This window comes from Akebia trifoliata, chromosome 7 (assembly GCF_017979445.1).
Source record: "Akebia trifoliata isolate Shusen 1 chromosome 7, ASM1797944v1, whole genome shotgun sequence".
NCBI classification, from domain to species: Eukaryota; Viridiplantae; Streptophyta; class Magnoliopsida; order Ranunculales; family Lardizabalaceae; genus Akebia; species Akebia trifoliata.
The window spans coordinates 27,986,676-28,047,623 of NC_141381.1; the positions used below are offsets into that span (position 1 = coordinate 27,986,676).

Sequence of the window (60,948 nt, forward strand, 5' to 3'; positions counted from 1 at the left end):
AGGCAACAGGCTGTATTTCTTCAAGTTTGGAGATGAAGAAGATAGAAAAAGAGCCTTGCAAGAAGGGCCATGGTATATTGCTGGTAAGCTGATGGTGCTCAAGGAATGGAGAGCCAAAATCAAACTAGAAAAACTCGAATCAACTGTTATTCCAATTTGGATAAAGCTACATGACCTCCCTAACCAGTTCTAGAACCCAGACGCTTTAAGCTACATTACTAGCTCTATTGGGAAACCTCTTTTCATGGACAGCGCCACCGAGGGTCTCCTCCGTATGTCTTACGTGAGAGTCTATGTTGAGATAGAAGCCTTTAGAGATCTCCTAGATAGGATCTTGGTTGAGGTTGAGGATGAAGCTCTGGCAGAGGTGTCTATCGAGTATGATTGGATGCCTCCAAAATGCTCCAAATGTGGCACCTTCGAACACCTAGAGGGCAATTGCCTCCTAGCAAGCAACAAGACAACAACAAAGGACAGTAACCCAAATCACAATAAGGACAATAACATAGGAGGAGAAGGAAATCAGAGAAAAGAAGTAGAATGGGCTATAATTAGCCACAAAAATGATAGTAGAAGCATGCAGCAAGAGAAAACCCACATAAGAAACTATCAACAAGGGAAAAATGCCAATGAGAAAACGAAGCAACACCGAGAGAAGCACAAGACAACTACAAATGGAATGAGTTATAACCAAAAAGGCATGGAATGGAAAAATCCAAATAATGAAGGAAAAGTTGGCTATGAGAAAGGTGAAACCAGCACTAGGCAACCTAAGCATAAAGAGAAGATAAATGACAGCCAAGCGGAAAAAACAAACACAGAAGACAGAGGCCATAACCCCCTTAAGCACAAGTCCCCAGCAAGGAACCACACCCCACCTAACAACAAATTCCAAATCTTACAAGAAGAGGAAGACAATAGAAGTGTGGAGATTCAGAAATTGGGGAACAAAGATTTTAACAATCTCAGGATTGATGAGTTTGCAATGAAACCCAGAAATAGACTTCCCACCCTTCAGAATATCAAGGAAGCTATGAGACATATGCAAGAACAAAATAGGGAAGATAATGACCATGAGAGGGAGAAAGAAGAGGGGGAAAGGGACCCAACAGTTGATCAATGAACTATGCAGCATGGAACATCAAAGGGTTGAATGAACCCCTCAAGCAACAGGAGATTGAAAGATTTATTAGGAAGAATAACATAAACATAATGGGGATTATGGAAACTTGAGTAAGAGAAATCAACAAGAGCTGCATTGCTAAAGCAGTCTGGCCTGAATGGAAGATGGAGAAGAATTATAGTTGTACTCTTAAGGGCAGAATTTGGGTAGGGTGGGACAACAACAAAGTAAACCTTAGCTTGGTCTTCAAATCAGATCAGATGATTTCTTTTTAGGGGAAAGTGGAAAAAGAAGCCCCTTTTATGTTGAGTGTTATCTATGGCTCAAATGACAGGCAAGAAAGGAAGAGGCTATGGAAAAAGTTGGAGTGTATGACTACCTACATTGACATCCCATGGCTAGTGATGGGTGATTTCAACACAATAACATCTGGTGGGGAGAAAATGGAGGCAAAAGAGTTTCAAATGCTGATGTTAAGGATTTTGTGGAATGCCTTCAAAACACCAGCTTAATGGACCTAAAAGCCAAAGGATGCCATTTAACTTGGAGTAACAAACAGGATGACAAAAGAATCCTATCGAAACTTGACAGGGTATTAACTAACATAAATTGGATCGAATCCTTAACAACTCTGAAGCTGAATTTCACCCTTCAGGAATATATGATCACAGCCCAATGTCTGTTAAACTGAGCAATGACAACAATAATAAACTAAATCCATTCAAATTCTTTAACTTTTGGACTTAAGATGAGAAGTTCCAAGAAGTTGTCAAGGCCAGTTGGGAAGAGCCCGTGAAAAGCAACTCGATGTATAAAGTTGTGCTGAAACTCAAGAGGTTGAAGGCAGTCTTCAAATCCTAGAGTTCCCAATACTTTAACGATGATAAAAAGATCTTAGAGATCACCTATAAGCAACTAGAAAGAATCCAGCTAGCCATCCAAGAACAACCCCTAAACAAAGAGCTTGCAGATGAGGAGAGGAACATTGCCTTTCGATATCAAGAGGTAGCTAAGAAAGAGGAAGCATGCATCCGACAGAAATCCAAGATTAATTGGCTTAAACTTAGATATTCAAACACCCCATTCTTCCACAAATCCCTATTAGCTAGAAGAGCTTGAAACAGGATATCCTTAATACAGGACAGCAATGGTGCTTGGCTCAACAAGAAAGAAGAGTTGGAACAAGAATTCCTTAGATACTACAACAAACTCTTTGGAACCTACTATCCCACCGAGATTCAAGACCAAAATATCCAACTTAAGGAGTTAAATGCCTCCTCAACTAACAGGCTTACACATCCGGTTGAGGAGAATGAAATTAAGGCAGCCATCTTCTCTGTGGATGGAAATAAGGCCCCTGGCCCGGATGGGTTTACAACACACTTCTACTAAAAGGCTTGGAACATAATCAGCAAAGACATAATCAATGCACTTCAATTCTATTTCCAAAGGGGGAAGTTGGTCAAAGAAGTTAATGCCACAACTATTACCCTTGTGCCCAAAACAAACAAGCCTATTTCTATAGAGGAGTTCAGACCAATAGCTTGCTACAATGTTCTCTATAAATGCATATCTAAGATCCTTGCAAATAGAATCAAAGACACCATCGACGTCCTGATTAGCCCCTATAAATCAGCCTTCATCAAAGGAAGATCGATTATAGATACTATCATGATCTCCCACGAGCTTGTCAGGAACTTCCATAGAGATAGAGGAGCCCCCAAGTGTGTTGCTAAAATTGATCTGAGGAAAGCATATGACTCAATTTCTTGGGAGGTAATCATTTATTGCTTGGAGAAAAGGAAATTTCCTAAAAACTTCATTACATGGATTTGGGGCTGCCTGTCCTCACCCATGTACTCTATCTCGATCAATGGCAACCTCAAAGGTTATTTCCCTAGAAGAAGAAGGATCCGCTAAGGAGACCCACTATCCCCTTACGTATTTGTTATTGTGATAGAACTTCTCTCCGTCAGACTGATGGACCTTACTAACAAGGGGAAGCTCGAGTTAATGGCAAGGTGCGAAGAACCCAAGATCAATCACCTTATATTTGTAGATGACCTAATGATTTTCTTCAAAGGTAACATTTCCTCGGCTAAAGCTGTGAATGAGGTTTTGACTTGGTTCGGCAGAACCTCTGGACTCAAGATGAATGTGAACAAAAATAATGTGTACTGCTCCGGTATTAAGAACAGAGAAAAAAGAAAGATAACCATGGAACTCCAGATAATTGAAAGACACATCCCCGTAAGATACCTTGGAATTCCTCTTACTTCAACAAAGTTAAAGTTATCTGACTGCCAACCTTTAATTACCAAACACTCCAATAAAATCAATACTTGGAAGGCAAGATTCCTATCAATGGCTGGCCGAATTGAACTAATTAAATATGTCATTAGCAGCATGCAGGTATTCTGGATTAGTGTGCTCATGTTGCCGAAGAAAGTCTTAAAAGAGCTAGAAAGACTATGTTCCAGATTCCAATGGGCAGGGCTTAACATGGGAAACAAAATGCATTGCATCAACTGGAAAATGGTAGTAAGGGACAAGAGGGAAAGAGGTCTAAGCATCCATGACCTAACTCTTCAAAACAAAGCTGTTATAGCTAAGCAGATCTGGGACATTGCATCAAACAAGGAAAGGTTATGGGGTAGTTGGATTCAAATAAACATGATCAAAACAAGGCATTTCTGGACCATTCCCCTTCCTACTGAAGCTTCGTGGATGTGGAGGAAAGTGCTTCAAAATAGGGAAGTTGTTCAAAATCTAATCTGGCACAGATAGGGGATGGCAACAAAACCTACATATGGCATGATCCTTGGAGTACTGTAAGGATCTTGATGCACAATAGGCAACAAGAGACCAACATAGAGTTAAGGCTTCACGGGGAAGCAAAAGTGAGTTCTTTGATTCGCCAAGCCTCATGGATTCTCCCTATACATCTGACTGCCACCTTGGGGCTCATATGGGACAACATTCGAACCTTGGAACTGGATGGCACTGAAGAAGAAACCAGATCCGAAAGGTGTATTCACGGTGAAATCTGCTTACAAAGCCTTGCAACAACCCAACCCACAAGTCACTTGGCACAAGTTAATTTGGTTCCTGACAACATCAAGAGACATAGTGCTACCTCATGGCTTGGATTGAGCAAGGGTCTTAAAACCCAGGACAAACTAATGGCCATGGGAATTACCCAACACTCGAAATGTTGTTTTTGCAGGAATGCCCCTAAAAATGAAAGCCACTTATTCCTTCGGTGTGACTATGCCTTCGGGTTGTGGCAGAGATTGTTAAATAAAAGCAACATCAACCATTCAAACAGAGACTGGGATTCTGAGGTAGAATGGCTGAGTAACCACATCAAGGGGAACTCCCTATGCTCACTTGTTAAAAATCTTGTTTTTAATGCATTCATACACCACATATGACTAAAAAGATGCAGAAGAATCTTCAAGAATAGCTTCCTTCCTTCCAATCTGTTGGAAAACTTCATTGTTATATATGTCATCCTTAGAACTAAAAGCATGGACACAATCACCGAGGACAATACTGCAAACAGAGAGTTTATGAACTCATGGAACATCAACTCCAACTTCAAAGTAAATAACACCGCAAGATGCAAATGGATCAAGCCTATTCAGGGTGAATGTGCGTTCAACACTAATGACTCCCTCAGAGGCAATGTGGGGAGAAAAGGAGCTATAATCAGAGATGACCAAGGAAGAACAATAAGAGCAATGGCGAAAACCACCCATGGAGAATCAGTTTTGTACCATGAGCTTCAAGGTTTGGACATGGCAAATACCTTTCACATTAGAACCCTGAATGTTTGAGCAGACTCAAAAATAGCTATCGACTACATAAATGGCCTAAACAAGACCCCTTAGAAAGAAAAGAAGCTGGTCAAAGCTATCAAAGCTAAAGCCTTATTGTTCCACAAGATTGACTTCTCCTTCTACTTTAGAGAGACAAATCAAACTGCGGATTTCTTAGCTAGTTACCTTACTGCCCCTGGTAGCATTAGGTTGAATCCTCTAAGCCTCTCTACTAATCTCAAGACCATTATATGTAAAGATGCCTGTGGGCATGTCTATGAAAGATTATAAGGGCCTTCTATTTTCTGGTTGGGGGTCTGCCTAACCCTCCCTTAATTTTCAAAAAAAAATAATAATTTTTCATTAAAAAAATAAAATGAATTAGAGTATTATTGGAAAAAAAAATTAGACAATGCTAACGTCCCCCAAAAGGTCTTGGACATTAGCATTCCCCATATATATATATGACTTTAGGGGTAAAATTTACAAAGACCTCTAATAGAAAACTATCCATACGCTCGACCCTCGTGTTTGTCTACAACATAATCTAAAATCACCAATCAGGAATAAAAGACATAACTCTATAGATACCCCAATCTAAATGGGTCCCCACTCGAAAGGATCCAAAATTTTAACTTTTTTATCAAAACAAAAGGCCACTAAATCCCCTAAGTGTCTCATGGACTCACAATCCCCTCACCTCCTCGCTCTCTTACCACTCCAATTCCAAATCTGAAAATGTCATAAGCCTACCGCCCATTGATCTTCAAACAATCATTTTAGCTTCACCATTAACTAATGTCTTAACCTAACCTAACCCTCCCATGCAACCCAACCCCAATCCAAATCTTAGACTCAAGCCGGTCATAAGACTCAAATACTCATCAAAACACAAGCCCAACCCAATCAATCTTAAATCCCATACTCTTACCCATATACATACCTATGATCAACACCAATCAAGATCCATGCAACCCTTTATCATCAAGAGGGATACTTGTCATCACCTCACAAATTCTTCTAACCACCCTATCATCACCCTCAAAAAATAAATTAACCCACACCCATGTCATAACCTACTCCCATCATTTCATAAAAAAATAACCAACCCACATCCCTTCTCCCTAATCATATCACCTAGCAAACACAACCACACCTTTGGGACACTTGTCACTACTTCCTCCATTCTTCCAAAATCTAACCACCTAATCCTTTACACAACCTATTCTCTTAGCCAAACACCACACCCCTTAATCCTACCTAACACTCAACCCATTTGGGTCAAGAGTGACATATTCCCATCACCTTAAACAAATACCCCTTTCCAACCTCTAAATAACACATCTTTCATGCATGCACCACATGTCATTACCTTTTAACTTTTTCCCTTTGACATTCCTAACCTTAAAAACAACCCAAAAATCCTATAAATACTCCCATCAACTCTCTCAAAGACTCATACTATTAAGTACTAAAAAAATCAAAATTTGCAATTCCTCTCTATTCAACTCTCTTCTTCTCTCACTACCTTATCTCTTCTAAAAAATATTCACAAAATTCTACTAAGGACTTAAGAATAAAAAAGAAGAAGAATGAGGAAAATAAGAAGTGGAAGGAAGGCTCAAGTCTCAAGGTGGGTTAGTCATAGTGTTGCAACCCCCCCCCCCCTTTCCTCTCCTCTCATCTCCTCTCTCTACCTCCTTCTTCTACCTCTCCTATTCACCCCTTTTATTTTGATTTTTAGAAAATCCCCAAGGTGTAGTGCTCCCCCTCCTCTACCTATGGTAAGTCGGACTTTGGTTCACTCGAAAGTGTAGGAGTTGTAACCGTTTTAAAAAAGAAATCATTTTAAACCCCTAAACATAATATGTTTCAAAGCAATTAATAAATGGATCCTTCTCAACCCAAGAGAATATGCTATAACCATTAGCCAACACTTTCCCAAAATTAAGTTCTTAAGGCATGATATTGATGAGGATCATCTTTATCAATGAGATGATCCTTATGATCCGAGCCAATAGCAAATCATTTACGAGAAAGGGAACAAGTCGTTGATCATTCAACGCTCTTTATTCTCATTTTATTTCGAAAATAACTAAGTCTTTTGAGATTATCATCATTTGATGGAAAGAAATGGGTGCCTAACACCTTCTCTTCTCTAATTGAATCGCTTACCTAGATCTTGGGTAGACTAACACGTCTAATTCGTATGAGAGTCACTACGATGTCAAAATGATATTTTTTCTAAAAATACTTTCCGGGTGATCGTTTACACCCTTTTACAAAAAGAAATGGTGGTAACTTTAAATCCTTATAGAGGTGATCTTCGGATTCTAAATCATGCATCTACAAACTCTACAATTAGTTTGACATGGATTCACTCTAATTTTTTTGTGGGACGAGTTGCATCAAAATCATTTAACTATGGGAATGGAATCTCTCCATATATGGACCAGAAATCAATAATTAGATTGATCATGATCAAAGTGTAAGCCACTTGACATTTTGGCACTAGGGAAGAGGACATTTTTATGAACTATTTCTTAGTTCATACACTTTCAAAGATGAGAAAAGTCCCCAATTCATTCTTGGGGAGATAATACTTGCTTAGATGGAAGGTGTGTTATATTAATTTGCAATGGAGCAATAATATCCACGATCATTATGTTGATACTTATAAGGACAATAATGTAAGTTATAATTCCTAAACCTATTATCTCAAACCCACTTCTTGTTCCCAAATAGCACTATTAATGAATTACTATTCATAATGTGAACAATTTATTGCTTAAGTTATTAAACTATAAAATTATTTATTCAAATAAAATGTTCTCAATCAACATAAATGAATTTTACATATAATGAAATATCCGGTTTAAGATATAATAGGAATCTTGTTATAGTTGTTTTTAATGTGTTTCGTCGAGATCAATAAATGTGATTATCATGCATCATGTTGGCATCACCAACTTACCTCGTACATTTGGTATGTATATTATCATGTAGCGATTTCTTGTCTATCCCTCCCATCAGCACTTAAAAAGTCCATGTTGGATGTAATCCTAGGTTGAATTTTCCAAGCATATATTTGAATACAGTGAATTGTCATATTCATGAACCTGTTTGAAACACTGACTTCTTGAAAGATTTATTTTCAAGAGTGGTGATAATATGACTCCCCAGTTGGCATACTCAAATGACTCCATGATTTGGGTCATTTTCATGATTACACTTCCCCATTATAATTATAATATAAAAAAATGTATCCCTAGGGAATCATGTATCCCAAGGTGTACAAATTTAAGATTCCTGAACTAGTCCACATCATGGAATCATTTGAGTATGTCACCTGGCCAGTCATGTTAGCACAACTCATATTTTCGAAGATAAGATTTTTTATTAAGACCATATAATTTGATATATGATTTTCTGATTCGAAAATATTCAGTTGATCTGTACTCGGTTGAGGTGGTAAGGGCACAGAATCATAGATCATTTTTTTCGAGATACACAAAGAAAAATCAATGGTTTCGTGCCCTTGCCATGTCAGCCGAATATAGAACAAGTGAAAATATTTTAGTCTAAAAATCATTAGTGATATAATTTTTATGGTTGAAAGAATCTTAAATACTCATAATTTAATTTTTAACCTCAAACAAGGATTGATGCACCAACATTAAACATGGGGCTGAGATGGTAAAAAGAAAATAGTTTGCTAGACATCAGTACAGTTTTTTTTTGGCATCCCTTTCATTCATTTTGGCATCAAAGGGAGTATCCTCCTATCTCATCCGCTGGTTTGGTGAAGAGAATTTTCTTAAATAATCAAACCTCAAAAACATAATATTTTTCTTTTATAAATATAAAACAATTAATGTATGACAAGTGGCACAAGAATTCATGAAAAACTTAGATTGCCAAAAGTCCAAAGTGGAAGGCCTAGTGAGAAACATGGGCCTATGTGGGCTCACAAACTCATAAAGTCAAAATCATGCATTCTTGATTAGAAATGTTGAGATTTTCAAGAATGATGTCTACGCCATCGACTTTCGTTTTTTTCAACTAAATTCTTTCGCTTAGAGCATCTTCAAGAAACTCTTTAGGTATTAGATTCTCTTTATAATAAAGATTTATAATAAAGAGTGAAACAAACATCCGACGGACTCACTAAATGTCAGAATTAAAGTAACGAGCTCAAAAATTGAGGAGATGACTTGTTACATGTAGAGAAGGCCTTTGGCTCGTTATAAATAAAAATAATTTCCTTACTAATTTAGTAAGATTTCAAAAATTACTAAGAGTCATCGGGCCCACATAAATTATGACGTTGACAATCGAACACAAAATCCTTCTAGATTTTATGGAAAAACTCATATTCATAAAAATAATTTTAATATATATATATATATATATATATATAATATATATATATATATATATATTTTGAGCTTGAACCAGGTTGTTAAAATGGACGGCTACCGAACTACCAAAACTTAAATTTAAAATTAAACAATGAAATATATATATATATATATATATATATATAATTCTTAGAATTTTGTTTTCAAGAAACTTGTGGCATCGGATCATGTTTTTGGATTCAAAACATGAGGTTGTGACTTTTATTAAGATTTGAGTCAATTTTCAACAAATGAAAATTTTGTTGAGTCTATTGAAGCACACAAAAAAATTTAGGGTAGTTAAAACAACATTTGTCAGATTTTGATCAAATATGTTTTTAATTTCAAAGAGCATTTTTGGAGAAGCTCTTATATCATGTTTTTTATAGCAAATTTGTTGTTTTAGGAAACTTTTCGTTTTGTTAATAACTTCAGTCATAAAAGTCAAAATCATACACCGACAATTTGCTACACGTCTAGGGTTTATTACTATTTATTTCCAAACTTAATTCATTTTTGCTATTTTTATTATTTTTTGTGTTTTAATAGGAATTGAACTTTTTCTATAAATAAGACTCTAACTGCACTCGAGATTAAATAAAATTTCTTTTTGAGATTTTTTTTCTTCATTGTTTCACACTTCATCAAGAAGGTATTTTAAGAGAAAAAAAAGCCTAAATTCTACTTATAAAAATTATTTAATTTCAGCATAAAATAGAATTACAAGTCTTGTTAGAAGCCTATATGAAAAAGAAACATGCAAATTTAAGATACAATCAAAGGGTCGATTGCTTTGCAAGTAAGCTAGTCTTACAATTTTTTAGATGTTTTTTTTATAAAATAAAAGAGTCGTGTCGGAGTGACATTAAAATTGACACCGTTTCACACATTGCTGACATGGAGGTTCATACATAATCATAGATGCTTTCACTCGTATCTCAATGAAAAGAATCTCTAATTTCGTACACATCCACGCCAACAATGTGTGAAACGACGTCAATTTAATGTCACTCTTAACATTTTCCAAAATAAAATGGTTAATTTGGCCAAATACTAGTCCCACCATGTCTGATCCGTTCTTTTAATAAAATTGATTCAGTTAATGAATCCCCTATTATTGTGAATGATATCTTTTTATGAAAAGCAATGAAAGTAATTTAAGAAAAAAAAAATGCATATTTTAAATTTAAAATAATGCTTAAGTGACCTCGAGATTTTACCTCATATCATCCATCTGGCATTAAAGTGTGTAGGAACCATAGATGCTTTTTATCAAGATTCGATAAAAAGCATCTATGGTTCCTACACACTTTAACGTCAGGATATGATGTACAATGTGAGGTACAATCTTGAGGTCACTCCAGCACAACTCTTTAATTTTTAATAAATGCAAATCGGTCCAACCAAATTGAATCAATGTCTGATAAATTTTCGATCCAATCATCCATTCAATTTTAAATTATACAAAAAAATTATTATTATTATTATATAACATATATTATAGACCAATGGCAAATACTGCATTCCAAGTCCATTTCCTTAACTGCAAGAACATTATTTAAGAAAAAAAAATTCAAAGATTAACAGCTCAAACCTTTCAGTAGGATGTTCCCTTACTGTCAACTTGTAAGTCCGTTTATTGTGTTTATATATAGGGAGAGAAATTAAAACAAAAATTCATTGTAATTGTTGTTGAATTCACAGTCTAAATCTGCTCGAAGAGATCGAAATTCACCTCAGTTATATCTTCCGATAGCATCATGGAAAGCTAATGAAATCTTCTGAACTTTGTGCTTGTTGCTGCTCTTCTTCCCATGAACTTACCTTTATTTCTTCAGATTTGATCTCATTGGGCTGAAACTGAAACATAGTAGATTCTAACTTGATCTCTGAATCCCAAGAAGAAACTGCATTTTCCATCATATTCTGCATCTGAAAATCAGAATTTTCCTTTGTTTCATTCAAGAACATAGTACTTATTCCCGAATTTGAATTATCCGAAACATCGGTATCACAAGAACTCAAATTGGGCATAGAAGTATACGTAAAATCGGAGTTTGATGCCAAATGGGTCTGTTCAAAAGGTCTGAAAGATTGGGTATATTGATGTATAATGTTCGAAGTAGTCCCAATTTGATCGAAACTCGATTGGAATTCAAAAAAGGGAAATGGATCAAAAATGGGTTTTGACGGAAGAATTTCTTTCGAAGTTTCACTTAGTCCGGTATCAAAATAGCTTGAATTATCAAACCCCATTATTTGCCGAATATCTACCGAGGTTGATGTCGTTAGAAACTTTCGTGATTGAGATGGTTGCGAGGAAGCTTCTTCTTTACCATTTTTCTTTTCTTGATCTTCGATTTCGATCAATGGTTTGTGCGTGATTGGGTCAATACCCTGCTGCCTTAGTTTCTTCTTTAAAGATGAATTCCAAAAGTTCTTAATCTCATTATCAGTCCTCCCTGGTAATTGTGCTGCAATTTGAGCCCACCTGAAATCACAAAAATGAAAAATCTTAAAAACCCATTTTATTTTATTTTTTGCATCAAAGATTAAAAATTCAAATCACATTTAATTTATTTTCAGTACCTGTTGCCAAGAACTTCATGGAGTCTAATTATCAAATTCTCTTCTTGTTGTGAGAACATTCCTCTCTTAAGATCTGGTCTTAAGTAATTAATCCATCTTAGTCTACAACTCTTTCCACATCTTTGCAAACCTGAAAGAACATAAAACATGGGATTAACAACCAAATTATAATTTATCTCGAAAAAATGAAGAGGAACAAACAACATGGTAGAGAATTATACCAGCTTGTTTAGGAACTGAGCTCCAACAACCAACACCAAATCTAGTGATGTAATTGAATAGTTTCTCATCTTCCTCAGGAGACCATAAACCTTTTCTTAACTTTTGCTCTAAAGAGCATGAAGAGCGCCCCATTTTCGATGATCGTAGATTGTTGCCTTAGTAACAAAATTCAAGGCAGGCGACAACGTCCGAAGGATTTGGACTTAATGAGGTAAGAGAGAAGGGAAGATCTGTTTGTGATATTTGAATGAAAATATTTAGAAGAGAAAATCATGCTTAGTTTTCAAGTTATGGGTTTGAAGAGAGAGAGAGTGAAGAAGAATAAGAAGAATAACATAGGAAGGTGAAGCAATCAAGTAGGTTTTACGCAAATCCGGTGCTGCTTTTGCATTCCATTGGATTGAGCTTTAAGATATCTTTAACTCTTAAAAAATTTAAAACTACCAAAAGAACTCTATAGTCAATAAAACGTGCACTTTTACTCTCTATAGAGAGTATTTTACCTGTCCGGACGACAATGAGGCATGTATCACATGCCACCCTCCATAATAGGGAGATGAATTGCTAGCCTCCTTGAAACTTTGAACTTGACCTAGGGTATGAAATAGACTAATGATTTTAGAACTCAACTGAACAGCTGGACTCACCGACGTGTCATACGCAAAGAATCATAGATTCTTTCGTTCAGGATACACAACTATAGCTTCAGGATACACAACTGCACATGTCATGTTGATCACGTCAGTTGTGTATCCCGAGGGATAGAATCTACAATTCTTTGCCCATGCCATGGCAGTGAATTTTTTAGTTTCCCTCTTAGGTTGAGTTCAAAAATCAGCACTCTATGAAATATTTGATATTCTAGGGCAGTAATAAGCACGAATGACATCGACAATGAGAGAGAAGTTCTCTCTCCTACCCATGGTAAAAAAAGAAAATTTTCTTATCTAATCACCTTATGACATTTAAAAACATGATCCGTTGCAACGGGGTTGTAGAGGACAAAATTATATGAACTTTAAAAAAGAAATTAAATAAAGAATCTTTTTTCACTGTTGAATTTTATTTTTAAATATAGGTGTTCGGTAATTGTCTATTTTCAACACCTTTGATCAAGCTTGAAAAACAAAACAAAACAAATATATACAGATGGATTAGGATCTGTGTACACACATATCTACTCATATATCTATAATGTGTTTTGTCTTATATGAGTTAAAAGTTTCGAATTGAGCTGATTTTTTGTGAGGATGACCTCTATGATGAGGAGATCATCCTCACCAAAAATCAGTTGATTCTAAAACTTTTATCCCCATATTTATGAGTTGAACAATCGTGGACCGTCCATTTTCGTAAATCAGTTTTGATGAGGTTAAAAGTTTTGGATGGAGCTGATTTTTCGTGAGGATAATCTCCTCATCATAGAGATTATCCTCACGAAAAATCAACTCAATCCAAAACTTTTAGCCACATAGGACAAAACACGTTGTAGATATATGTGTACACGGAACCCGACCCTATATTTATATAATATTTTGATGTGTTATTGGATTGTCAATGTGATAATCAATGTGAGCCCAATGACATTTTTAAAATTTTGAAATCTTAAAAAATAAATTTATGGGCAAAGGATGGGTGGGCAAGAGAGAGAAACTTTCTCTCTATTGCAAATGTCATTCGCGCTATATGTCAAACAATTGTTGAGTTGTGAGCAAAACATCACTCTTGATGAGCCTTTCGTAGGTTAAATCAAACCAAAATACCCAGCGAGCCTAAGTTGGTTGAGCGAAAGCTCGATCCTAAGAAATTTTGTTGAGCATTAGAGTAACTCCAATTGGCCGCTAAAACTCTAAATTTAGAGATAGAGATATTCAAACCTAATGCCATCTAGTCTCTATTTTAGAGAAATTCCCTCTAAATCATTGTTCACTACTTCAAATATAGAGATCTGAAAATTTTAAGAAGGCCTCTCTAAATCACTATTCATATTTTTAAATATCCATTTTATCTCTCTTTTTCTACAAAATATCATTTTTTGACATTCTCTTTTCATGGAACATGTTTTAAAATTTATTTTTATCCCTTCTCTTTTCAACTTTTTAAAGTGAATGAATAATGATTTAAGAGATGAATAGTAATTTAGAGAAAGGGTCTGTTGAAGTACCAATTGGTTTGGAGGTGAGTACTTCTCTAAATTTAGAGAAGATGTCATTTTGGAGGAAAAATTTAGAGACATGGGTTGGAGTTGCTTTGAGTTGACTTTTCAGACTTTATAAAAATATTAAATTTATTCATCTTTCGAAATTATTTGAAGTTACTACTTTTTATTAAAATATGAGTCTAATCTCCATCCTAATTAGAGATTAGACTATTTGTAGGCCTCACTAACTTTACTAAGTTTGGCACCTTGTATACGTTGGGTGTTGTTAGGTCCTAGTTTGGCACCATCTTTGTCAGCTCAAAGCAAGGCCCTAAACCATTTTTTTCAGACAAGGTGGATCGCTCATTAGTGGGCCAAATGGACTGCCAATGAATAGCCCATCCATAAATAGAAGCTGTGCATTAACCATATTGTTGAGATGTGAGGGACAACACTAGGGTCATAGGGATTCAGACTTATTCCCTTGGGATCCATTACAATTAAGAATCATAGGGAATATCTTTCCATCAAAGCCTCTCTCTTTTTTTCTTTCTCTACGGGTCTCAAACATGGTAGGCTAGTTTTTTCCATAAGCCTATCCACAAAATCAAAGAAACCACTAGCCTCGGCCAAGGGTTGAGGCTCTCCATCAAACCAACAATTGAGATGGGATGACCAAATGAAATGGATCTAAGAGACATATATTGATCCTTAGAAACTTTATATTTTTTTTTCCCATCTCGAATGTATGTATGTATGATATTGTGCATCAAACATTATTTGAGATTAAAAAAGTCCATATCTCGATCTTATCAATTAGTTAAAGCAATTTTCATGATGAACTTTACAGATAGGTATGCAGAAGGGCTAAACATTGCCAAACATAGGAAGAGAGGATGGGAACTGAAGCATCCATACAAACCCCTAATATACAATCCCATTGACAACCTTAATTTGAAGACTCGTTAAGTGGGTCAAGTTCACAAGTGTAAGGAGGCAATTCAATTGTTTCAGTTTAGGGTTGAGATAATCTAATTACCCCATGTGACAAAACTCAATAGACTACCTGACATGACAAGTTTGAAAATCGTTGATTTGTGCTTCTCGATATACATAGTTTCTTCAGGAGACATTTTTTATGAGGAAGTGCACTTGTGTATACCAAAGAGCACAAATCAACAATTTTCAAGCTCATCACATCTAGGTAGTCGACTAAGTTTGCCACGTAGGATAGTCTAATTATCACGATTCTTCTGTGTTAATATAGAAAGTGTTAGAAAGAACCCTATAATCTGAAATATAAATCAACAAGAACACAAGAATCTCACAAGACACAAAATATATGTGCTTCGATCAAAACATCAACCTATGTTCACGGGCAAAAACGACAATTTCACTATGATAATCAAAGAAGAACTAGGTTACAATTTCTCTTTGCCTTTCGTATATCTCTCACATCCTTTTAAGGTTTCATCTTTTACCCTTTATATACTTAGGGTTACAAAGAGGTTAAACGGGTCGGATTCAAATCCAAATCAAATAGGCCCAATATTTTGTCAAGGGGCAAAAACCGTACATATTACCAATTAAACGAGTCATACTGGTCGTTAACAGATCATCAAAAGATCCGAGTTGAATCCATGACAACTCTCTATATATAAGAATAGAAGATATAACCCAACAAAAGAATCTTTTTACACGAGAGAAACATGTCAAATAATGGCCCATTATTCAAAAGGGGTAAGTATAAAACATCGGACATTATTTAAAAAAAAATTATAAGTGTTTACTCACTCCTAAATATAATATAACATTGGAGAAATTCTACTGACATGCCAACTTGTACTTATAATACACCAATTATATATTACACCACAAATAAGATTAAGGATGAGCTGATTTACGGTGCGGGCACGTGTCCCCACAAGAACTTTTAAAATCTAAAGTTTAGTTAGTTATTGCAATAAATAATTGTGGTGGATAATAAAAAATTCACCAATATTGCCCCCAATTATTTTTTTAAGTCTTAGTTGCCACCGCAACAAAACAAAAACAAAAAACAAAATCACTCTTAGTTGCCCCCACATGAGCAAAATCCTGGCTTCACCCCTGATTAAAGAGATGCCAAAGTCATCTTCTAAGATTTCTTAGTAGTATTCCTAAAATATAAAAAAATCTAAGAGGTACATTAAAAGGAGAAAAGGATGAAAGATGAAGAAAAGGGTGAGATATAAAGAGGGAGAGTGAGATTGATTTCAAAAATATTATAAGAAATCTTAAATTTCAAAAATCCAACATTTATAATGATCTCTTTAGAATTTTTTTTATTTTATTTTAAAAAAGAATCTAATAAGAAATCAATAGATTTAAATTATCCCTGATGAAAAAATTCTCAACAACAAAAAATAATCCATCTCTTTCTTTTTTTTCCCTGTTTGAGGAGGGTTTTTGAAAAACAAATGCATTCAACATCTCTTTTCCTTGATTTCGTAAAGAGAGTGATATTGCCTCACCAACTTTTGTTAATGTCATATCAATTGCATTTCTTTGGTGATTAATTTACATAGGAATTGGTCTGGCATTAACAAAATTTGGTATGGCGATAATAACTCTCTTTCAGAAAAATAAAAATAAAATAAAAAACTCCATGAATAAAATACTTTAAAATTTCATCCATTTCTCTCTTTGAAAAGAGTAATTGGATGTCTCTCTCTCCCTTTAAAAGAAATATTTGGAGAAGAAATAAACTACATAAATTTTTAAGAACAAAAAAACGAGGTGTAATTTAAAAAGATAAATAATAAAGAAGTACAGATCATCATTAATTATTTGATTTGAAAAGATTAACTTATTAAGTAAAATTGATGTGGCTATTGAAATTATCAATAATTAACTCCACTGATTTCATTAGGTGTAGGGTATGGTATCCGACAAGACATATATTAAGATAAGATAACTAGGGTACCTTATGTCTGTAAGAAAAGAAAAGAAATGGCTGCTTGTATATTACTAATTTTGCTAGATTATTATTTTGAACCTAAAAAAGGTATTTTGACTCGACTTTTTTGACTATCGATCATTGTGTCCCCTTGAAATTTACGGTCAGTTTATCCTAAAATTGTGTTATTTCTACAAGATGTATATAGCATTATAACGTAACCTTTTGATATTGAAAAATAAATTTTTTATAAGACATAAAATATTATTTTGAATCGTGATAATCTACCTACCCCACATGGCATACTCAATCGACTACCTGATGTCACAAGCTTGGGAATCATAGATCTGCACTCCCCGAGATACACTTTTTTATGGGGAAGTGCAGTCGTGTATCCCAAGGAGCATAGATCTACGGGCTCGAACTTGTCACATCAAGGTAGTCAGATTATCACGATTCTATTATTTTATGTTATATTTATATATATATATAGCATAATAAGGTGTGTCGGTGCCGTTATATAGTTTGTTTCATCCATGCTAATCTTACCAAAGTCATGTTACAATCAACTCCCAACAAATCTTTCCATAAAAGATTTTCAACCAATTAATCGCCTCCTAGGTGAGAATATATGGTGCAAAATCACTTGGGATGTCGATGGATCAGGTCATATTCCGATACTAATCATTCCTCAAATGCCTAGTCTAGATCTTATCAATTATATCCAAGCTCAATCAAACAAACCCTAGTCCAAACCCGAGTAATTATATCCAAATTAGATCCAACCCTAAAGTTTAAATAGGATTCAAATCTCCATTGATCTTAACTAGAAACAAGTCAAGACAACATTAAACTTTTCTTTTATAATACGTTTTATTTTTATTTTTTTTATTACAAAAGTATTAACTAGCTTAGTTAATAAAGTCTTTGGGCGATACCAAATATGTGGGTTCAAATCCTGCCAACACCAAGTAACTCAACTCATCAAAACTAAGTTTACCAATAAAATAAAATAAAAGATTGTTAGGCTTAGTCCGGCCAAGATTTAAGGGAGTAGCAAATTTTGATCTCAACCCTACCTTTCCAAGTTTGAGATCGTGGTAATAAACCTATTTTTTTCTAATGGATTGACAAAGTTAGTAAATCAAATTGACAATCTAAGAGGATAGGATAAAATATTCCCGAATCTAGGAATAATGATCCCAATAGAGTAATGTTAACAGGCATCCCAGCTGAATATTACCATAACCCTCGACTAGCTCAAACTTATAATGCCAACCCATGACTACCATCCATATTTTAGCAAACTCAATTATTTTAAGCTTCTATGAACTTGTATTCAAAAATCAAGGGAGTGATCTTGCACATAGAGATTATACAGAAGTAAAGGTACCCCTAATCTTGTTAATAAGGAAATTGTGGTTTAAAAAGAAATGGCTTTTTAAAGGTAAAACTCGAATTTAGAAAGATTTGAGAGAGGGACAATATATAAATAGCAAATCATACAATTGGTTCATCAGCTTAGTACATAAATTTAGAAATAGCAAATCTATGTTCTTCTACATCACTATTCACCTTTTTTTCAAATACCTATTTTGTTTCTTGTTTATAAATGTCATTTTTGACCTTTTTCTTTTCATAGAACATATTTTAAATACTATTTTTGTTTCGAATCTATTTATTGATTTATTTTAAGTAAATAACTGGTATTTTAAAGATAGGGATGGTTGGAGTTCAAAGTTGTTTGGACAGGACTGGACTTCCATCATAAAAAATGAAAACGACACCAATTTAATGGAAAATTTGGAAGATACGTGTTGAAGATGCTCTCATAGAATTTTCAACCCCGAACGTAACCCTAGACATAAATCGATCCTAGCCTAGTCTAATAATTATATAAACCTGGTCCAATTAACCCCTGAAGGAATATTTTATTTATAGGATAGATAAAATTAAATAATTATAAATCAATCATAAAGTCGAGATCAATCACTGAATAAGGTAACTTTCCTTCAAAGCATGCAAAATTTTCAACACCGTATTCAAACTTTCTTAGTTTCAAGCAAAACATAGAGAGTGAAGGATTATCGATTGTGTGAATTACACAACAGAAAGAATCTAAGCCGGACATTTAAATGGAACCACATTTTAAAGATTTAACAGCGTGGTAAGATTGGTTGGTGGGCAGCCGTTAAACTTGACCAACAGTTTAAACGTACATTTGAATTATATAAATATAAATGTGTATCTTGAGATCCACGCGTCCAACGCGATGCACGGTATCGCTTCCACATACGGACAACCACTAGAGTTAGCTTCTCCGCTTTATCGAGAATTGATAGTGTGGTGCACAGGATCACCAAACTCTTTGTTTCACCTTTTCGATAAAAGTTAATCATGATGAGAGATGGTCTTTCTCCTTCCTTCGGAATCCGGATTTTGGTGACTATCTTTTGAGATGTTCAAGCTTTTGTCGTACCTTGACCTTAGTCTGATCAGGAAGACTAGTAGAAAGTAATGCAAATGCCCTCAAGATTCCATCAACTTAAACATCAAATCTCAAGATCAGAGACTCTTTAGGTAATTCAGAAGAAGATGATTTTTTTTTTTTTGGTAGAAAAAAATAAATGGTTTTTCACAAAATTTGAATGTGAAGCTGAAGAGCATGTTAACATGGGCTGGCCCTGCCAAAACAATAAGCCTTAGGGCTTTGAACTTGAGTATGTTAAATAAAAGAAGGGTAGGGCTCAAATTTTGTGAGTCCATTAAATTTGGTTTGGACTAGAGCATAACAAAGCCCATTGCTATTGATCCACTTACATGTTGGGTGTACATTTTTCTTATATTTATAGTTCTCCCTCTCTCAAACAAATCGGTCTTTTGGAGTAGTTGGTTGGTTAAAATGGTATCAAAGCGGTAAGTTTGATCTAACTAAATCCGTCTCTTTAGGGTTCCCAGTCAGTTACAACCCTAGGCTTTTCTTAGTGTGTTACATACATATACGACTTTTGAGTAAATTTTGATAAAATATAAATTCATGATTTTTGGACTTGACTTGATTTTTTTCACTCGGTCTATACTCGGCTGACATGGCAAGGGCACAGAATCATAGATCTAATTTCTTTGGGATACACAAGAAAAAAAAAAAAAGACCTATGGTTATGTGCCGCTGCGACGTCAACTGAGTACAGATCAAGTGAAAACAAATCAAATCAGAAAATAATTAACCTAAAATATAAGAAGATACTAGTAATTATGATGGCTTGAGAAGTACTTGTCATGTGCCCTATAATTTGAAAGCATGGTAAACACTGTCCCCTCTTTCAAGTTAAGAAGTTGCAGCTCAGTTTAAAATATTAAAATTAGCCAATCCTCTTCAAGCCTTGTACTTAATGCATTTCCTTTTGAGGTACCTCCTGATTTTGTTGAAAATTAGAGTTTCTCCCTAGGTTTTCAAATCATTGACCTACCCCTTGACTTCAGTCCTTTATGACAGACTACTAATATGAAATAGTTTGAAATTCCCTTGTCATCAACGTCTAGCCAAATTCTCATACCGTTTAATTTTTTAACATATTCAACAAGATCTTCAATTCATTGTTTTCAACCTTATGTCATCTATTTGTGATTTATTGGGGGTATCTTTAATTTTCTTCAAATCTAAAGGGAATGCCCAAATTATCCTCATTATATTACCAACCAAAAATATTTTTCAGTCAAATGGATATAACCATATTATTGACTTATATTTTCTTAGAAAATAAAAAGATTATTTATTAATTTGGTTCATAAATAACGTCAATCATACAAGTAGGAAAATTGTTAGCCACCATACACTATATCAATGATTAGTGATAAAGCATATTATTTTTATATATTTATGAGATTATTTGTATTATTTTTTGAAATTATTGCACTCCAATTCAAAGAAATTACTAGAGCTATATTTACTTTATTAGTATTATCCATGTCACATGGTCCCAATCAAAATAACAATAAAGCTTTCTTTTCAAGACATAATGATCAAAAAATAATAGTGAGAGTAAAGCTTTAAAACACATTTCTTTCCCTTCATCCTTCACCCAAATAATTAGGCCTATTATCTGTTTCAAACAACTTGCACTTGTCCCCCCCTTGAAAAGGAATAATTTTGCCTTTTTTAAAACTTAGTTTAGTGGGATATCTCATCACTTAATGCTAAACTTACCTTCTCTAAAAGGTAATTTTTGTGTTTCACCACCTTCAATAGAATAACAATTATGTGACACCCCCCTTCACAGAATCGTAGATCATTTGTCTCAGAATACGTAAAATCATAAATCTTTTTCTTGTGTATCTCGAGACAAATGATCTACGATTCTATGATGAGGGCGCATATGAGAAGGGGGCGTCAAATTATCACGACTGCCTTTAATATAAGGTAATTAGTGATTTTAATCATCCTATCTTCCCCTCCTCTCCCAAACTTTTAGGTTTAGGTTTCGAAGTCCACCATGCACATAATGTAGTTGCCCTACAAGTCAAAAGTTCATTACAGTGCCTTGAGAAGAAAACTAACTGTGTCAAATCAAACTCTTGTTGATAAATCTAATCAGAGGTTCATGTCTCTATAATCTTTTACCAAAAAAGAAAAAAGAAAAAAAAATCCTTGATTTGACACCAATTTAACCCCTAATGAAAGTTTCCAGGTACATAACTTGGCCCACATGCCCCCCATTCCATTTTCATTATCATTATAACCCTTGCATTTTCCACTCTTTAGATGAAGAGAACACATTCAGACAAAGATTAATAAAATGAATTCTCCTGACATTGATGATTAATATTTTCTGGGGTCTTCTTGTAATCATATATGGTAGAATTGATTTCGTTTTCCTAAACTTATTATGCCAAAAGTAATTATGATAAGAGAAAGAGAGAGAGAGAGAGACCTGGTAGACATAATTGTTACATTTTTATTACAAAAACTCTCCTGGAGTCGGGACGCAGCCAAGACTATGTCCATGTGGGGCAACTAAGAGTAGAAAATAATTGTGGGGACAATTAGGAGTGAAAAAAAATAGTTGTGGGGATGACTAAGAGTGGAAAATAAATTTGTAAGAGCAACAGTGACAGATTTTTTTATCCACCTCTAAACTATGTCATAATAGCTTACTAATCCATAGACTTTGAAAATTCTTGTGGGGGTAAGTGTCTCCACTGTAAATCCGCCCTGCTTGGAGTTGCCCATGTGGGGGTAACTAAGAGTAGAAAATAATTGTGGGAACAATTAAGAGTGAAAAAAAATAGTTGTGGGGATAACCAGATTGAAAAATAAATTTGTAGGAGTAATAGTGATAAATTTTTTTTATCCGCCTCTAAAATATGTCACAATAGCTCACTAATTCATAGACTATGAAAATTCTTGTAGGGGCAAGTGCCTCCACAGTAAATCCGCCCATGCTTGGAGTTCTAACAACTCTAAGGGAACTTTACTTTATGAAGTTGGTTACCCAGGGAACCTTGGAGTGGGAATTCACGTCATAAAATTCAAATTGATGGGGTTAGTTTGTTATTTAACATACGTTGGAGTGGCTCATAACCACAATTTGTAACATCCAAAAACATGCTCTGATGCTATGGTGTTATAAAGGACGAGATTTTATGAACTTTGAAAAGAATTTCAAAAAAGAGTTAATTTTATCCATTGTATTTTAGTTTAATATTTGGGAGTTTGGAAGTCATCCATTTTAAAGACCTTCGATCAAAGCTCAAAATGGATTTTTTTTTTTTTTAATTTTTTCTTTGAAACTGAGTTTTTTCATGAAATCTAGAAGTCTGTGATGCTCAATTGCCAATTTGATAATCCATGTGGCCCCAACAACCCTTAGTAAGATTTTAAATCTCACTAAGTTAGTCATGCCAGCTTAATTCATAAAGTAAGGTCTGGTTCAATAACAAACATGATAAAGAAGTAAGAAGTAAGGGAGTTTTTTAATAAAATTGCAACAGATAGGTCTGCCCAATAAATCTCTCAAAAAAAAAATGGAAGAATTTTTATCAAATAATTAAAAATAAACTAATCCTTCAATGAATTTTTTTATATAATAATTAAATACCACTTTTGTGAAATACTCTATATTTTAATTTTTATTTTGAAATAATTAATTCCACTCATAATTATTAAATACCATTAACATCCCCTCATAATGAATATTGGGCCGATATATGATTGTTGGTCTCATAATTCATTATGAGAATGGTGCAATTAATCAAAATTTATTCTGTCAAATGGATAATCTTTTTCATTGATATAAAACATATCGGAGTTTCTTAGTGATTAGTGCCAATTTTCTAAGAATTTTAGAAAGGTTCTCTCATTAATTTTTTATTTCAAAATATTTTTCGGTTAATATTTGCTAATAAGAGACTTAGGAGGAAGCGAAAACAGTTTTCTTGATCAAAATGCTATAAACAAATGTGATATTTTGATTCGATAAGAAATAAAATAGTCGGATTATGAGAACAAAAGACTTTAACGAATTCTTAAAACACAATTTAGTGGCATGAGAATTTTCTTGATTTTGATTGTGATAAGTTAACTGCATGCATGACTAAGGACACATCAATGTTGATGCATGCACCAAGGCAATGAAAATTGACTTTTACGACAAGTTGTTCGTGCTTAGTCTAGCAATGCTGTAAAATGGGGAAAGTGTAGGAGATTTTTCGGGTCACCCACTCCACAAGAATTTTGTTGTTGATGATGTTATGATCCTTGAATTTTGTGTTACCCTTTTTACTTTCTTTAGTCATCTTTTCCGATTGAACTTTATTTTTCGATCATCTTCTCTGTTGATCTCACTTGAAAAGACATCTGTGTGGTGCCCAACTAAAGGGCCTCCAACAATCAAATTAATGTTTGATAGAAAATACAAAACAAAGAGTTGTAGAGTGTTATGACTTGGGTTTGAGTGGGAGTAGCCTCCCTATTTATAGAGTTGGCTCATTAATTTAAAACACATAACATTTTCTAATGTTATCTAACATTAATAACCCATGATGTAATTATGGAATTAAAGATCTACGCTCCTAAACTCTTAATGGCCTTAAAACTCTACTCCTCTTGGCTTTCGTAACTGACATGAATAATAGCTTTTAATTTGTAATTGCTTCAACTCGATGGCTATTTAGTTTTTCGAATTGACTCTATCGTGTTATATACTTGGGATTTGTTCGGCCAACATTATTCTTAACTATTATTTGATAATAGTTTCTCCCTTTGACACTATTGAGTAGTTCTAAAATTTAAATAATAATAATATTTGCTAGAGATTGGTTTTCCTAAAAGGATTGACCCTAATGTGAATATTTTATTAAGAGGACAACTTCTTGAGGAGATCGAACTACCTTATGATGAATTAACAAGGGGTTGACTCCTAAGAAGGCCGAAGCACCTTATGAAATAATGAATTAAGAGGTCAGCTCTCAAGACGACTGAACCACCTTATGACAACGAGTGAAGGGGTTTGCTCCTTCAGAGGTCGAACCACCTTATGGTAAAATGAGTGAAGGGGTTGGATCCTTAGGAGGCCGAACCACCTTATGATGGAGTAATGAAATGGATCCCTTTGTGGCCAAACTGATTGAGGCACGGATTTATAATGGGTTGGACCCCTTGAGTGATCAAACTACTTGGATAATCGGGTTTGAATCGGATCAGAATATTTCCTTTTCTAATCCCTAGGATCAAATATTTTTTGTTCCTATAGAAAATGTGTAGCAGTAATATATGGATATTTACCCTTCGCTTGATGCTCTTTTGACTGGTGCTTCAATCCAAAATTCCAGCTTTTTTAAAATCGATATTGTTGTTGTAAATCCCGTAAGTGCCACTCTTTTGGGCACATTGACCCGTTAATGGAATATTTTGCCCACCTTAGGTGGACCTACAATGAATTTTGGGCTGATTGATTGTCTCCAACCATTAAGAACCATGTCCATTAGATTAAAAAAAAGTGTTTCAGGCTAGCTAGCCATTATAGGATATTTTTGTGGTTAGCTGCATCCGAAGATGGGCTACATTGATGGGTCAATGGGCCCAAGAGATAAGTACCAGACCAGGTAGCACCTTGGGTTATAAAGTCACTGAGTACTGTTTCAAAACTAGACAAAATCAGTGGTCCGACCAATTTTTGTAACAAAAATGATTCCATTTGTGAAAAAGGTATAAATTTTAATGAAACCAAAATGAACTATGACCCACCAACTGGGTTGGGTCTGGCTAAGCTGGACAGTACACACACACTCAATGATACAGTAAAGATCATAAGCCACTAATTAGATTGCTTTCGGTTGTTTCAGCCAATTTAGCTATCCATACCCACCAACATTTTATTACAATCATGGTTCGAAACATTTTTCAGACCTGTGAACCCAAAAAAAGAAACTGGGATCTGTTAATCTTGGTCTCAACATCTTGTTCATGATTCAGACCAAGCGGAGCAATTTTTAAAACCATACATCAATGGGTCCTAACTCAAAGATATCGTTTTATTTTTATTTATTTTTTTCATAAAATAAGGAACACATTCTATAGCTGTATGGCCGTTACAGTGAGGGAGATGGTATTGCCCACTACATGTACCATTACTCACCTTACCGATATCTACCTAAGATATTCATCAAAGTATCCAGGGATTTTAGTGTCTACTCCACAAAGATAATTAACATGTTGACCCAAAGTCATCGTGCAGTGCGTCTGACACTTTCTTCAACCCTGGTTAGTGCATCACTGAGAACATCAATGGTCCAATCCTTCACGTCCTCCTGCAGATCACAAGCAAATATATTAAGTATCTCAAACATCAGATTTAGGCCATACAAATAATCTTAAAAACAGGTGTGACTATGCATGTTCATGAAAACATAATCTGCAAAAAAAAAAACTCAACCATCCAAACATCTGTCTAGATAATTAAAAAAAGGAGAGAGAGAGAGAGAGAGAGAACAAGACTTGAAGTACCAAAAGTAAATTGTCAAAAATTAAATATGCATTTCTTCATGTATTAGTGATTGTATCGATTTTGCTTCAAGATCTAGAGTCAGATTTCCTATGCATTTTTAGGGCATTTAGATGTCTAATTGTCTAATACATAAATTGGATATTTCTAAAATGCTCAGATTTCACTTTTGAACATGCATGGGTCACACAGGCATGTCTGCTGAATATAACAAACCCATGATTAGTTAAAGTAGGAGAAATATGGACTTAAAGCTTTAGCATACAGTTTAATACGTGATTGCTCGGTTAGATTAGTATAGTTTGTGTCAACTTATCTGTTTGATTATTATACAACGTCAATCGGCTAAAATTATATACATAAATATGTACGTATATAGATGGTTAGAGGAGTGAAAAAACCTAATCTTTTATGGTTTAAAATTTTGAATACATGTTGGCATCAAGATAACATTCCAAACACATCTAACTAGGAAAAGCAGTAAAGGCGGCTCCTAATAAACTAGAGGTGCTTCTATTATCTTAAATATCAATTGTAAAACACATCCACCATTTAGCATAAATCTTTTATATATGTATATATAAGAGCAAAGACCGCCTCTATCAGAGAGCAAAGACTTCGGTTTTGATCACCCCCAAGCGATTGATGACATCCTTATAAACGTCCGCAACCGCGGCGTCTCCGATGACGGTCACCGAGAAGTGCGTATTTACTAAACTTCTTTCCCGGGTATACCTTGTCAGCACAATACCACACCACAAAGTGATGTGATAGAGCGAACAAAGGCCAAGACGAGAGGGTGCTCGTAGATCAGATTGAGGCTGTGTCCTGTAGAAAATCGGACAAACATAGGCGGCTCCCCTGGTGCGTATGAATGATATTGCATGTCAATAAAATGGCATGGATCGTGGCATTCCTAGAGTTGGAACCTTTGATCCACTTAATAAAGTGAATCACAAGTCATTTAATGTTACAAAATTTCCTATTAAACACCCCCCCTCCCTTTAATAAAAAAACTTCACTGAAGCAGGGAAAAACAGTTACAGAATTATGTGCCTCACCATACGTATTGGTTCTCCAGTTCTTAAGCGTGCCTGTGGACGAGCAAGCTTGGATTCAAAAGGAGTCCTCGGTCTCACTTCTTGGATTTCATCCCACTCCTCACGACCAAGCATCCTAACTGTCCCTTGACCAGCAGGAGCATTCTTAATTTTCCGCTCAATCCTTTCTTGGGATTTGGACTCATCATACTGCCAACACAAGCAGAAAGCAAAAAAGACTTAGCATACACTGATGAACTTGATATGCATGACTATCAGTCAAGTAACTTTCACAAAAAAAAAAAAAAAAAGTTAGTAAAAGAGATGTGAACAACTTTGTTATAAGATACTACAAAAGATATCTGCCTCAACTACATATAGCCTACATGGAGTATATGCAGGGTATCCAGTCTACAACCAGTTAGATCAGTTGACACTCTTAAAGATCTCCAATACAGTCCAGCCGACACTAAGGTTCCAATAGTAAAATTTTAATCTGTTAGATAATTAGGAATTCAAAATCTTCAAACCACAGATTTTGCAGTTAGGAGAATTCTTTACACCTCTATTTTTATTTTTTTTATAGGTAAAACAAATGTCATCAAAAGAAAATTTTATTCCGAAACACTGACAAGATTTTAGAGATGTGTTTCCATATGCTATAATGAATATCGTCTTGAGGTAATGTTTTGATAAAGAGAAAAAACGATACTAACTCTAATACACATACATACTGATGCATTCCCAAAATTTATCAACAACAACAACAACAAAAAACAACATTCAATGTTTTGGAGTCAATGTTTCATATCAGTCTCAGGCGATACAATACGATATTTTGAACCATGGCGACAACCGAAGGAAGATTTCACCTCACCACTCTCCAACTCAAAACTCCTAACCTCATAGTTAGACTTAATGGTTGCCATGAACAAACTATCATGATCATCCCCAAATTTCAATGGGGCTAACATGGCCAATCCAAAACATCCATCTGATAGTATACCCTCTGAATTGGCCACATAGAACTGTCCCTTCTCCCCTCCAACCCTTGTTCAATAATTTATTGCACTTGTCCCCAATGAGGGATAACTCTTGAATGAGTTATCTTGGATTGACACATACTCCTCTTCACTTATGGTGAAGACGTTTTATTTTGCCTTCTTTTTTCTTTCAGTTGGGTGAATTATCAACACCAATCATCTCCTTAAATTAAATAAAAACTATAGGAAAGAAAAGAAGTAGAACAAGGCTGACTAAGAAGCAATCTACTATAGTATTAGCCTACGTTACCCAATTCGTTGCAACTAGTGCAAACCACAAACTGGTACAAAGAGAACCAGTTCGCGGTAGGGTTCGTAAAATCAAGCAAACCACAAACCCACCTAATTTTGATTTGGTTCGGCAAACCCAACAATTTTAATTGGTTTGGTGAACCAAACCAATTTATTATATTTTTTCATTGTTTATATTTAAAATTTGGATTATTTTATTAATTTATTTCTATTTAACTTAGAATTTTCTAACATTATAATTATACTTATAACTTGTATACTGGAATTTTATATATGCACAATTGAACCAAACTAGCAACTGATCTAGGAAACCAAAGCGAACCAAGAAACGAATTATCTCTACATACCGAGTTCGAATTATGTCTACCTACCCCTACGTACCGGGTTCATTCTAGAGTAGCGAACCACAAACCCGAATTCTAACCTAGGTATTAGATAAGCTAGCTTTGTGAAATATTAATTCAAATATTTTTCTCTAATCCTAGAAATAAAATTTTAAATCTAATCAAACAACATCCATGTAAGATTGTGATCCAACTAACAAATAATTTGAAACAAAACGATAACATTACCATCAAATAGCTAGTTGCAATCAAATAAGAAATATATCAAGAATTAGAACAAGGAGTTTAGGGGTTTTGCTTTATTCATACCATCATGAGAACTTTAGCGAAGAGAGCAACGGCAACAGCGGTAAGAACCATCGGCATCGTCATTGTGTCGAGAAAAGCAGACGATTCTGGAACACGGACGAATAATTCATCCTTCTTAAGGTTCTTCTTCTTCTTCCTCTTCTCCAATTCAACTATCTTTCTCTTTAGGGTTTCACTGGGGCCATCATTGGACCACGTATGCACCAGTCTCTGAGATCTCAACAATGTACGACCGATCCCGTACATTGCAAGGATTGTTTGTGTTCAAATTGATGTGCCGAACCCTAGAAATATCTAAAATTGTTTCAGTTCTATATTCTTGTGGTGTCAATCTATAAGGTTTAACATCTGTAATAGAATATAAAAAAATAAGCTGAAACTAGAAGCCCTCATCTACAACTGTTACCAAAAACCCTAGAATTTTTTTTTCTAAAAATTAGTGATTTCCAACTCTTTGATTTTTAATCTTCAAAACCAATCATCTTCGACGTTAAATTCAATCTACTTCAAAGTTCAACCTTTCAAACTTCAAGTAAAGATGAGATTTTTTGGGAATGGAAAACGATGAAATTTCGGGTAGAAAATTCATTTGTTTTCTACAAATAGTGGTTAAGTCAAAGTTGAAAATTTAACGGACCTTGAAGATGATGGATTTTGAGAGGTTGAAGATGAGAGAGAGAGAGAGATTTACCTAAGACGATCGCTAGAGAAGATGGTTTTAGAAATCAAATTTTTCCAAACCCTTGGTGGAGTTGAAAGTGGAAAGCAAATGGGTGATGTTATAGTCACCCCAATTATTACTAGGGGCAACCCACACCATAGATAAAAAAAATATTTGTCTTACATGGGTTAAAAGTTTTGGAATGAGCTGATTTTTAGTGAGGATAATCTCCGTGGTGTGGGAATCATCCTCATCAAAAATCAGCCCATACCAAAACTTCTAACCCCATCAAAAAGTTGAAGAATTAAATCGTCCATTTTTTTTGTAAACCACTTGAATGGGCTGATGTTTGGTGATTCTCACCAAAAATCAGCTCCTTCCGAAACTTTGAACCCATATAAGACAAAAAAAATTGGCTTTGGTGTGGATTTTCCTTGGTAATAATTGGGGCGCCCCTAACTAGGGGTGCACACAGTTCGGTTTGGTTCGGATTGAGGGCAAAATTGAAATCGAACCAACTATCCCATATAACCAAATCGACCTTAGTTCGGTTTGGTTAGGTTCTCTTAAGCATAGAACCCCACCAGTCCACCACACATGCATTGCAACCCCATTTCTACAAACCCAGCCACCACATGAGCCCCACCTCACATGCATCGCAACCCCATTTCTAAGGATCATTTTGGTCAATTGGATTACCACCTCAGTAATCCAAAACCACAACCCTCTAATTAGCTTCGAAAACTCAAATCCAACATACTAATACCAACACAACACCACGAACCCTCAAAGTTGCTTCGAAAAACTCAAATTCAATGGTGAAAATAAATTACTTTTTGGGTTTTTTCTTTCAAAAGTCATATAAATTTATCCTCTACAACTCTGAAGCATTGGATCATGTTTTTAGATGCCACAAATTGATCCCAAAGACCTAGGCTATGTTTGGATTGAGAGAAGAAAAGAGAAGAGAAACTCATTAAGAGAAGAGAAGAGACACCTAGTTTCTCTCCACCCTGTTTGGATTGAAAGAGAAGAGAAGAGAAAGAACCAAGTTTCTCTGTTTGGTTAGCATTCATAAGAGAGAGAAGAGAAATTATTTTTGTCAAATGAGTATTATACTCTTCATAGTCTAAAGAACAAAGTTCTACTTGTACAATGATACAAAATATAAACACCTAAACTCATTTATAAAGAGTAAAATAGTTATTCATTTTCCAACCAAATATCATACCAAGAAATTATTTTTAGTCAAATGACTATTATACCCTTTATAGTCTACAACTAGCCATTGCACTCTACTAAAGAGTCGATAGTTGAGCTGTAAAAAATGAGATTTACATCACAATAGACTCAATGTGCACAATGCAGTGTTCAGTGTAATTTTGTACGAAGAAGGAAACTCAATTCTTTTCCATTATCTGAATCAGCTGCTTCCAAGTTATAGTAATGATATGTCTTTATTCATAACACCATAAAGAAAATTGAAACATAAGCATCCATTCCAAAGGGCATTGATGGGGATCACGCTGTGTAGTATACAAAAATTATCGGGAAAACAGATCATACATGTTGGCAGACTAAGCAAGCTAAATCAATAACTATAATATTACAACCATCATCTTAGGCGGCTAAAGTGATGTACAAGCCTAAATTTGGAACCTCTCTATTTTTTTAAATTAGTATGAGACAGCATTGCTAGATGGGGTAAGGAACAAGAGCAATACTTTAATTTGAATGGTCACTTCCATAGTTCCACTACAAAATATACAAGAATGACACATAAAAATAATAATGCAGCTATTGTCTCATTCACAATGGTGGACTAGTAGTATTAGTAGAAGGGTTTGGAGGAGGGGATGAAGTTGAAGGTGGTGACGGTGGTGGACTAGTAGTACTAGAAGTTGGTGAGACTGTAGCAGGAGAGGAATTTGGAGAAGGAGATGCAGACGACATCTTAACCAAACCACACAATCTCCAAATCTCATTTGATATAACTTACAAAATTAGCTATAAAAATCCCTCCCAAAATTAGTGATCTTTTTTTATAGATCTCATCAGTTGTAGAGAGCCTGATACCAAATCAGCAATCTATTTTATTAAGCAAAACCCAAATCTCTAAACTCTCAACTACAAATTCCCAACCACCAAATACTAATAAACCTCCAAAATCTACAGAAAAGAAATTCAAACCCAAATCAACAAACACGTTTTTGAGCAGAACCCAAATTACTAAACACAATCTTGGGGAAAACCTAGATCACCTCAACTGGTACAGAAACACACAAATCTAAAGAAAATGACTAAATTCCACAACTTTCAAGAGCAAATGCAGCAAACCCAGACCATCAAAATGGGGAGAGAGAAAAACCCAAAGGCTCAAAATCCTGCAACCTTACCTACTTCTCTTTTGGTCAAAGCTCTAACAGCTATAAATGATGTTTGAAAAATTCTGGTCGAATTCTCATGAAATTTCTTCTTCTCCAGAACAACAATATTGAACCCATATTATTTGATAATTTATACTGTTGGTTTTTTGAAGAAAAAAAAAAACAAAAGAATGAGAGAGAGAGGGAGAGATGATACCTCAGGTCGTCTTCTACTCGAGGTCGTCTCCTTCGTTCCACATCTCTAGGGTTTCTTCGCCTCCTTCGTTACACATCTCTAGGTTTCTGAAATCAGATTAAATTTGTATGTTTACTTGGGGTGTAAGTAGCAATAGCGGACCTGCCAATATCAATATTACCAATCTTTGAAAATTTTGAAAATAATGAGGGACAAACTTGGAAGGTAAAATTTCTTTCTCTTCTCTTCCCTCCTCGTCTCTCCACTCTTGGAGAGAACCAAATTATTTGACACTTCTCTTCTCTTCTCTCCCCACTTAACAATCCAAACCTGAGACACGGTATTTTCTCTTCTCTTCTCTTCTCTCAATCCAAGCAGACCTGCAGACTACCGAAAGAGAGAGAGAGTACCTCTAAAGTTTTTCAGCGAGGAGGCGGCGGCGGCGAAGATCCATCTTTGGTCAGGGTGATGACTGACGAAGGTTGAAGGTCTTCAACTTACCAGTTGACTCGTACTCGTGTGACGAGTTCCGCTTCCGCATGTACGAGTTTAAAGTGCGCACGTGGCCGCTCTCACGACTGGACGGAGTGTCCGTACGCTCATCCCGGAGAGAAGGCTCGTCGGAGGGACCCACGTAAGTTCCATTACTCTGGTACTAGTTGCCCTGATTTTCGTAAAGGAAACTGTAAGAGAGGTGACACGTATGAGTATGCACACGGCGTGTTCGAGTGTTGGCTACACCCAGCACGCTATCGTACGCAGCCGTGCAAGGATGGGACGAACTGTCGACGTAGAGTGTGTTTCTATGCCCACACTCCGGAACAACTCCGAGTCTTGCCTCAGCATAGCTCGAGAACGCCTACGCCTTTCGCGACTGAGTCACCACCGTCTTACCACGGTTTCACCAAAGCAGAGATGAAAATGGAAGAGTTGCAGACTTTTTTTTTAAATTTTTTTTTAAATAAATGTAAATATATTATATAATATAGAAGAATAGGATCCGTTTTTGGATTATCTTGAACCGAGAATCGAACCGAATCAATTGGTTTTTTTCGAAAATGTAATCCCAAACCGAATCAATGACCTTAAAAACCAAATCAAACCAATCTCTGAAATGACTTGATTTGGTTCGGTTCGATTCTTGGTTTAACCAAGTCTAATGTGCTCCCCGACCCTTGAACACTACTCAAAGCAAATTTAGAAGTATTAATGGCTCGGTTCTTAGAGGAATCAGAACCTGAACCATTAAATTTTATCTGTTTTGATTCCGATCTTCACTTAATGAAATTGGAGCCCTTAAAAAAAAAATTCCTTTAACAAAATTATGCTAGCTCTTTGTTTGTTTTGATTTAATTGGTTTCGATTCTCCATCCTTTCCATTCCAAGAGACCCAATTTAAATCAACTAATAAAAAGGGATCTAGATTTGGATTTTCAGATCCTATTCCAATTCGTTTGGGATTAAGTGGTCATCTCTGGTAAAATGAATACCCATTGACACCCCAAGTTCATTTGTCAAATGAGCCATCTAATGACAAATCTTAAAAATATTGCACGTAGTTTAAAGGGTTCATCCAATTTACATTTTTTTTTTTTTAAACCCTCTTAAATTGAGATTATTCTTTAATAAGATAAAGTCATTTTTAAATGATGACACATGTTCACCTCAAAATACGTGTTAATAATACGGATGAACGATCCAGATGAAAAATGATTTTATCCCTCCACATAAATTAATGATTTTTTTATAGAAATTACATACCTTGTGCCTTTGGTTACATTTTGTTTTCCAATGAATGGCCTATTTGTCACAACTAAATCCCCTGACAAGCTATGAATACATTTATTTTGGTCACGTGTTCCGTATATTTAATTGGGAAGACCTTGCTTGCTATAAGTTGTTATATGGTTCCCTTATTTGTCAAGGCCTTTTTGTGGCACACAACCGCAATCTGGATTCTAATGAATCTGGAACCAAGTTGTTCAATGAGTCATGTGATCCTCGGTCGATTTTCTTATTTATGAAGAATACCTCAAGTTTTTATTCTTAGTAGTCAGTAAGGGATTTGCTTGCAAGTCTTGGTAGTCCATACAAGATGTGTGAGCTATTGCTCTTTTTGAATTAAGGGAAAATTACTTAAAAGACCTGCATGGAGGGATTTATTTCTAAATAATCCTTAAGTTTTGTGCGATAATTTGATAGGACATTGAGTAGACTTTTATTTTTTAATGGTTCCTCGTTATTGGCGAATTCACCGTTTTTTTATTTACAGTCAAGTTCACAATTTTTACTATTAAACTCACCACTATTTATTGTCAAGTTCACAATTTTTACTATCAAATTCAGCACTGTTTACTATCGAATTCACCACTTTTTATTTATTGTCAAGCTCCACCCTAGTAAAATCCACCCATTTTCAATTTTAAATGATTTCAACCCAAAAAAACAATTTTTGATCGATTTTCATCCAAAAATTAAGATAAAAGTGAAAAAACAATTGAAGATGACTTCTTCATTCTTCTTAAATCCTTTTTGACAAAATGGAGTTTTCGAAACTCAATTGAGATGTCAAAAATCTATTTTTTTTTTTTTGAAAACGATAAGTTCGAACGGTTAGGACATTCAATCATGAGAAATGTGGGAAATGTGATCCAGGGACTATTAAGAAAATAAAAGTTTCCCAAGAGTATGTTTAATTTTACATGAAAAATATGGTGGAAAATCAATTTCTATAGAAAATGACATTTTACATGTATTTGATTATATTTTTCATGAAAATTTATTTTCCACCTCAACCAAAAAGTCCACCAAAAGCTGGATTTTACTTTTCCACAAGAACATGAGAAAGTGAAATCCATCTATATTTTTCATCTCCAAAATAAATCCCAATTCATCTCCTCTTCTTCCCCACCACCACTCCCACCATCATCATCGTCGTTGTCACTATCACCATTATCATCGTCGTCATCATTGTCATCATAGCCGACCACCTTCTATCCCCTCTCTCTATATATCTATCTCTTTCTTTTCTTCTTCTTCTTCCCTCACTTCTTTTGCCTCCGCCACCATCACCACGTTCTCCTTTCTTCTTCATCCCTTACCTTCATCGACGTCAACATCGCCACTGCTAGCCGCCACCACAACGCCCTCCCCTCTCCCTCTTCTTTTTATTTTTTTTTTAAAGTAGCATCAAACAATGGATTTTAGTTTGTCATCTTTGTCATTTTTCCACCATCATTTTTCTATAGATTTTGATTTTCCATGCAATCAAACACTATCTAAATGGACTATTAAGAGATTGCCCAAAACTTAAGGATTATTTAGAAAAAAAATCCCTCCACCAGGTCCTTTAAGTAATTTTCCCTTTATTTAATGGCCTAAGAGTCATGGGCCCACATTATTATATGATTCATATTTTGAGGTGTTACGTGTTGTTGGCTATTGTGTGGCGTTCCCTCCCCTACAAAATCATATTGCAATACCTATTCATTGAATCTTATGTTTTGGAGCTTTTTTGAGCTATTGGAAGGAGGCACGTTGTGTATATTACTAGAATTTGGCCACATCCTCTTTGAGGTTTATAAGGTGTGAAAGAAGAAGAAAAAAAAATTGGAGGGTATTATTGAAAAATGAGCAAAGAGAAAAGACAATGAAATAGAGGGTATTCTTGAGAAGGGGAAGAGAACAAAAGATAAAGAAGGAGGAACAAATGCACTCCAGATACTTTCTTTATGGGGTATAAATCTCGATACAAAGGAGTTTATTATATATATTTGGCCAATAATATTCATTTTTTTAAATCCCATTTTTAAGGGTTAAATATGGTGTAAAACCTAACCAATAATTGATTAGTCTAAAAATTAATATTATCAAAATGAGAAATAATTGATTAATTTAAGGATTTGTCGACACAAATCCACATTAAATGACACACAAGTTATAAAAATTATTTATTTAAAGTTATAAAACAATCTCATAAATTAATTATAACAAATATTTCTAAGATTTTATATAAATACAAATTTTGAACCCTAGCGTTAATGCACATGGCAAAAAGACCATAAATGATCAGACTTCCTAATCCAAGGTTAAATACATATTTATTTTGCAAAGCTAACAAAGGATTTGTGGTTAATGGAGGTGAAGAAAGGTTTAACGGGATTTGAACCAACATCAAAGGATCAACTCTCCTCAAGCCTTCACCACTTAAACACGAATTGGTCCTAACATGAGCTGGTTCAATAACTAAATGGATCTATAACGCTACCTACATTTAATTAACGATGAGCCAGGTTGGGCCAGACCAAACTTGGCCCATTGAAAGCGCTCCATAGTCCATACTATTTATTCCATAATTAAATATGAGATTTGGTAAGAGGGTTCTATAATGCAACTTATGTGCATCGAAGATGATTGCCACCCTTCCTCAATTTGGAGCTTGATCAGTGACATATATCTGTTTGCATTGTTCAACTGGTGGATCTCACATTTGGTGCCGCAAAAGCTAAAATTGATTGGCGATCAACTTCCCTGATTGTGGGATGTCAACAATCAGATCTATATGGAGAATATTGGAAGTTAAGTCATAATGCTTACTTAGATCAAGCACTACTAGTGATAGAAAATCAAAGTTATTTTGGTCAACAAGAAGATGCATAACTTGATTAGTTAATAAAATAAGAAAGGGCAAATTAGTCATTAAATACCCAAAACGTGTTAAGTTTGAAAATTCAAAAGGAAACGCGAAGTCACCAGCTGCTTTTCCCGCGCTTTTCTTTTTGGCGCGAAACGCGTAAGATTTCAAAATAAATTTCTCTCCCGCCAAATTGTTTTTGGGCAACTGGGGCAGAGCGAACGCGGCTTAGGGAGGTCCTTTTAAGAGGAACAAAACTCGATGGCATAATAATTGGGTAAATAACACAGCCAATCCCACTAGACTGTCATCCTAAGGTCTAGAGTATTGATGCTCCTTGGGAATCACAATGGATAAATCTCGAGGATCATCAAATGGTTTAGAATTTTAGACGACAGTCCAGCAGAGCTGACAGCAGTATTGCCCTAGTTGGTCTTATCCCTTGAGAATCTTCTCCTTTGGATTCCATTTAAGACCATGTGTACATGTCTACAACACATACATAGGATTCCTTAAGCTTATGTCATGATAAAATCAAATTATCTGTGTGTCTTTGTGACTCAGCTTTGTGTGATTGTACCTTTGAGTTATATTTTGAATCAAAACCCACATGGGTTTAGTATTTCTTGGTTTATGTAGTTCAATTAGAGCCTTAGATTCTCTAATCTAATCCTTCAATTATGTTCCTTATGTCCCTTTAAATCAATAAAATTACTTGTGATGTGCTTGCCAATCACTTTGAATCCATGTTTCCTTGAGCCATCCACGTGAGATAGACGACCCTCGTTAGCAGATTATAAGCCTAATTAATTGTTATTTTGTATTTAAAAAAGATATAAACTTAATTTATGCCCATGTTTCAACGGATTGTTTTAACCTATAGAATTTGACAAATTATTGGCTCGACGCAAGTGAGCAGATATGCTTCGTATGGGCCACTGATGCTGACAATCACAATGACGCGGTTTCGTCCATTCTATTCTTGACTGTGATAGGGACTCTTATGTGCCTATGGTGCATGTACCACGTGACGGTTGCTAATCAAGTTTTGATTAGATTAGCATATATGGTAAATCCCACTAAATTGTCTAAAGTGGGCGGTGCAAGTAGCTTTCCTTATCTTCTTTGGCTTAGTGGTGATATTGGTTCCACACAAACTTGGCAGTTAACGACTTGTTGATTGTTCTTCAAACACGACAAATAAGTTGGTGTAAAATTGGATCCAACCAGTCAAAATTCTAAATAAGGATCAAGAAATGAACAGTATAAGACAAGTAAGTCATTGCATTTGAGGGGGATTGTGAGTTTGAACCCTCTATAATTGAGCTTGTATGAGTACTTCCTTCTCAATGACTTGAAGGCTGATATTTTTCTTTTTCACATTAGAAATTCGTTTAGAATTATGATCTTTTAACATTTAGTATGAATGGTTGATGAGAAAAGAGAATATGTTTGGGGTTTGAGATTTTGAGACAGGCTACATAATATGGGAACATGATTCAATATTGAAGACTTTTAGATGCTAATGTATCATGAGATTCTATTAATAAATTTAAAATCATGATCTTATTTAGATTTGGATAGTCTTTTGGTAATCATTGTCTCTATAGTGTTTTCTTCCCCTTTCTTTCCTTTATGATCTCGATTGATTCTTGACATCTCTGAGGAGGAACGTAAGAGAATATTATGGATCAAAATGAATTTGTACATGAAATATGTCGGATGGTAGAAGTGAAAAACTAAATTACCCCAAAGAAAGATAGAAATCACCCAAGATGAGCAACCCAATTAACATGATCCAAATCACAACAATAAACAAACATTGTTTTGGTTTATCCAATAATCCAACCTTACCCACTACCTCCCAATTAGCATTTGTAATCTTGTTTATACATTGTCTTAAACCCTCGCCGATGGTTTTGATTCCTAGAAATCTTTGTTTATTATACAGAAATTACATTAAATTAGGTGAACTAAAACCCTTGTCATTATCTTCTAACAAATTCATTGATAGATCATACATAAGAAATCCAATATATTTTAACTAAATCCATATAAAAATGAAAAGTTTATCCAATCCTCCATTACCCACTATCTCCCAATTAGCATTTGTAATCTTGTTTATACGTTGTCTTAAACCCTCGCTGATGGTTCTGATTCCTAGAAATTTTTGTTTGTTATACTAAAGGTACATTAAATTAGGCGTTCCCCTTGTCATCATCTTTTAACAAATCCATTTATTGATCATACATAAGAAATCCAATACATTCTATCTACTTCATTATATATAAATAAAAGGAAAAGTAAAGATACTTAAATATCATAAACATATCCTAATTTAATCCAAAGCAACCAATTTTTATACTATATAAAATCAATTAATTCAACATAGTATCATGTCATCAAATGGTCTAAAATACTTGATTTTAAAGAGAGTCATTTAAACCTTCCACCACATAGGATTCTCATGTCTTTTAGTATCTCATTAACACTACAAAGACACCTCTCATTGTCATTAGAGTCTTGGTGTGTATATGAGAAGTGTGGCACACAAAGAGGAGAGGAAGAGAATATAAAGAGTACAAATCTAAGGGTGATGGGATTCTGTCTCAATCTATAGTTGTGAAGAATCTCAACCATGAAAAAGACTTACTTTTATTTGTATATGGAAAGGCATGGACAGTTAATGAATCCTTATTCCTTAATAGATATTCATGGTGGATACTCATGTAGTCCTACTTACACCAAATGCGAGAGAGAGGGATATGTGATCATCTCCATGTTTAATCGAAGAAAAAATATGGATATAATCCTTACAGATGCAAGAAACAATTACACTAATCTCGTTTCATTCCAAGTTCCAACAAACAAACACTCACAAGAAATTTGTTAAAAGAGAGAAACTTCACTAATTTTGATCCTAAAAAACTCAAATATACAATCTTCATAAAAGAAACTCATGAACTAAACTAGAAACTAGAAACCCATTTCATAAATGTTACATATAAAAATCCCTTCCCACTATAAGGAACAGATAAGACATCTAAAAAGAAGAAAACAGAACAACAATAAGAGGCAAAACCCTCTCCAACTCATTTAATTAGCTCTCTCGACATGTCTTTTAAAAACAGTCTCTAAGTCTGGAGGATTAAAGAACTCTAACCCACCATTGAAGTGGCATTTAGAAGAAGGCCTACGCTTTCTTGGTGCTGGTGGACATGGCAAAGCTTCTGGTATCCTTGATTCTTCTGCAGTTGGTGTTGTTGAACACGTCCCCTGTTCTTCACTATCGAGATCTTTCTCCAACTTGTTAGTACTTATTGGCCTTAGAGGTGTTCTTAGTGGAATTCCAGCGATTACCCATCTCTTCCCTTCTGATTCTAGTCCTCCGTCTACTATAGGTTTCTTGGGTAAACCCATCTCAAATATAAAAAAACAAGGATCTTTGAAGTTTAAAGGAACAGAGAACCCCAAATGAAGAAGAAGAGAAGAAACCCAAGCAAGAAGAAATATGGGTTTTGTGAAAAATGGCAAAAGAGATGAAAATCAAAAAAGAGAAAGTTGGTTTAAGGAGAGAAAAGATTGGGTAACAAAAGCGTATTTGTTTCTCTCTGTCAGTCTTTTTCGAAACAGAGGGAAAGAGAGAATGAGAGACGAAGGAAGAACATGAGAAAAGGAGATTAGAGTTTGAAGGATGCAAGGAAGAGAGTCGTAATTAAGGACGAACTTTAGAGAGAGAAAACAGGGGAATTATATGTTACTTAGGGTCACACTGTCCAATGGTCAATGAGAATAAGCCACGTGGATAAGTTTTCTCGGGTACCGGATCTTCAGGTTATTAGATAATAATAAAAAATTAAAAAGAAAAACGGAGGTGAGAAATTACGTGATGTCAGACGCGAAAAAATCATGTTTTTTTTCCAATTTTTAACTCAATTTAAGGATTCCGAGATTGGCATACGCGGAGAGAGAGGGGAGAAAGAGACCTTTTAACTCTCTTTGATTTTTTTTTTGGTCAAAATTACCCTCGAAAGATTTGTTCAGATTTTCTCATTCTCCAATTTTCTAATGTTCAAAATATTGGTAATTATTGGTCTTAAGATGCGCTTTTGGTCCCACGACACCATATTTCTTATATGTTATTGGCTGAAGAATTGAGGCAAGTCAAGTGGTGGTGAATCACCCAAACAGCAATATTGACCCAAGTCAAAGGAGGAGTTATTGTTATTAAGTCAGCCATTTGACTAAGATTGAAGCCTACCCCAACCAAGAACTTTTAAATAGTATAATGAGTTGATTTAATTTTATTTATTTTTAAATAATAATTTCAATTATAAAAATTAGATTAGGAATTACATTTTGTTGAATAAAAACAATTTTTTTTTAAATATTTAATAAAAAATATGTCAAATCCATGGTCATAAGTCACAAATAGATTCATTCGAAGATCTTTAACTATAATACTAGCTTTCCTAACTAATGGTTTCACACACCAACCAACAACCACCAAACTTTTAACCATATAGAAAGAGGGTTAGAAGTTAAAAGAAGTTGAATCACTTCTAACCACTAAACTTATAATTATTTGATTATGAGAATTACTTTTATATTCTGAATAAGACGTCGTATGAGATTCTAACATTAGGTAATTAACAAGATCATATTCTAGAATCCGAATCAAATGCCTTTAAGAATTTTATGTTTCATTTGAGGATAGTATTTTTCCTTCAAGAATTAGAGATAAAAAATTATAAATAAATAAAAAACTCTTATTTATCTAATTAAGATAATTACTATTATCACACCAACATTTATTAATGTCACACCAATCTTGTGTAAATCATCAAAGAATTGCATTGAGTGGGTGTGGCAATTGTAACTCTCTTAATTAAAGAAGGAAAATTGATAGAAAACTCATGAATGGAATAAGTCGGTTGTTGAAACATTATATTCCACGTGTCAAATTCTAATGGGACAAGGGTGACAATCTATTATTTTAATACAAAACCAAAGAACACAAAGAAATGGTGGGGAAGCTAGCCGTGCAAATTGCTGACCGTGGGGCGGCGCAAAAAAGAAATTGACTTTTATTTTGGCGCCAAATTTATGTGTGCGGTGTTAACGGCTCTCTTTCCCTCCTCATTTAAGTTGTATTTACGCTTGCATCCTTTGGTCCACTAGTTGTGTGTGGTACTTAGCTGAGGACGTGGACCAATCATATTGGTCCTAATCACCAATCTTCTCTCCGCTTGTTAATGTAATTATGACTGACTACAAGTACTCTTCAAAATCAAACAGAATAGGACGGTTGGGATCATCAAATGGTTGTAATTTTTGGGTTGCGGTCCGTCCAAAATGTTGGCCCATAACTTCAAACTCTAATTTGGACAGATACCGTATCATTTGGATTTGGATTTGTTTTTTTTTTTTTTTTTAATGGAGGCCGTTCCACAACAAATATATATTTAATCAACTAAATCATAATAATAAATTAATAAATAACTTTAAAAATAATATATTATATTTCAAAAATTATGTATTTTCTAACAAAATATTTTCCAAAGCAAATGTTGAGGTCAGTTTTTTTTAAGCTTACTTAGGAAAAAGTGGAATGCTAGGGCAAGGGTGGCACTTTTAGGGATCATGGTTTAGATTATATTTATAAAAAAAAATATTGAAAAAAACAAATACAAATGATCTGTTTGTGCTCTTTTGGCTTTGGATGACAAGTGGACCCTTCAATTTTGATAAACATTTTAGATACCATTTAGTTTTTCAAAATGGTAACATGCCCCTTACCCTCTATCTTTTACTAAAGACAATGTTTTAAAAATCAGACCAACAATCCAACCTGATTTTTTAGAAGTATAGGTTCGATTCACTTTGAATTGACACTTTATAAAGAACCATCATTTTGTTTTTTTTTTTTTTTTCTTTAGTATGGAAAATCAATGTTTCAACCATACGAACAAGCCAATTCTCATTAATCGGTTCTTCAAAATTAAAAGATTATTATTACTAAAAAAAAAAAATTTATTAGGAGTTTTTAAAGAAAAAAAGTTAGAATCTTAAGTAAATTTGAAGAAAATAGGATGTTTTCAAGAAAATCATTAATCCTTTTGTGTTTTTTCCATCCATTCTCAAAAAAGTTCATAATTTTTTTTCTTCTTTAATTTGATTTCTTATTTTTATATATTTAATAAATACAAATCAGTCCAACCAATTGAGCCCCCGGTCTTACCATTTGAGTAAAATTTCAATTTGACCATCGGTTGGGTTTTTAAAACATTGCTTATAGATGAATAAAAAATGACCTAAAAGTTTAAAACCCTTGATTTTTCTTCTCAAATAATGTAATTTGTATTTTTGTGACCTAAACAAACTATGTTATTTTAATACACTTCAAATAAATTTCTTGATCAAGCATACTTTTTCTTGATTTGTGTCTAAATCATGTAATCTTAGTTGAGAACTCCATACTTCGTTACATCAAGCCTACTATGCCTCTTGTGATATATACATATAGGGGACGGTTCAAGGGCCATATGTAAAAACATATGAAAAAACAATGGTTTTTCAAAATATGGGTTAGAGGTTTAGATTGAGTTGATTTTTTGTGAGGATGATCACTATGATGAGAAGATCATCCTCACAAAAAATCAGCTCAATCAGAAACTTCTAAATCCATCAAAAGTGATTTATAAATTATTGAAAAAAGTTAATAAAAAATCGACGATCCACATTCTAAATCACTTTTAATGGGGTTAGAAGTTTCATATTAGACTGATTTTTTTTTTCCGGATGATCTTCCCATCATAGAGATCATCCTCACAAAAAATCAGCTCAATCCGAAACTTCTAACCTATATTTTTAAAATTTATTAATGTTACATTGTTTTTACATATGTTTTTTCATATGGCCCTTGATCCTAACCCATATATATATATAGGGGGCGGTTCAAGGGCCATATGAGAAAACATATGAAAAAACTTTCGTTTTTCAAAATAAGAGTTAGAGGTTTTGGATTGAGCTGATTTTTTGCAAGGATGGTCACTATGATGAAAAGATCATCCTCACAAAAAATCAACTCAATCAGAAACTTCTAAATCCATCAAAAGTGATTTACAAATTAGTAATAAAAATTGGTAAAAAATCGACGATCCACATTCTAAATCACTTTTAATGGGGTTAGAAGTTTCAGATTGGGCTGATTTTTTTTTTTTTTTGATGATCTTCCCATCATAGAGATCATCCTCACAAAAAATCAGTGAATCCAAAATTTCTAACTCATATTTTAAAATTTTATTAAAAACGAAAGTTTTTACATATGTTTTCTCATATGGCCCTTGAACCTGACCCTATATATATATTGATTGGTAAGCTTGTGTTTTAATGTGTTTAATTACTTGATGCTACTAGGATTTGAATTCAGGTTTCTAATATCATCACCCATAGATTTTACCAACTAAACTAACTGGAGCACATGTAAGTCTCCAGTGACTTTTTTTTTTTTTTGATTGATGAGCTAAGGTTAGAGAGGCCCCACCCTATTATTAATTATGCTAACAAATGTAATAGCACATTAAATCATCAAGCATAATTCTCTATAGTTCTTGAGGAATAAAACAAATATCATCAATTACAAGAAGCTCTCTATCATAATCGAGCTAGGAAATCTGTCAACTCAGTTAACTTCTCATGATCTTGAACAAGAGGAAACTTGCAACCTTACAATGTTACAAAGAAAAAGTACGATTTTATGGGGTGTGTTTAAATATACCCAAGTTTAGATATTACAATTATTCAATGAGGGAGAGTATAATTTAATTAAAAAAAAAGTTATAGGAATTATACAAACGGTGTTTTTGGGTTTCTTACCAACATTCCATCAACTTCGAAGAGGGGGAGTGGGGGAGCTTCGAGGGACAATTAATTGGAAAATCATTAATTAATTCGTTGTTTCGCTAATTTTCCAAATTTTAAAAAAAATGGCTGAATTTTGTGATAGTGTAATTTGACCCTTTTCATATAATAGAAGAACAGTTCCACGTGAAAAGTATGGAATTCAGACTTTTGTGAGCTAAGCAAAACGAAGCTGAAAAAGACTCAAATTAACCAAAGAACACAAAGAAGAGGATGGGAAGCTGCCTGTGCAAATTTCTGACCGTGGGCAGCACAAAAATTAGACTTTTGTTTTGGCGCCAACCTTTTGTGTGTGACCTACGGCTCTGTTTTTTTCTCTTTTATCTCTATAGAGATTTAATTGACCTATCTGTTGCATTTTTATTATTAAAAAAATAAAAAAATAGTTGTGCTGGAGTAACATTGAAATTGACACTGTTTGGGATATTGGTATGCACAACACCATAGATGCTCCTCACTTGTATCTCGGTGAAAAACATCTATGATTTATAAATACATCCATGTCAGCAATGTCCCAAATAATGTCAATTCCAATGTTACTTCAGCATTGTTAAAAAATAAAAATAAAAATAAAAACAGCAAGTTTGCTGGAAAGAGGGGATCCAAGTCATAAAATTCAAATTGATGTAATTAATTTGTTACTTAACATTACTTAGAATGATCTGAACATCATTTATTTGTGATTCACAAGGTTAAAAGGACAAAATTCTAAGAATTTGAATATTTTTTCAAAAAATAAGTTAATTTTCACTGTTGAATTTTTATTTTAAATTTGGAAGTTCAGTCATGATTTTTAAACTCGTCCGAAACCGAGATGTACCACCCGAGTTAACTCGGTATCGAAACTGATTGAGACCAACTCACAAAGTCATTTTTTGACTGAGATTTAGGACTCACATTCAATTTTTTGATTTGTCTCATGAGACGTCTCAAAAGTATTGGAAAACTCGTTCGAGACGACTCAATATCTAGCCTGGACGAGATGAGACGCGAAACCGAGTTTTAAAACCATGAGTTCAGTAGCCATCCATTTTCAACACCTTCAATCAACACCTCAAAAAGGATTTTAATTTTCACCATTGAATTTTAGAAACTTGTAAGAGGCATGGATACTGTCCTCAATATACATAATAGACAAACCCAAGACTCTTACAATGGTCTTGACCTTTTGATTGATCGTCTGCGAAGCTAACAGTATCAAGGAGATAACTCGTTTTAGAATTTTTATTAAGGACTTTTATTTTTTTCTGAGAGACCGTGAGATTGTAACCACGATAAAAGGTAAAAGGATCTCATCATCACCCATGGCCATAAGAAATATTGCCGAACCATGCAAATTTTGTGCCAGATCTCATAATCACCCGAATGCGCCCTTGTAAGTCATTACACTTCTATCCTGGAATTGTTCTAGCATATTGATTTAACATTGAAATTGAAAATGAAAATGATCACTTTAGCCGATTAATAGAAACTTAAACATGACAGATCAACCAAATGTAAATATGAGGTAGAATGGCAAGTCAAAGACATATATTTAAGGTTGAGTAAGTAGAAATTATTTACCCCATTTGTAGAGAAAAGAGAGAATTGTAAATAGAAGTGTGGGTACATAAACTGATTCACAGAACTGTATAAAATAATACAAATTAGGATTACTTTCTAGCTCAATCACATCCTTGAATAACCTCTGTAGTCCTCATATTGCTCCATGAACTCATCATTGAACTTTTTGAAACTTTCCATTATAGCAGGCATGTCTTCTTCAGCTGGTAATATAGTTGTTCTCAAGTGGAAGACCCTGTAAAACAAGTAAACCATTACCCATATTCCATTAAAGTTGTTCTAACAAAATAAAATCTAAAAAATTACCCCATAAAACAAGTATCCCATTACTCATATTTACATTAAAGTTGTTATAAATTTTCTATAAGCGATAAAAAATTGATAGTAGCCAAAGAAACAAAATAGGGAAGATATAATGACAACCTTCTATACCTTTTCCTCGAGAAAGTATTTCACTTATAAATAAGAGAACTGCTATTGGCACCCCAACCTATACTTATTACATCCCAATAAAAAAAATCAAAACAAGTGAATGGTTGAAAATAAGTAAAAAAAATTGGGGTCCCAATGGATGTTCTCTCTCTCTCTTTTATTTTTCCTTTTTAGGGGGAGGGGGGGGGGGTTGGTTAGGATTTATATGAAACTAATCATAATTTTAAACAGCTACTGAGATTGTTTGAACCAGTGTTATAATGCTGAGATTGCAATTTGAACCAAACCTTTGTACAGTTTGAAGAGTGTTTTTAATCTTTAATTGGGGCGTGATAAATAATTCAAGAAATTGGAGCGTACTAAGTAAAAGTGGGGCATAAACAGCAGCTCTCATAAATAAGAGGAGTTGGTAGTTACCCTTCTTTTTGGCCAAAACCTGAACCAGGGACGGTTGAGATACCGGTGGCTTCCAAGAGCTTGAGACAATAGAAAACATCGGGGACTTTTCCGGCCTTCTTGGCAGTTTCAATTGCTTTTGGCGGTAAGCGTATTTGAGGGAAAGAATACATGGCTCCTGAAACCAGTTTTCTTATTAGTAGTCAACTCTTAAAGACTAACCATTTCACAATTGGAAGAAAAATATAAACAAGCCATAAAATGTAAGTGTTTGTTGATAAACTGCTACTTACCTTCTGTGAAGTTACAAACTACGTTTCTGCAACTGTTGAATCCATTTGTCATTATGTGGGCCCTCCTCCTCAGTGACTCAAGGACCGCTTTGCTGCATATTTCATGATTGGTAAATATGATCGTATGTACCATTCAGAAAGAAATTATTTTGAAAATGGGGTTGAATCTCATCCATCCATACCTCTCCTGAACAAACTTCAGGTAAGAGATGTCTCCTGGCTTCGGAGGGTTGACCATCAGCCCTAACTGAAAAAGAGAAGCATTTATCAAAGTCTCACTTTATGAGTCCAATAGGGTACGACAGTAAGGAATATACACTACACTTGAGCAAATTATTTTTACTAGTTATATGCAAACAGCTCAGAGGATAGATTATTCTAACTGCATTTTCACTTACAAATATCTGTCCAGGAACATTTGGGCTGAGTGATACGGATGCCACCTTATAAATCTCATCAACAGACTGCAGCACCAGATCAACATGAAAGGAGAATGGGCATTAGTAATTTTAAACTGCTTAACTTTGAAGAAGAAATCTCATTTTCAAAGATTACAAAGACTAAACTTCATGAAACGGTATTGTTTGTATAGTTCTAATATATGACCATTCACCCAGCATTTTTTTATATCGGAGAAAATCTAACGTACAAATTAGGTAGACTAAGAAGAATGTTCTACAACTGGCAAGACTAGGCCATACACACAGGGGAGTGACACCCATCCTGCGAGATTATATTTTTGTCCCCGGAAAGAATGTGATAGGCCAGATGGTAGACAATGATACGAAATTTCTACCAATAACAAGTTGAATGTAGGGTTCTATTAGGAATTAGATTTCTGATGGGCAGTAATTTCTGCAAACCACTCTACCTAAAACCAATTACTGTTAAGAGAAGGCACAACTATGTATATATGAGACACGGGGCGAACTGGAGTATGATACATGAACACATGACACCCAGGAGCGGAGGCGGATGATAACACAACACTCTACACTCCCCCTCACCCATAAGGGTGGAAAATTCCTTCGAGGAGACTCGAACCTGTGACCTATACGGACCGTGACGCTCTGATAACATGTTGCAAACCACTTTACCTAAAACCAATAGGTGTTAACAGAAGGCACAACCATGTATATAAAAGGGTCATGGGTTGAATTGGGGCATGATAAGTAAGCACGTGACACCCGGGAGTGGAGGCGGATAACACAACACTCAACAATAATACCTTCTACCCATATATGATACCAATAAATATGTCTGTTTCTTGACTCTTCATCATTACATCTCTGTCTTACCTAAGGACGGACACTCTACTGATGATATTCAAATTTCCACACTAAGGTCAATTTTGTTCAGAAGTTTGGTAGGTCTAAATGCATTATATTTTTCATGTACATATAAATGGCATGCAAAGCCATCAATTGACTGACACTGATACAAAATGTTGGAAGAACTTTTACTTGACCAGATCTTATTTCCCCAACTACAAATGATAGAACTCAGAATAGGAAACAATAATGATAATTTAATAGATAAAATGAAAAATGTAGTCAAAGTCATGAAAAGAAATAAACCTGTGGAGGAATATTGGTCATCTCAAAGTATCCTCCTCGCTGTCCACATTCTCCCCAATACCCTTTAGACACAGTGTGGAAAGAAACGAGCTGTACATCCTTGCTCATAGGTGGGCCCATATCCAGCAAAGTCTTCCAGAGTTCGAGTAAAGGTAAGTTTTAACTCATGACACTTAACCACAATTAAGACCAAATGTCGTATACTTATCATACCTTTCTCGCGCTTACAAAGGGGCGTTCATCCTGGTATATGTTCTGCTGATATACTTCGTCTGCAAGCAGGACTAAGTTGTTTTGACCACAAAAGTGTAGTAGCTCCTTTAGATTAGCTTCACTCAGACACTGACCAGTAGGGTTTCCTGGATTTATAATAACCATGGCTCTGACCTGATCGCATCCCCGATGCATAACAAACGAACTTAGTGGCACTTTCAGTTGTCACATGGAATAATTAGTTGAACATTTTTAGTAAAGTGGAAAAAATCAGTACAATTTTCGAATGGATCTCTCTATTAACATATTTAATTCATCCCCGATGGAGTTTTTCTAAATATAGAGATGAAATTACAGAATCGAAGTACTCAATGGAGTTTTTCAATTACACGATCAAGTTTTCCGCAGTTTATGTTAAATAGTTATCACGAGTTTTCAAGTCACCAAGTTTTCTAGTACCACATTGGCTTCTAAACAGTTTTGCTTCATAAACAAGCATAGATAAATGCACACTTACAGTTATTCCTCTTAAGCGGGCTTGTGTAACCGACTGGCGAAGGTTATTAATGTCAAGACCCCAATTTGCGGTCTCTTCCAGGTAATAAGGAACGAGAGAACCACCATATAAAGATATTGCGGCCGAGTAAAGTGGATATTGTGGAACTGGAACCAAGATCTGATGGTAGACAAGTACCCAGAGTAAATGGTGAGGTAAAAGATAACGATTCCCAAAATGTAAATAAAAAATAAATGTGAGGAGAAAAAAGAGAATAACAAGAAAGTCCAAATATTAAGAGATCACATAGTCAGTGTCATTCAAAGAAACAAAAATGTTTACTAAGCCATTCAGGAATACTTAATACCCCATCTTTTTCACCACGGATGATAGTATTCAAGATTTGCATAACTCCTTTGCTTGCACCATCTGTGAGAAATATGAGTTCTGGGTCGCTGCAAACGATGCAAATGCAATAAACCCATTAAGATTCTATTTAAGGAAAATTGTAGACTTTTATATCAGCTTTGATATTTTATTAGCGCAATGCAGAAGTAACATTAAAATTGACATCGATTCACACATTGCTGACATGGATGAATATACGGAACCATAGATGCTTTTCATCGAGATACGAGTGAAAAGCATCTATGGCTATGTGTGCACCTCCACATCAGCTATGTCAGAATTGACATCAATTTTATTGGTACTCCAGCATGACTCATTTTATTACCTAGGATACCCATCACGCCTTCCTATGAACTCTGCGATTTCCTTCCTTATTCCTGGAAGACCTCGGGAATCACTGTAGGCACCTGATTGATAGAAACAAGAGCACAGACTAGTCAATTTGTCTTCTGTTGTATGGTTTACCCCCTTTCTCATGATTTAACTGAGATTAAAATATTAAAAAAAGAGCAAAAATTTAACTCTTCACGGCATAATTTCAAATTGCAAGCTCCTTTTATGATGCATCAAAGAGAATACCTAGGCCTCCTGATGTCAGTGAAAGATAGTGTTTAGCTCTTGCAATGGCATCGGCTGGGAATACAAGTCCCACATTAGGATCATCTAGCAGAAATGGAGCTTGGCATAGAGCTATCACCTGCAATTAGTCAATATTTCTTGTATCAATACAAACTTAGAGAAAAAGGTTAAATGTCTTAGGACTAAGCTTGAATCTCCAAGTGAAAAAATAAAAAAGATATGCATGAAAACTATCTTAACTCATTATCATCGAAGCCTCGTCCCAAAGATCTGGGGTTGGCCAATTAAATATTGTTCCTCGTTAAAGTCTGTTCAGAGCCACATCTTACGTTATATATATCTCCTTTCATTATCTCAATCCATGTTCTTTTGGGCCTTCCTCTCACTCTTTAGAACCTTCAACTTGTAAATTCCTTTTAACTGAGGCTGTAATTAGCCTTCATAGAACATGCCCAAAATATCTCAATCAACTTTGTCTTAGTTTATCACCTATTGGAGCTACTCCTACATTTTTCTAAAGCATTTCTAATTGTCTTTCCTAGACTGTACTTTCATCCATCTCAAGATTCTCATCTCTGCTATACTCAAATTATTAACATGATGCTTCTTGACCACCCAACATTCAGCTCCATAAAGTATAGTTGATCATACTGCCATCTTATAATGCATTGCTCACATAGCACTTCAAAACACACCTCCACTTTAATCATCCAGTTTTGATTCTATGGCCAACATCTTCCTTAATCTCTCCATTACTATGTATAATAGACCCCGAGGAAATGAAAACAGCAACCTCACAATATTTCTAGACCATCAATTTTTACTGGACATTTCTACACTCAGCATATACTTTGCTTGTTCAATTTTCCTATACATTTTTCATAGGACCTAATCAAATATACTTTCATGATAATGTATTTGCAAAGTATTATAACCCTAAAAGTGAGGGATAAAAAAATGGTTATTAACCTGGCGAGGGAAGGTCAGTGGCTTCTGTCCTAGAGCATGAGGATTTCCAACATTTGTAAAGATAATCTGCAGATGAGTGAGTGGAACTGTGAGAAAATAATATATTGGACAAGAAATTCAAGTAAAATCTAAAATATATATGAATCATTTTGAACTAGTGTCTTATTAACCTTGAAACCAATAATATTGTCCATACTCACCTCATATAAGTCCTATCCAACAATTAAAACACCAGAGAGGGTAAGATATTCACAGCCAGAATATGTCAGACTTTTTTTTCACGATGCGCTGGTTAGGTCTTGGATTTTGGAAAGAAAACGAATTTCCATCCAATTTCCTGATCCTCGGAAGTCGCATAGTGTCATCGCTTAAATTGTTTTAGACTTATTAACATTTGACACATATACTAATGGCAATACAAACCATGATAATTGTTCGTATCACAATATTACTTTTAAGGTGAAATAATAATTCTAACCTTGGTTGCATGCATCGCAATGGACATGCATCAATAGAAAACAACCATAAGTACAAATATATATTTAAAGCAATTAATGGAACAGAAGTCTAGTAAGATAACTCATTTCCCTAAACAGGACAAGCTATTTGTCATTTACAATGCTTCAAAAAACTAGACATAAGTCATTTAACAGCAATGCAAATCGATTCACAAACAAAAATAAAACGATAATAGCAACCAAGGCCAATATATAACCGCTCTTGTTATAAATAAATGCTTCTAGTAATTATTCCTTACAAGTTATGAGAAATTATACTCAAAGAATGCATAAGACAGAAGAATCACATTTCTATTAATAGAACCCAAATCTAGTTCTGTACCCATTTTTCTTGACAAAATGCCATTGCACGACAGTGCTGACTCATTTTCCACAAAGCATGAAGTCATGACAGCATTGTAAACAAAGATGGGCCCTAAAAGACATCCAAAAATATGTATACCTTTTTCCCTTCCTTCTGAAGCTCAGAAGCTCGGAGATACAGCTCACCTCTTACAGCATATTGAACCTTCTTCACGTTCTCGTTCAGTGATTCATAATCCAAGCCCTTCGATGACATGATTGAGTAGCTACTGATGTCACAGATATTGACAGAGAGAGGAACAAGAGCAACCAACAGATCAGATTATAACCAGAAATTTTTAGGGAAAGTTAAACGAATTTAAGAATTTAGCAAATAGTAGACTAGAGTGGATATAAACATATAAATCTGTTTGATTTAAAAGAGTCAAAGAGATGACAATAGAAAAATCATATATCCATAAGGGATATCATGCTAGGATTTCCAAAATCTCATTTCGAATTCAATTATATTTATTTTCCTTAGAATCTTTTAAATCCAAGGAAAAACAGAAGCAAATTTACAAGAAAAGTACATAGTAACAAGGGGAAAACACAAATGCCTCCCAAAAAAAGAAGATTAAGTTTGATTGACATTAAAAAAAATTTGTAAATTTATGCATCTAGTACCAAATCAAAAAAATCAAAAAAATTAAGAAGGTAAGGGGGATTTATAGCATAAAGAGCTTAGGATCAAACAATTACAAATCACGACAAAATTCCAAGACAAGTGTGTGCTATGAAACACAGAATTAAAAAAACAAACAAAATAGAGACAATAATACATCAGAAATCATTGGAGAGTCCACGCCACAAAGTAAGAATTAGCTATAAGCAAGAATTTATAACAAAATCAACAAAACCCCATTCATCAAATCATCACTTCCATCTCAACCCACTTAGAATCTTCAAAAAATTAACGCAACCCAATCCTTGTAACCAACAAAATGACAATTTCAATCCAAAAATTCAACAAAAATATGTATACTAGTGTGCGAATACATACACATTTAACGCGATAAACTAATTTCACCACCAACCCATCATCAATTCTCACACAAATCTCAACTAGAAAACTTGAATAAGTGGAATTAATAATAAATAAAGCATACCTACGTCGATTATCGATTTAGATTTCCTATTTCACCATAAAATACAGTAAAAAAAATTAGTTTTTTTTTTTTCCTGTTCTTTCAGGTTTCAACCAAAAGGGTACCTTAGAACTTCTTCAATCGAGCGAGAAGCGAAGAGACGCACAAGAGAAGTGTAGCCAGTCACAAAGTACCGCGGATCTGAGCAAAGGGTAACGTTATTTGTGGCATGTACACGTAAGTTTGCTTAGGTCCTTAGCTATATTTTTTATTTTATTTTTAATTATGGATTGTTGAATGTACACCAATCAAAATAGAAGAGATGGAAAAATAAGGTTAGGGATATCTTGAATTGATGTGATAGGACCACAATCACTGAAAAAATATGAGATAAAGTTCAAAGAAGTGGTGTAGCTTGAGTTCTTGAATTCTTCTTGTCAGGTAATGAAATTTTGGTTCATTCTTTTGTGTTTCTGTACAAACAAAATGGTAATAAAGGGCACTTTTGTCTTTTACATATTCACAATAATTTTTCTTTTTAAGGTAATCAGGTTTAGTTCAAGTGTAATGATTTTTTAACTCAACTCCGAAAGACTAATTCAATAACTCACTGACATGGTGTGTGCAAGAACCGCAAATATGTTTACCTCGGGTACACATTTGCATATTCCCATAAAATATGTAGTTGTGTATCCGAGGGAAATAATCTACGGTTCTTGCTCATGCCACGTCAGTGAATTTGGAGTTATTTTGTCAAGTTGAGTTAGAAAATCAGCATTCTTGTGTTAATCTCGATTAAATATATTCAAGATAACAAAGAGATTACAAATCCTTATGCTTACACATGAATTGATTTATTAATATATATTTTTTAAAATAAAGTGTTTGGACCCATAGGCCTGACTATTAGGGACACCTCTTAGAGCACCATATCTCGTCCAAATCCCCTTGATACAATCCATATAAAGTAAGTCGGGATAAATCCCTATAGGTGACTGACGAAAGGGCATGAACTGAAGACCTCTCCTTTTTAAAAGGGAGGTCTTGGCTACTATGCCCAATGCTCATTGATTTGAAAATGAGATTCTTAGGTATATGATTGTGGATCTTCTTGTAATGGTGATTTTCCATCGAAAAATGATTTTCCACCCCAACCCAATAAAATGATTTTGCTACCTTCTAATGTTACTCTCCCCAAAAACAAAAGTTCATAGTAATTTCCACATGAACATTTTCCCTAGGAATTTCATATTCCCTAAAGAAAGATTTTCTTGTAACCATACAAACTTTATGTCTTGTTCATCAAACATCACATAAAGTTGTATCAGTGATGTTAATGGGTTGGGTTAGAGATTAGTCCAATTGTGATGGACTGGGCCTTTCAAGTTATACCACTATGTATATGCTTGGGCTTTGGCTTGGATTTGAGGTCTGGTCCATCTTCTCTAGTCCCAATTGTTAACAGAGAACAAGAGATACGAATAAGGAGGGAGATGGCCATTGGAGAATAGAGCACCCTATCGATGGCAACGGTCAGATTACCTCCCAAGGCACAAAATGGTCGAACTCAACCCGAAATTTGAGTGATCCGAAAAACAAATTTAGTGGGTTTGGATCCTTAGAATAGATCTGAATCAAAAAATGAGTTGAATGTAGTTAATATCTCTTGGCCCGACTTGGATCCGGGTCGGACACAGATATATAGATCCGTCCCAAACAGAATATATATTGTAGAAAATTATATTTTTAAGTATCTCAAAATATCCCTTTCTTCTTTCTACTTTTCAACAACATTGATCATTATAAAATGAAATGGCATAATAGTAAAATAGAATACTTTATAAAAAAAGTAAAAATGAAAAAATAAAGGCAAAAAATTCCAGAATTATCCGACCCTACTTGGGTCGGATCTGGATATGGTTATAGTTAGTGGGATTCAAATCAAAATAAATAAATAAAACAACTGGATTTGAATATGGATAAATTTAGATCCGCGGGGTCCGACCCATTTCATGCATAAGTACCTCCTTCCCTTCTCTCTCTCCTTTTATTTCCCATTATGTGTATGGTTTTAAAACTCGGTTTCACATCTCGTCTCGTTCATGCCAAGTACCAAGTCGTCTTAGACGAGTTTTCTAATACGTTTGAGATGTCTCATTCAAAAAAATGAAAAATGAATGTGGGGTTTTATGTCTCGTCCAAAAATTTGACTTGTCCATCCATCTCATCCATGCTTGATACCAAGACAACTTGGACAATATATCTCGGTCTTGGACGAGTTTTGAAACCATGATTATGTGTGTATATGGATTTGGAGAATACAATATTTTTTGTGAAAAGAAAGAATAGTTAACCCGATCCTTAGACACTTGTTGGTGTTATAAGAAAAAGTTGTATGGTATAGAAAAATGAGATATTATTGATTCTCTTAGATAATAATTATAACAACCTTAATAGGGTTTTATAGAAACCAAATCATATCTAGAAATAAATTATATCCTTAATAAATCTCAACCAAATCAATCTAATCTTATCTTAATCTCGATAGATATGATACAGTGTACCGTAGTACACCATATTATAATGCAACATAACTAATTACCCCAATATGTGGCGATAAAAGTCTTCTTGAAATATAGTCGAAATAATTAAAAGTTAAAACAATTGCAAGTTTCGGGAGCAGATACTCTGTAGCCCGTTTTTCTTGTAGCTTTCTTTAGCTATTATAAACGGTTGAGGTGTGCCACATCATCAAGATGGTTACATCCAATTGGTTAAATTATGGTCCACTAGATGTTCTTGCATTTTATTTCTAAGCAAACAATCATGGGATGGAGCAGCTCAAGCATCAACAGCCTGATTTAAGCATGTTTAATAGAATTAAAATATGTTTTAAGTCCTTATCCCAATTATATAGTAGCACTGTCGAATGTCTCGATTGCTTCTTGTAATTTGAATTTTAAAACATATTTCATAATGGAGAATTAAAAAAGACATCAAGTCCTTATTTGACAGCATTTCATCACATACTTCGGTTTCATCTCCTTAATGAATTCTTGAATTTCAACATGTATCTATGAGTCCAAAATTTCAACATCAAACCCTCGTATGTCTGTTGTTGGATTTTAAAATACTCTCTCAATTGCTCAAAGAGATGTATGTAAGGGCCTAACAAAGAGTTTTAGCAACCAAAGCCCCATTCTCTAGTCTGTGTTCCAAAAAAAATATGGCACATGAACCCTTCCTCTTGTTCATAGTCTTGACTATTCTGATCTGCCAGTCATATTCAGGTAGCATTGCAATATATTGGGGCCAAAACTCGAAAGAGGGGACACTTGCCGACACGTGTGCCACTGGAAGATTTGCCTATGTCAACATAGCGTTCCTTCCTGTCTTCGGTAACAATCAAACAGCCATGCTCGACTTGGATGGCCACTGTGACCCCTACACAAATGGGTGCACAGGTCTAGCTGATGACATTTATGCATGCCAACGCAAAGGCATCAAGGTCCTGTTGTCGATCGGGGGTGGTAATGGTGCCTACTACTTAACGTCATCTGAAGATGCAAAACAAGTTGCGGAATACCTCTGGGATAATTATTTGGGTGGAAAATCCTCGTCTAGACCGTTTGGTGATGCCGTGCTGGATGGTATTGATTTCGACATTGAAGGTGGCACACCATTGCACTGGGATGAACTAGCTCGGTATTTTCTAAACATGTTGCATTTACACCTGATTGATCAACGGTGATCAGATCGAAATACTTGTGGAGTCTATAATTGCTTCAACAAATTGTCAAGTGTTTGGTGAAAACTAGCTTTTGCATTCTAGATTGTGTTTGATAGAGTAGAATGCTTAGGAATTAACTCATAGAGGATATTATCTTTATCTTTACTATTAAAATGAGAGAAGGCAGGATAGAAGTGGTTCGACACCAAATTTCAGATCTCACAAATACCCCCACCTTTACATTTACACTTAATATAATCAGGGTTATTTGGATCAAAACCCAAAGAAAATTTCCACTGACAGCCCTAGAATCACATTGATAGTTTTTAAAATTACAAAAATGTCTTTTTAATCAATGTTTTAAATTACAGATAAGCCCTTTTGATACATGTGCGTTTGCACATAGTCATTAACTTAAAAATTGGAGATATTGTTCCAGAACACTTACAATTTGCATTTCCATCCATTGTCAATACCCAAAGCCAAAAATGGATTCAGGCAGCTTCGATTTTTGGCAGGCTTTTGGCTTCTGATTTTTGCAAGAATCCTATTTATAGTCGAGTGAATAATAAACAAGAATTTGGGATTCAAAAGCGATTTTGATGGGCAAAAAGCTAAATTTTGCTCACCAGAAGCTACTCCAACTCAACCTAAAATTTGTGATTGACTATAATGTCACCTAAACAGGAGAAGGGGTCAATAATTTCTCTTTCTCATGTTTCCCATAACAGATACCTGAAGAATTTCAACTCGACAAAGAAGATATATTTGACAGCGGCGCCACAATGTCCATTCCCCGATGCATATATGAATGGTTCCCTTTTGACTGGCCTATTTGACTACGTTTGGGTTCAATTCTACAACAATTACTGTGAGTACAAAGGCAATGTTACGCAGTTGAAAGCTACGTGGGATCTGTGGAATATGAATATTACTGCCACTGAGTTCTTCCTAGGTCTTCCAGCTGCTCCCAACGGTGCAAACAGTGGATACATCCCAAGTGAAGTTCTCATATCGAATGTTCTTCCGTCCGTTAAGAATTCTTCCAAGTATGGGGGAGTGATGCTCTGGTCTAAATACTACGACGATCTTACTCATTATAGTTCTTCCATTAAGAGCCATGTTTAATGTTTGAAGCTGTAAAATTTTCAATGTCATTGTCTATTTGTTCTTGTGCTAGTGAAAGCAGTGCCATGGAATAATATGTTCAATCCCCCCCCCCCCTCTAAATGTAATTTTGTGAATAGAAAATTGTTGAATAACGCGGATAAGGTCTTGTGATTATTAAGTAGAAATTACACGTTCTTAGATTTCAAGGTCACACTAAGCTTTATATCAAGCCGTGGGAGTCTTGTTGTGTACTACAAGTTGAAGATAAATGAGATACAATGGGGGATTAAAATGGGGCTTTGATGAGTAGTGGGTCTGGTAGCTTCAAGTCCCTTTTATAGGAGAGGAAAGGAGTTTCCCCTAAGTCAATCCTCCTGACATGGTTGTCGTGTGCATTGTGCTCATATACCTATATCTGAGGGCTGCAATTACAGACATTGTCGGCCTCTGCATTGTCTCAGACGCTCGTGTAGCCATTTCAATGTCAGGCGCCCTCTATCTTTAGGTAAAGGTGACTAACCATTCCATGTCTCCTTTAATGCTATCAATGGTAGAGCTACCAGACTAACACATGGTACCCCATGTTGACAAATGGCAACTCTAGTGGCAGGTGCCCATGGCGTCACGTGGCAGGGTGCCGTGTTGCCACATAACAATAATATCACCAGTATCTACACAAAGTCATGTTTCTTATTTGGGATTATTGTATCTATTGGTTTGCTATATTAAAGGTTGTGAGCTACATAGATTTGAGAAAAAATAACTCATAGAAACACGTACTCCCAACCATTAAAACATGGATTCCAACAAATTGGGAAGTATTTTAGGGATATGTGACATGTCCTCCGAATACATAATTTTATCCTGACGTTTGGATTCCATGTTTTAACGGTTAGGATTTTGTGTTATTATACGAGTCAATTGCACAAGTTCACAGGTCCGACCCTTGGATCAATTGCGCGAGTGCACGGCAACTTTGACTTCACGATCTTCATCGACACCAAAATGCGGAGCCAGGGTGTTCTCTCATTCAATATATATCTAAAATCATTCTTTCCTTTAATTCAAGTCTTCAATGCTATTCTATCTCACTCCATATCCTTTTTTTCATATTTTAATTTGTAAGCCATTTCTAATTGAGATGGTTAGGTCTTTATTAGACATGGTCAAAACATCTCGATCAACTTTCCTTGCGTTCTTCTCTAATTTTTGTAATTTCATCTATTATTTGAGATGGAAAAGGTGATTATGACATGGTTGTCTTTCATAAAATCTTATTTTAAAAATATAAAAGACAAATATTTCATAAAAATTGGATTTTAAGACATTTAACACCATCTTCATTGTTGCTAGTTGATAACCAATGCTTTGCATTTCATTCATGTTCTCGGCAATGGGACTTCGAAGTTAACTTGGATTGATTTGGACTTGTATTGGGCTTGGTTGACTTAGGCCAGATGGAGAACCTGCCTCTTTAAGACTTGTTTGGGCTCATCCAAGACTGGCCCAAACCCACCCATAGATAGTCCCAATTAAGATAACAACATAACATACTAGTCTTCAATCCAACGAATTTGATGATCTTTTCAACTACTTTTCTTTCCAAAATATCCTTCTCTTTAGGATAATTTTATTAGTCCAGCTATATTATTCTGCTAGAGTTCACCCGTGCCTTAGGCACCAACATCCTCTCTTGGGTTAAGGGGGTAAAAACGAAAAAAATTAAATTAAAATAGGTGGTGGCAATTTTAACATGATTTGTGAACAGGACTAAGAATCAACATGCAATTAGTAGGTTTGAGTCAAACTTAATTGGATTTTAGTTATTATTTAAAAAAATTTAACGTTAAAAAGATAAAAGAGAAAAAATATTAAAGTATGTTAAAAAGACGAAAGAAGTAATATAGTAAAATTACAAAAGATAAAGTGTAAAAGAAATAAATTGGAATGATATTATTAAAAGGCATAAAAGTAAAAAAATACAAAATAAAAAAAAATTGAAATAATATTATTAAAGAATTTTGAAGTTAAAGAGGTAAAAAAATGAAAAATGAAAAAATAGATTGAAAGAAACAAAATAAGAAATGTAATAAAATTAGATGAGTGAAAATAAAACTGGGGATAAAGAGAAAAATTAATAAAGTGGATCTTACACAAAGATTTGTATCATACAACTGTACCAATTTTGTTGTGTTTTATTAAATAGATATATAATGATTTTTGTTAGATTTG

General features: G+C 34.7%; 4 protein-coding genes and 2 pseudogenes across 10 annotated transcripts; 2 read left to right on the plus strand and 4 right to left on the minus strand.

Moving 5' to 3' along the window:
- Nucleotides 1-3,103: 3,103 nt before the first annotated feature.
- On the plus strand, nt 3,104-4,557 carry LOC147398752 (uncharacterized). Its single transcript, XM_086446759.1, has 2 exons — nt 3,104-3,768; nt 3,978-4,557. Exons 1-2 carry the CDS (start codon nt 3,104-3,106, stop codon nt 4,555-4,557), a joined length of 1,245 nt encoding a protein of 414 aa, XP_086302885.1.
- Nucleotides 4,558-11,006: 6,449 nt separating this feature from the next.
- On the minus strand, nt 11,007-12,648 carry LOC147398753 (transcription factor MYB61-like; annotated as a pseudogene). The gene is made up of 3 exons (XR_015180185.1): nt 12,155-12,648; nt 11,934-12,063; nt 11,007-11,835 (listed from the first exon to the last, which is right to left on the minus strand). The product of XR_015180185.1 is annotated as a transcription factor MYB61-like (transcript).
- Nucleotides 12,649-25,736: 13,088 nt separating this feature from the next.
- LOC147398754 (cytoplasmic dynein 2 light intermediate chain) lies at nt 25,737-32,570 on the minus strand. 3 transcript variants are annotated; one of them, XM_086448036.1, is made up of 4 exons: nt 32,468-32,570; nt 29,224-29,517; nt 27,297-27,485; nt 25,737-26,041 (listed from the first exon to the last, which is right to left on the minus strand). In XM_086448036.1, the coding sequence occupies exons 2-4, from the start codon at nt 29,467-29,469 to the stop codon at nt 25,958-25,960; spliced, it is 519 nt and encodes a 172-aa protein (XP_086304162.1). In that variant the 5' UTR covers nt 29,470-29,517; nt 32,468-32,570; the 3' UTR covers nt 25,737-25,957. The 3 variants fall into 3 exon arrangements, with proteins under 3 accessions (XP_086304162.1, XP_086304161.1, XP_086304163.1); XM_086448035.1 differs by having other exon boundaries at nt 29,224-29,507; nt 32,468-32,568; XM_086448037.1 differs by lacking the exon at nt 32,468-32,570 and having other exon boundaries at nt 29,224-29,531.
- A 7,394-nt stretch (nt 32,571-39,964) lies between these two features.
- Nucleotides 39,965-40,909, minus strand: LOC147398755 (cyclin-dependent protein kinase inhibitor SMR6 pseudogene; annotated as a pseudogene).
- A 5,596-nt stretch (nt 40,910-46,505) lies between these two features.
- LOC147398756 (glutamate--glyoxylate aminotransferase 2) lies at nt 46,506-54,161 on the minus strand. Of its 4 annotated transcripts, none has more exons than XM_086448039.1 (14): nt 54,002-54,161; nt 52,889-53,018; nt 51,929-51,994; nt 50,960-51,077; nt 50,706-50,787; nt 50,340-50,427; nt 49,994-50,152; nt 49,477-49,650; nt 49,264-49,395; nt 48,085-48,150; nt 47,869-47,933; nt 47,687-47,778; nt 47,415-47,571; nt 46,506-46,800 (listed from the first exon to the last, which is right to left on the minus strand). In XM_086448039.1, exons 2-14 carry the CDS (start codon nt 53,003-53,005, stop codon nt 46,671-46,673), a joined length of 1,446 nt encoding a protein of 481 aa, XP_086304165.1. In that variant the 5' UTR covers nt 53,006-53,018; nt 54,002-54,161; the 3' UTR covers nt 46,506-46,670. The 4 variants fall into 4 exon arrangements, with proteins under 4 accessions (XP_086304165.1, XP_086304166.1, XP_086304167.1 ...); XM_086448040.1 differs by having other exon boundaries at nt 52,889-53,015; nt 54,002-54,158; XM_086448041.1 differs by lacking the exon at nt 54,002-54,161 and adding an exon at nt 53,898-53,918.
- A 2,941-nt stretch (nt 54,162-57,102) lies between these two features.
- On the plus strand, nt 57,103-58,734 carry LOC147398757 (acidic endochitinase-like). Its single transcript, XM_086448043.1, has 2 exons — nt 57,103-57,581; nt 58,338-58,734. The coding sequence occupies exons 1-2, from the start codon at nt 57,103-57,105 to the stop codon at nt 58,732-58,734; spliced, it is 876 nt and encodes a 291-aa protein (XP_086304169.1).
- The last annotated feature ends 2,214 nt before the right edge of the window (nt 58,735-60,948 follow it).

Excerpts from the sequence above, each read along its gene's own strand:
- LOC147398752 (XM_086446759.1), top strand. The coding sequence starts at position 3,104 with ATGGACCTTACTAACAAGGGGAAGCTCGAGTTAATGGCAAGGTGCGAA. Across the intron at positions 3,769-3,977 it reads ATTGCATCAAACAAGGAAAG|GCAACAAGAGACCAACATAG; the intron begins GTTATGGGGTAG and ends GATGCACAATAG.
- LOC147398754 (XM_086448036.1), bottom strand. The coding sequence starts at position 29,469 with ATGTACGGGATCGGTCGTACATTGTTGAGATCTCAGAGACTGGTGCAT. Across the intron at positions 27,486-29,223 it reads TCGCTAAAGTTCTCATGATG|TATGATGAGTCCAAATCCCA; the intron begins GTATGAATAAAG and ends TTGTGTTGGCAG. Across the intron at positions 26,042-27,296 it reads CTGGAGAACCAATACGTATG|GAGGACGTGAAGGATTGGAC; the intron begins GTGAGGCACATA and ends TGTGATCTGCAG.
- LOC147398756 (XM_086448039.1), bottom strand. The coding sequence starts at position 53,005 with ATGTCATCGAAGGGCTTGGATTATGAATCACTGAACGAGAACGTGAAG. Across the intron at positions 51,078-51,928 it reads CACTGACCTTCCCTCGCCAG|GTGATAGCTCTATGCCAAGC; the intron begins GTTAATAACCAT and ends GACTAATTGCAG. Across the intron at positions 50,788-50,959 it reads ACTGACATCAGGAGGCCTAG|GTGCCTACAGTGATTCCCGA; the intron begins GTATTCTCTTTG and ends TCTATCAATCAG.
- LOC147398757 (XM_086448043.1), top strand. The coding sequence starts at position 57,103 with ATGGCACATGAACCCTTCCTCTTGTTCATAGTCTTGACTATTCTGATC. Across the intron at positions 57,582-58,337 it reads CACTGGGATGAACTAGCTCG|ATACCTGAAGAATTTCAACT; the intron begins GTATTTTCTAAA and ends TTCCCATAACAG.